This window comes from Corvus kubaryi, unplaced genomic scaffold (genome assembly GCF_017639235.1).
Source record: "Corvus kubaryi isolate FWS band 111438036 unplaced genomic scaffold, C.kubaryi_AGA036_p1.0 134, whole genome shotgun sequence".
Classification (NCBI taxonomy): domain Eukaryota; kingdom Metazoa; phylum Chordata; class Aves; order Passeriformes; family Corvidae; genus Corvus; species Corvus kubaryi.
In genome coordinates this window covers 12,764,150-12,835,090 of record NW_024580668.1, presented here as the reverse complement: position 1 = coordinate 12,835,090, position 70,941 = coordinate 12,764,150, and the positions used below count along the sequence as shown (strand labels likewise).

Genomic DNA, 70,941 nt, shown 5'->3' with positions numbered 1-70,941 from the left:
TAAGAAAGTGATGAGGAGCATGTGCTGGCATTGTCAGTGTTTTAAAACATTCAACCTGCACCAATAAGCCTACTGGTTTTTAATAAATCTTAGGATTTTGGGGAAATTCCAGAGGTTTGGGAGTCTCAAGAGAAAAGGAGCTTAATTCAGTACTTTAAAGGGTGGCTGTTCTGAACTGGCAATTATAAGCAAATTCTGGGGCTGTTGATACTGCATCTAATAACGTGTTTGAAGGATGGCAATTTAATTCACAGGTGATAAGGGCAAGAAGAACAATGAGGATCATTTGGCCCAATGAGCTCTGCTTACCCCAGGTAAAAAATTTTCCTTCTGAGTCCCTGAAGTGTCAGCTCCGTTTTCACAAAAATCAGAGAAGCAAATACAACTTTAGGAATGACTGAGAGGGAAATAGAGAATAAATGAGAAAACGATATGCAGCCACTGGACACAACTCTGAAACACTTCGGGATACAAAAGAGCTGGAGAAGGGCAGTAAGAAGGACGGGATGTTTGGAACAGCTTCTGTGAGAGGAGTAATTAGACTGGAGCCCTTCAGTGAAAGGTGACTGGGGCAAAAAGGAAAAGCAGTGAGGACTAAGAATGTGAACTGGGAGCAAGTTTTCTCTCAAATGAGAACCACAGCGCACCAAATGAATAGTGGCTCAGGACAGGCTTGAAGCAAACAGAAAGACACTGATTCCCCCAGGGTAGCCCAGCTGCAGAACTCCTGAGCACACCCTGGATGGGATGCTAGAATTTATGTATGTTTAAAAAAAAAAAAGGAAGAAAAATCCATTAAAAGCTGCTGACCATGAATGAGTCCATGGGACTTTCTAAGCCCCTGGTAGCTGGAAGTTCAAAAGCTCTGCCAAGAAAACCTTGCTGCACATTTGTCCTGTCTTTATTTTCTTTGCAGTGATCTGCTGTTCCCTATAGGAGATGAGCTCCATGGGATCCATGGTCTAACTTGGCAAAACCATTCTTCCATATGAAGCCCAAAACTCAGAGTAAACTGCTACAATGGGACATCATGGCTCAAACCAGTAGGACTTACCAGGGGTTGGCCAGTGTCCTGTTAGAGGAGCATGGCAGTCTGATGTGGTGCCTCTTTTCCCGTCTATTTTTTTTTTAAAAGCCTATTTTTAAAGTTCTGTGGAATTAAATGACGCTACGTAATAGCTGGGTATTACATATTTGGAAAGAGAGATTCAGGATTGATTTAAAGACCGAAAGTTTTAAAAAGCTCACCACATTCAGCTCTAAGCTAATTCTGGGAATATTAGCACTCAATTTTTTAATAAGCAGCTATTTCTACTTACTGTCCAGTTTCCACTTTGAATTACTGAATTGGCTTCTTTGTCTGCTGCATGAAAAAACTTACTCCCATGGGCATTGTTCTACCTGTGCAGACTGTGATGAATGTTTTACTCTTATTTTTTGTGGAAGGGGTTGATCGACTTTGTTCTGCTTTTACTGTGTACCTTAGTTACCAGATTTTTTTTTCTTGGGGTTTTCCTTTAGGCTCTCACTTCTCCAAATACTTTTAGTATGTAAACACCAGAACTCATTTAATGTTGCAGTAACAGTCTCATCAACACCACAGAGGCACTACTAACTTTCTACTTTTACTGGATTTTGACCTTTACAGTCTGGGGATCAGCTTTCCCTCTCAGCTCCAGCATCACGTTAGGAGTTCAGAATCAGCTTTCTATTATAACCAACCCTGCTTTTCCATAATCGCTGCTTTCTAATGAAAAGCTTTCCATTTTATAAGTTCTTGCCTCAGAGTTGAAAATCCTTGTTTACAGCTGAGTTAAAAACCAGTTCGGTGCCACTAAAAAGTCTCTGATTGACATGATTTATGTAATTCCTGTTACTCATTATGAAGTAAAAGTTACTTTGCTTTTTAGGGTGAGGTGTTGGGACAAGTGAAGGTGGAACCTCATGAGCCCTGTCAGTGCCAGGCTTCAGAGCAGAGCCCAGGGTCCCAGGCTGGAGGGGTCACCACCATCCCACCTCCATCCTAGGAGGAGCAAGCTCCTCAAGATGTCGTAGAAGAAGGATGCTGGCAGCATTCTGTACGTCTGGAATGGTGAGGTGCTGGGCTTCAAGAGCTGGGCAGGGGACTGACAAACCCTCTGCTGCTCACACATATTTGCTAAAACCCTTTGTCCCAGGACATTCTCCAGACATCCCAAGGATGTGAAGATCAAGATGTGCTCTCTTTGGCATGGACTTAAAGTTTGCTTGACAGCTGCTCTGGACCAGATGCCTGATTCCTACAGATTTAGTTCTGCTGTCAGCCCTGGGAAGCACACGCTCTCAGATCGCTGGAGGAGGTTTGCACCTCCTGCTGTGAGTCCATACGGCGCCTCTGTAACCTGCTTGCAACCTGCTTGTAACATGCTTGTAGCCACTTATTCCTGGCAGAGGGCACATGCCATGCCAGCGTTCTCACCAATGCCATGCTTTCCCAACACAGTGCCAGCTGTCTTGAGGTTTACATTTTGGACACTGGGTGGTTGGTTTTTTTCTCCAGTGGTGCCCAGTGCAGCCAGTACAGACACCCCAGAGCAACATTGGCTCCCCTGGGCCAGGAGGAGTTGTTCAGGCACCCCAAGGGTTCCTGGGCTGCTGTGACTCACCAGCCTCCGAGAAGCTGTAGGAGTGCACTGCTGGACACAGCCCTTCTAATGAGGCTGGGCCTTATCCTTGTTCTTCTGGGATACAGGCAGTACACTGGCACTGCATGAGCCATCCTGTAGCTCAGTCCCTCAAGATTCTTCAGAGCAGCAAAAGCTTCTCCCTGCCACTGCATGCCCTATTCACAGCGTGGGGCTCTTGTTGGGAACCATGTGAAGGGAGGGAAGAAGGAATGACTGCTGGAAGGTGGTGGGGTGAGGGATGGTGGGGCCATTTCTCGGTTAGAATTGCTCAGTCTTTGCTAGGAAGGACTGACAGCGTGTCTCTGGTAGATTATCCCGGATAGCCAGACCTTGCCCCATATTATATGGTTTTCATCACAAACATAAAAGTACTTGGTATAAAACAGAAGGTCAGGAAGGTTTAAGACATGGTATATGAGAAAACATTTTCCAGATTTCAGCTTCCTCCAAGGTAATATGCAAGTGTAATTAAAACAGAACCTGGAAATATAGAGTACAGTACCCTATTGAAAGTGTGTTGTATGAGCTGAACTCCCTTCATTGATAGTTTTCCAAAACACACAGCTGCAATAATCTTTATCCAGGAGAAGGGAATAAATTAAGTCTGAACACCTCTGCATATAGTACAGTACAGTGTATAGCCCTGCACCCCATATAACCTCGGAGAGGTAATGGAAAGCTGAAGGAGGCGCAAGTGGAAAACCTCTCTGACCAGCAAACACTTTCTTCTTCTGAAAGCAGACAGATGGGAAGAAAAGCTCATGAAACAGAGGCAGCTTAAGTACTGGGATGTCTCGTTTCTGCTCAAGTCGTTGAGACTGTGCAGTGGCAGGGTGCCAAAGCACACTCCAGGTTTGACAGGTGGGGAGGGGAACGTCCTGGGCTTGCCCAGCAAACAGGGAGTATTGATGGCCAGCTAACGTGAACAAAAAGGAGTTTATCATATTTAACAGTAGCAGCAGCCACTAGTATATAAAAGCCTGGAAAAAGTAACCAGGTCCTATTTCTACTCCCCCTGAACAGTTTAGCCATGGAGTTCAGGTTGTGCTTGCCAGGCTTCACCAAACTCAGCGAGGTGCAGCACTGAGCCGCCTGTTCTGCTTCACGTCTGCTTTTCCTCCTGCAGCACTGGTGCAAGAAGAGGGGTAACTCCCTTCTGGAGACCAGAGCAAGGACTGCTTTGCACCTCTAGTACCTCCAGATCATGGAATTGATCTCCATACTTGCCAAACCTTTCAAGGTACATAGTGAATTGTAAGGATTGTACTTTTAATGAAAAATACATCTTAATTTCATATTTTTAAATAGCATTTTTCCTTGGAAATGGCAACAGAAAAACATATGCACACTGACACCCCAAACTGAGTCTTATGGGGAGGACTAAGCACCTTTATATTGCTAAAATATAATTTACTTCCATTAGAAGTCCTTTTTCAGTTTGTAATGTATTCCTAAGGGTAGACTTGGCCTCAAAGTGTTCAGATTTACTCCATATGAAAAGGAGAAAAATTTTGCAAGAGTGAAGTATGACAAATTTGTTTATGAACTACCAGTTCAAGCTTAGAAATGCCCTTTTCCTTCAGAGACAGCCAGAGGCAGGAATCCAGTGAACCCAGGTTTCCCCGTGTGGTCAGATGGCCCCTCACCACACTGCTGGAACTCGGAGTTCTGCTAAGAGCAGTGCAGACACATCCAGGAAAGCTCTGGAAGAAGTCAATCCACATATACCAGTGCTCCAAGGTATATGTTATCACTGATCTGCACTTCCAGTCCTAAAGGAGTGCGTGAGACAGGATACAGTGCCAGATCCACACTGGCTCCAGTGGTACATACAAAGCCCTTTCAGAACCTGGAGCACTGGGAAAGACACTCACGTAGTTGTGGGGGCCAGCTGGCACTTCTGCACCATTGGCACAGAACCAGAATTAATAAGACCTGTTGGACTTGAACTGAGTTTTTTCTATTGGGTTTCTCTTTATCATGATCTCCACAGCATCCTGGAATACCCATAAGGACTATTTTCCCTCTTGTTAGCTAGAATGTCCCAGCCCTGCTTGTCCCAGGTAACATGGACAGATCCTCTTTCCTCACATGGCCATGAGATTCCTTTGACTTTCCTTCTGCAGAAGCCGGAACAGGTGTTCAAGAAGGAAAATTATTACAATTTAAAATCTTTACTTAGACAGGAATTCGAGAATGAGCAGAGGAAAGATCGAATTTGAAAGATTTGTACTTTTGCCCTGGTCTAAAGCTCTATTTGTTTTTCAGAAGGAGTGAGCTCCCCCCAGCAAATGTTGGGCTAACAACTGCCTTATCAAGATGATTTTGATTCTTATATGTCCAAGAAAAGAAAAATACAAGAGGCTGTTATGGGACTTTACTGCAAGATGGTCAGTTAACCTGCATAGTTAACATTTTAGAATATAAAAGCACAGGCCTGCATAAAAATGATCAGTCTGCTTTTCCATGTGAAAACAGGAAAAGCATGTGCTATGATAACATTCAAAATAAAATTATACGCTGATGGGGAATGAAGAGGACAGGAAGATCAAATATTTAAATGTCTTCATTTGAAAGTTATTTATCATTCCTTGTTAATTAGGACAAAAAGGAAAGAGAGTTGTAGTAATGACCAGTGAACCAGCCTGGGAGAGGTTAAATGCATAATTTCAGGACCACAGTAGTCCAAGGATCTCTGTGTAGTGTATGGAAAGTCTTTTGATAGTGGACAGAAATACCTAAATTACGAAAACACACAAAAAATTGGTTTCCTGGTGAGTTAGACACAGTCTGATTGCAGAGTGGTCTGCATGGAACATCATCCCTGCAGGAGAGGAGAAATTGGGGCAAGTAAAAATTACCAGGAGAGGTCATAAAGGTGCCTGTGTCTGAAGCCTGAAAAGTGGAAAATCCACGAAGGATTTAACCTGGAGATTCCAGCTTAGATGTGTGTGTTAGCAATAGGATCCTGCAATTCCTCACTCCCTCCCTTCAGTGCCTCTGCCCCCCGCCAAACTCGAAGTCTGTGCTCATTGCTGTCTCCATGTGCTGGTGCCCGATGAGTCTCCTCTCACTCTCTGCATGCACATACATCCAGCCTTACCACTGCATGCGTCAGCACTTTCAAGGAAGGGTGTTCTTCTGTCCGTCTTTGTTTTCCATTTCTCCTTCACTTAAACTCTTCTGGACTGCTTTCTCCCAGTCCTTGATTTGTGGCCCCTTATCTCCTCCCTGTAAGAGTTGCTCCCTCCAGCCTCTTGGAATGGTAAACTCAGAGGCACGTTTGCAAGTAAGAGAGAAGACAGGATTGAGGCCAAATCAGGAGGCCCATTAAATATAATGTATTAATCAATGAGTTATTATTATAAATAATAAGAAATTTATTTTAGAATTTATTATATACATTAAACATCATCATATCCTTTTTGATCCTTCTTTTCTGTTCAGCCACATGAACATCTGAGGCCATTGCTGATGTTCCCCAACATGTTTCAGCAGATGACAGCAAGTTTCTCAGCCTCTTTAGTGGCCTCAGGTGACAATCTCCCAGGAAGAGGAGAATCTTCCACATGAAAGATTCATTATCTCAGATATAAGATCCATGTAGCTGTGGAGCTGCCCACTGAGCAGAGCTGAGTGGAGGAGCTTAAGGACAGCAAAAGGGTATGTAATGGGGAATAAATTGCCAGTGCTCTGACTGAGGGAATCCCATCAGAACTGAAACTGAAATTGAAATTCAGGTCCACATGTCCCATCAGAGGCTTTGCTGTTCTGCTCCCTCAGGGAGCTGTGTTCAGACAGACTGACAAGGAAAGGACTTGGTGCTACATGGAGCAGTGACAGGCAGAGGAATCTTAGGTGGGACAGTAACTTTCTCCAACTGAAGTGTGTCAGAATCCTTCTGTGCATCATTAGGTAGGACTAACACAAACCCAGGTGAGTGTCAGTATTTATCAGACACAGCTCTGAGTCAGGAAGTGTCCACTATGGTGGACAGACCATGTCACACCACTGAGAGACTGCTGGTGGCAAGAGCCTTTTCTCTGCATGACTACACACTGTAGGGCCTCTTGAGCATTGTCATTTTTAATGGCTGTAACTTATTAATGGCAAAGAGGGTTCACAAAAGTGTTATCATTCCCCTCCATCACCTTCCCATAAAAAATTTGCTGTCAACAATGGTATTTAATATTGCTTTGAGTGTAGTGCACAAAGGGCAGCTTAGCCAATAGAAAGCAACAAAACCAGCTTTAACCTTCCTGCCTGGAATTTGCCACAGGCACAAGAACAAAATGAAATGTAGCATTTCCCCAACAGAGATCCCACAGTTCCCTGCATTGTTCAACATCCTGCCTCGTGTCAGAACAACTTGTTCACTAAACACCTTGTCAGACACAGTTAAACCCCCTTCAGCAGATAGCTGTGGGGAGTCAGAACATCTCGGGAAAGACCTGCTGCAAGCACAGGGATCTGGGATGCCTGTGGATAGGAAGTCCAGACAGGTGATTCCATTGGTCCCCCGAGGCCTGATATTTAAGAACATATGAAAGATTTCTAAGGACTACTGTGAAGTTTCAGGGCCATTAAAGCAGCTGCTACTGCCCTCTTGAGATGCTGACATCCCAGTTAATGTGCTGGGAAAGAGAGGAGGACAATATTATAGTTCCCCAAGCCCTCTAAGCCAGCGCTCCTGACGACAGCACAGCCTTGCTCCCTGCCCCAGCTGCTGCTGCTCACATCTGCACCAGCACTGAGTTTGTGAGGTGATGTGGATGTGATCCAGATTCAGTCTAACCTGGCAAAACAAGCCAGCTCGGTTCACCCCGTCGAGTCACTGCTCAGGCTCACTCTGAGGCCTCATGAAAGCTGGTGCCAGCAGCAGCCAGGAGCAGGGAACACGCAACAGGGACAGGTGGGATGTCTCTTGGCAGGGAATATGTGGCAGGGACAGGCAGGGTGGCTCCTGGCAGGAGCAGGGACAGCGGGATGGCTCCTGGCAGCAAGGTGCTGGCTCTGGGGGACTCTGGGTGAGGGACTCTGCCATGTTCTCCTGGTACTATCCCAGTGCTAATACCTGTACAGGCTCACATTGATGCTTGGGGCAGCCAGGATGGCCTTACCAACCTCAGCCACGGGATCTATGGCTGCTTCCATGCCAATCTCCCTGCTGCCCCGGGGCAGAGCCACCATCCCCCAGGACATGGCCGACAGCAGCAGGCAGGCACAGCTCTGCCACCTCTGCCCCTCCCAAACCAAACCCCAGCACAGACCTGGAGCCTCCCATACTGTTGCAAAATGTGGTATATGTTAAGATTATCTTAAGTTAGGATGTTCTTTGGTGTAAGGTCTTTGTATACTTTCAAGCCTAATGGTCAAGAAAGGAGACCCCGTCAGTGGAACATCCTCTACCCATGGACATCCTGTAACTAACAAGCTTTAAGGATGTCGTAAATCAAGATGCTGGTATATGTCTATGTCTACACTGCTGACCTGGCAAAGTACTCAAGGTGCATGTATCCTATAGGTGAACTATGTTCATTGTAACACTAAAAAATCATGCCTACATGTCAAAAAGACTCCTGGGTTATGTAACTTATATGGAAACTACTAACCAATCCTAACAGAGGGGCTGTACTTGGGAAGTTACTAACTCTGAATTTCTGTGTCTAAAAAATGCTGCTCAAAGTCTGCTGAAGCATGCTGGACTTCTGGAAAATCACCAAGCACCCAGGCTTGCACAACCCTGAAATAAATAATCTTGCTGACCTTTACTTCCATTGGGCAGACGATCATACACAGCACCAAGAGTAGAACTAGATGCTTCCTTTCTCAAGGAAAGGTGGTGACATTCACATGCAGATCCCAGTTTGGCATCAGGAGCTCAGCTCCAAGGTTGAACATGTCCAGGGATTGCTACAACGCAACAGGTTCCAAGAAAGAAAGGTCTTGCTGGCCTTTGCCTCCTGTTGGGCAGCCCATCATCTGCACCTGGAACACAGGGGCTACTTGCTTTCCTTTCCATGGAAAAGCACTGTCATTCCCATTCAGGACCAAAATTTATGATACCATCTCCAATACTGAAGACATCTGAGGATTGCTCACACACAAAAGGTGCCAGGACAGAAAAGTCTTGATGGCCTTTACCACCACTAGGCAGGTGATCACCTGCAGCACCAACACAAGGAATAGGTGTTTCCTTTCCCAAGGAAAGGTGCTTTCTGGACCCCACCTCTTCAATTTAGTGGCAAAATTTGTTCCAAAACTGAATAAATCTGGGGATTGCTCCTACATGAGATGTGAGAGGTCAGAAAGCTGTTGCTGGCTTTTACTGTTGAGGAATAAATCTGCTCCAGATAACTCGGCCTGCAAACTGAAGACTTCGATGAAGACTGAAATGCAGATTGAGCTCAGGGTGGGAGCCAGGAGCTGCCAACCTTTGGTTAACAAAAGGCACAAAGACAGGTCCAGGTGACTGAACAGTGAGAAACATAGCAGGAGCCAGGGAAGTGGATGGACACAGAGAGGCCGACGGGAGCCAAAGACTCAGGAGGAAGAGCTGAGTACACTTTGGTGTGATTGGACTGTGAAGGGATAAAAGCCCAGTGGTTCAAGGTCCCTTCCCAGAGGCACTGGCTCGAGCTGTGTTCCTGCGCCATGAATAAATTGTTTTGTGGAATGAGACGTGTGAGACTCTGCTATGGGAAGCCTGGTCTGACTGTGTGAGAGCGGGGAGAGTGCAGGGAGTCAATGGGGGCACCCTTCGGGTCACTTGAGCCGCCCACTGTGAAGCGGCTTCGGTTTGAAAAAAATGGATTCAGGAGCTAAATTTTTAGCAATATAATATTGAACATTTATTAGTATAACAAAGGCAAATCACAGCCTGGGGCGCTTGGCAATATTGCCAGAGGCGCCCTCCATTCATTTTACTGTGGGCTTAAGGACTCTCTTAAACTGTTGCATATTCATTAAGCCCAGAAAGGAGTTTACACTTCACTCACCTTTCCCCCCTCTCCGGTCTCTGCCCCCTCCGCCAGCATGCCGCCGCCTCGGTGCTCGGGATCGCTTCAGAACTGAAGGCAGGCACCCCCCTCCGGTGCCTCCGCAGTCTCCAGCCTCCTTTGCAGCTGACAGTTCCCTTGGGAGGTGTGAGTTCTGATGGGAGAACAGTCTTCCTGGGATGCACGCGGTTTTCTTCTTTGTTTCTCTAAGATGTCTTGGTTCCTGGCTCTGTGGTTTCTCAACTCAAAAGACATTTATTACCATGTGTTTATTAATATATTTCTTAAAATATTACAACTATTTCGAAGTTACAATTTACCCTAATGGTAAAATTATGGTTTCTACTTAACTACATTTTACCTTAACACTGTTTCTACATAGTACAACATCACTTATAAATGTTAAAATCCTGTATGCGAAAGACAACATTTATCATTCACTCATTTATCACAGGTTCCAGCAGTGAAAGTCTCTGACCTTTGGCAGTGTGACTACCAGGGAGTCACAGAATGGTCAGAATGGGAAGCTTCCTTAACACTGACACCCATGGGCAGCCTATAACCTGCGCTTTAAACACTGGGGAAAGGTGCTCTCCTTCCCGTGGACACACAATTACATAATTACTCTCTCGGGCGGGTCGTTCTCGGCTCGTCGCACGCCGGGGAAGGATCCCGATGCTGTGGGCCAGCGCCGCGCCGCACGCCCGCCTCACGCCGCCTCACGCCGCCATGCCGCCCGGCGCTTCCCGCGGAAGGGGCAGGGCCGCGCCGGCGGAAGCGGCGCCGGGGACTGATGGCGGCGCTGGTGCGGGCCCTGGTGAGTAGAGGGAGGAGGGACGGAGCGAAGGAAGGAGGGGAGAGAGCGCTGGTGGTGAGGGGGCGAGCGGCGTGTGGAGTCGGGGCTGTGCCCGCGCCGCCCCTGTGGCGGCCTCCCCCTGCAGCCCGAGGGGTGTCAGCAGGGGCTACTCCCGCTTCCCGCCCTGTGGCCTCGCACCCCATGTCTGGCGGAGCAGCGGGTCGAGCGTTTCCCGCGGAGTTTGTGTTTGCAGAAGGGTTAGTGGGGGGTTGGAGCGTGTTCAGGGATGGGAACGGAGCTGGGGAAAGGGCTGGAGCACCAGGAGCGGCTGAGGGAGCTGGGAGGGGCTCAGCTTGGAGAAAAGGAGGCTCAGAGGGAATCTTCTGGTTCTCCACAACTCCCCGACAGGAGGGTGCAACCAGGTGGGGTTCGGACTCTGTTCCCAGGGAACAGCGGACAGGATGAGAGGAAGCAGCTTCAAACTGTGCCAGAGGAGGTTCAGCTTGGACATCAGGAGGAATTTCTACACTGAAAGGGTGGTCAGGCATTGGAAGGGGCTGGCTAGGCAGGTGGTGGCGTCACCATCCCTGGGGGTGTTTAAGGGACTCAGTGCCATGGTCTAGTTGACGTGGTGGTATTGGGGTTACAGGTTGAACTCGATTATCTCAGAGGTCTTTTCCAGCCTAATTGATCCTTTGATTCTGTTGTGTAAGGATTTGGGCTCCTGGTGGGGGCTGGAGACACGTGTCTGCCAGTGGGACTCCTCTGGGCTCAGTGTGTGTCCCGTGGGGTGGGCACTGCCCTTATGGGAGCATCCCCTCTCACTCCGGAGCTGTTTGATAGCAAGGATAGTGTAAAGATTCCAGTTCTGGTACCACCACAGGGCAGTGGTGGAGTCACCATCCCTGGAAGAGTTCGAACACCATGTGGATGTAGCACTTGGTGACATGGTTTAGTAATGGACCCAGCAGTGCTGGGTTAGTAGTTGGACTTGATCATCTTAGAGGGCTTTTCCAGTCCTAGTGGTTCTGTGATTCAGATTGGAAGTGTTTGGGTTCCTGTGAAAGTGTGGAATTCTGATCACTCCACTCCTTTCTTCTTTCCCATGCATTTGTATGCGTTTTTTCTTTCTATTAGCCTTTGAAGCATCTGCAGCAGAGCTCCTCTTTTTAGCCTGTTTTCTAGAAAAGGGAATTTTGTACCTGGATGTGATCTTACATCACCACACAAATACAGGGGTGGCCAGTGCTGCTAAGTAGGGACAGAGTTCCCAGTAACGGGAAAGGCCTTTGGTAAGGGGGCAATATCCACTTATGAAATCAGTCCCCCAGGTGCTCGGAGCCGATGGCTCAGGGCGTGGTTTCCCCAAGCACGGTGAGCCCTGCCCTTTCCACCCTCAAGGTGAAAGCAGCCAAGCACAAACCTGCCCGAGAACAGCTGAAATGCAGCGATCTTGAGTTCCTGCTTACTTCTCCCACCCCTGCCCTTTCTCTGTGCTTTGTCCTTGCTTTGTTGCCTGCCTTTTTCTTAGCCCCCGTAATCCAAGTGCTGGAGCAGCAGAACAGTGGCAACAGGTTCTGCAGTTTGAAAGCATTTAAGAGGCAATGGTCAGCAGACAGGCAGGAAGGGAGCAGGGAGAGCAGTAGGGAAGCAGTGAGGCACCCGAAGGGCTCAGCTGTCTGTGGAGCTGCACCCTCAGGGCAGGGTTTGCAATGAAAACCTGCTTCCGAAGGGGAAGGATTTGCCTCCTGGGTTTACCTATCCCCGGGTAGCTTCCTCACCCAGCTGCTGCTGGCGTTCATGTGGCAAAGTAAGCTGATTCGATTTTTCAGCCTGACTAGAAAAGTTTCTCTTTAGAGAGGAGATGAGGTAGTTATCTGCCATTTTTGTAATCTGAAGTATGCTCGGCTTCAGCTCAAGAACTGCTCATCCCTGGCATTTCTCAGCACCTGTTTCTGCATTAGAATTTAGTGGTTGCCTAGTTGTATGAAAACGAGTCTTCAAACCTACTGTATTTCTTCCTTCTACTGGAAATAAGGAAAGTGGTTTTTTGTCTGACTTCGAGCTCCTGGTGTATGATACAGCCCTGACATTTCAGCTCTACTCCTTAATACTGACATTATGATAAATCTGGCTTTTGCCCAAGACACCTTGATAAATAGCTTGTCTGCTACCTAAGACTTTCCTAAAGGCTGCCAAGAGGATTTAGAAGACCAGTGATATTCTTTCATCTCTGCCTTGACAAGGCAGCTGACTGCAGACTATTCCTGAGCAATCCTGTTCAGTTTAGGCTTGGTACATTTTCTTTCAGCCAAGGGGAGAAGCAAAAGTAGCACTTGTAATTTGAAAGGAAGGCTGTGTTCTGCAAACAGTGATGCTGGCTTAGAGAAAATTCCTTAGCCCCTCGTGTTCCCTGCTGTCTCCTGGTGTCTGTTTTCTTTATTACGGAATTGTTTATCACATCTCAGCTTTTAAGTGTGTGTATGCTTATTTTTTGTTTTGATATGTGTCTGTCCAGTTTTGTTGCAGTTGTGCTTTTCAACAGCTCTAAACCTCAGTATATTCAAGCTCTAAGCCATATCCCAACGTGTGCATGTTACAGAGAAAAAGCCTCAAAAAAGTTCTGTCAGATCCTTGGAATCTTGTAGTAATTGCTCACAAAAAAAGGTTACTTCTTTCTTACTGAAGTGTTTGTTAAACTGTTTATGTCAGAACACTGGATTATCTCAAAAAGTACTTTGTGGGACTCAGCTGAAATAGTTTTTTGGATAGAAATGTCTCATTTTCATAATTTCACTTGCTGACAGTGGTGTTACATCCAAAGATCAGAAGCCTGAGTAGTCTTGCTACAGTAGAAGTGGGAAGGTGTAGTAGCAGTGAACACTAATCACATTTGTCATGGTAGAGCATCTCTCCCTTTGCAGTTTTTAAAACCCCAAATCAGTTCCCTTAACGAATTCAAAGTGCAGCTCTGGGGGGAGTTGAGGGACAGCCTGCGAGGCCAATGGCCACACCTGAGGGACAGCAGTGACTGTGTAGGTCACAGGAGGAGGACAGGAACTCAGGTTGGTTTGTGTCTGTTCCTCTTACCTCTGGGCAGATCTGCTGCTCTTGTGGCTGTTCTTCCACTGGGCACCACCAAGGACAGACTGACTGCTCTCCCCACCAGGTATTAATACAAATTGATAAAATTTCCCTGAAGTCTTCTTTTCAGAAAACTAATCCTCTCCTCATATGTTGGATGCTTCAGTCTCTTAATCATCTTTGTGGCCAACCAAAAATGAAGCTATTTTTATTAGAAAAAGGCATCTCCATTCTAATAAGATACATACTATTTCCAGTGTTAATGTAATGCATGTATGAAGGAGGCAAATATTGTACTAACTTGAATATTGCAGAAAGTGAAAGGTGCAAAGAAAGTGCAGGCAAAGAGAGCCCCACCTCTTCTTTGTATTGCTGACATTTTCATGACAGAAAATAATTATCTTCACTGAATTTTATCAGGACAATATGTGCTTTTAGAATACTAAAATTCTTAACTGTGCCTGAGTAATGTAAGACAAAGATGCATAAAAGCTAAGTTGGATGAGGGCTTTTTAGAGCTCACTCAGTCAACTGAAGAATGCTTCTTAAGCATTTGAATTTATTGTGTAGACAGAGAAGTTGTGGTGTGGTTTTGTGACGTAGACAGCCCACCATTTCCTTTCCTTCTGTTTCTGCCATCAGACTTGGGTTGGATACTTGTACTGGAAGGCAAAATATTTTTATAATCAAAATTTATACTCCTGTCAAGCACAAGTTGGGAGTTGAATCTGAGGATTGTTAGAATCATGGAATATCCTGAGTTGGAAGGGACCCGCAAGGATCGTTGAGTCCAATGCCCAGCCCTGCACAGACACCCCAACACCCTGTGCCTGAGAGCATTGTCCAAACGCTCCTGGAGCCTCGGGGCCGTGCCCATTCCCTGGGGAGCCTGAGCAGTGCCCAGCAGCCTTTGGGGGAAGAACCTTTCCTGATATCCAACCTAACCCCTCCCCCCATCCCGACACCGCTCCATGTTGTTCTTGTCATATGAATGTGGAAGCAGAAGGACAGTTGAAGTATTTCTGCATATTTGGGTCCTTTTCTTCATTGCTCATCTCCTCGTTGCAGAGCTGCCAGACTGGAGTAACCCAGTGGATAGCTGGATGCAGTGGATTGCTACAGACCGCCGCAGTCCCGGGCCGGTGTAGGCGGATGCTCTGCAGTATTTTCCAGGTAGGATATCAGAGCATGTTAAAGTGTGTAAAAAATTGAGTGATCTTAAATTATCAAGAAAAAGTCATGGTTTTTCAATAAAGAGGCTTCCAAAAGTGATGTCTTCACTGTGTATTGTGGAAATATCAAGGCAAGTCTAGAGCTCTCTGCTGCTGCAAGAGTGAGCTTCTACTCTTGTTACAGGTGTCTCTTTTAATAGATCCAAATGATCTGTCATGAGAAGATTAAATACAGAAGTCCAAATGGAGGTGTTACTTTTCCAAATGAGCTATTACAAGCTAGTCACGACTGCATGTAGTTTCCAGCATTTTATTTTAGAGAGCACTTTATTTTATAGAGCGTCTCCACTGTATAGTGGCCTTGGACTTCCTAGTACTGATGGTGTTTACCTTGCACAGCACATTTAGTGTTGTACCAGTGGAAGCTTTGCAGTTTGGCTCCCAGTTGTGGGACAGCCAGCGTAGTGCCAGACAGTGTGTCTGTCCAGAGTAAATCAACTAAAGCATTGTGTAATAGCAGTTAATGATAAAGGGGTGAAAAATGTGTAGAAAATGGGAATAGATGCCAGCTCTTGGAATAGAATGAGAGTGAATTTCTTGAGTTTCTTTCCTGCATTTAATGAAGCAAAATGGGGTTAAGCCTCTTCTTTGTCCTCCTGTATATCACAACTTGTGTCATAGAGCCACGATGTACAGACTTCAATTCCCCTGTAAGCTCTTTGGCTTGAGTATTTTTTTTCAGAGGAGATCTTCCAGTCCTGGGAAAATTGCCAGTGATTTTGTGACACAGCTCTGCTATGAAAGCACCAGTCCACACCAGTAGCACGTGCCATTGGGACTAGAGGTGGAAATGAGCAGTTGTGAAGTTATTAATGAGGTTGGGCTTACTCTGAGCCACCAGTACATTCAGTACATGTCTGGGGATGACTGCTCTGAACAGCATATTTACTTTGTTTGAATTAATTGATAACAAGGTACTGCTATGTTGCGTGTGTTGGGAGGCTGTGAGAGTGTTCTGTTGAGGTGGAGCTTCTTTCCTGGGGAGCCCACTTGGTCCTGTTTGAGTTTTCTTTGTTGCGCAGAAGCTCTGATTGAACTCATGTGCCTGAAGTTATAGGGGCTGTAGTGGTAGCTTTTACACTGCAATTTGTGTTTTCTCAAGTCCTGGCCACAAAGACAATTGAATAGGCTATAAAGTTGTAGATAGAAATAGCTGTTTGTCTGCTAAATCAGAGGAAACAGTTATTCTTTATTAAGAGACCAACCCCATAATTAGAAGTAGTGTGAGAGTCAGAGAGCCTGTGGCTTTTGAGTGCAGTGTTCTGCCAGTCCATTCCATCAGTACATTCATGGAACATTGGAAAATGAGGTGTGGAGCATTAAGCATGGACAGCCATTTTGTTTGTAACAGTTCTAATAAGTTTGTGCTTTTTGTGATACAGAATTTTTCAGGATTAGCCAGGTTTAATTGACTTGGAAGCAAACTACGGGTGGTTGGTGTAAAGTTAAATCAGTGGTCTCTTAATTTTTTTTCTTTTCTTTTATCATTTATGCTAGAGACACAAGGCTGGCCCCTTCCAACTTTCTAAATTCTATGGTGGATTGATTCAAGCCAATGGAGCCATCACACAGCAAAACAGATCCTTTTACAATACAAATAAGGTGAGAAGAATTGGGTATTTTTATTGTTGGAAGGCACATGTGCTAGGGATTCTACAGAGACAGGAGGCAAAACACTTCTCAGAACACGTAGGAGAGGATTCAACTTTTCTCTAAGATGTTCTAGTAATATGTGAACAATGGGTCTGGTAATTTGAGAAGGAATTCTGTTCCTTTCCAGCAGATGAAGGGCTGGCATAGGAAGGTGCAGTTACAGTTGGGTTATCAGGGTGAAGGTTCCATTGACAAGGCTGAGGGCTTCTGTCCAATGAGGAAAGAAATTAAGGCAAGGTGTTGGGGCAGATGTTCCTTCCACACATATTAGAAGTGATAAGATGTTTCCTGATTCTTTAGTGTGGGAACAACGTGTGGTGACAGTTTTGCTATCTGCTAAACACTGCAAATTGTCATGCAGTCTACTAACAGCAGCTAATTATTGTGTAATAATTTACTGTTCATCTGTGCTATTTTGTTAATATGTCATCTATGTGTCTTGTACACATATTATCTTTTGTCTTGGAATAGAAGTTTTCTGAGGCATGAATCAACTCCATAAGATCAGTTTACCACTTAAACTAAGGGTGTTAGCATCTCTCAACGAATAAATATCCTGATCCTGCTCTTGTAAACCCAGTGTGAGGAAAATGGCAAAATGGAATGCATGCATGAGAAATGAGAGGACAGAAGGAAAAAGAGTTAGGGACTGATGGGTAAAACTTCCATTAAAACAATAATCCCGGTTTGCTGTCTAGCTAATAGTACATTTTGCTGATGTGGAGTTAGAGGTACATACTAAGAAGGATTTTAAATTGGTTATTTTGACATGGATAGAAAAAATGAAGTAAAAACAGAAGTGTGCAAGGGAAGAACCCATGCCTGCTCTTTGCATTTACTTCTTAACTAGAGGGTTTCTTTCTTATAGTCAATTTTTCAGTGTTTTTCAGCTGTTGAGAGAAACCAAACATTTTGCAGATGGAGATTGAAGCATATACAAAGGGGTTGCACAATTTATCACAGCCAGAGCTAAAGATGTAATCCAGGCTCCCAAACATGGTACATGCCCCTAATCCCCATTCCTGCCTGCAATGCTCTCTGAGACCTGCACAGGCAGCACTTGCAGAGCAGATCTGGGAGAGCAGTGGGTGACAAGACAGTAGATCAAACAAACCAGGAGTGCCATGAAGATCTTCAAGGCAGGACTCAAGATTTGCTTTTGGTATATTGGAAAAGGCAAGGGGAGGGGTACAGGGGTTGAAAGATGGATGGGGAAACTTCCCAGTTAAAATAGCCGTGGTGTAAGAAGCCAGGCAGGATTTATGACCAGAGAGGAAGCAGTTTACAACAGTGTAGGTTTGAGGTGGGTTTTTGGACTGCAACTTCATTATTTTGAATAGAGAAGTACTTACTCATCTTTAAAATGTGAACTTGACTATGCACTCCTGGTGGGAAAGTGGTTTGGAATTAATGGTGAGCTCCAGATGTTTCAATTTATGTTTGGTGTCAAAATTAAAATGATTGTTTGCTTTAAGCACTGCATTTCAGGTATTGAGCAGGAAAGGCAGCCTGAGGTGGGCTTATGTCCCTTGCAGTGTCTTGATGAGCTTGTTTTGAGTGAGCTGTAAAATACATTTTTGAAGTTTTCTCTCTCTGTGTCGTGGTTTTAGCCCAACTGGCAATTAAGCACCACACAGCTTTCCCCCTCCTCACCCCAGTGTTTCCTAGATCTGATTTTACAGACGCACAGAGGATTGTTTAATTGCCTTTGGCTGCAGCCCTGGCGTTGGCAGGATGAGCTGCAGGCCTCTATGCATAGGTTGAACCAAGCACTCTCTGCTTAAATCCCTTCTCCATCTCCTGAGCTAGTTCAGGCTGAGTTGCAGAAGAGTGAAGCAAGAAACATGGCATTTCCTAGAAAAACCTGCTTGTTGGTTAGCCATTGTTTTAGTGACGAGCTAACAACAGATTGTGATAATTTTTGTTTTTAACTTAATGCATAATGAAAAACCTGTACTGAGGGAGACTTCATAATGCATTTGTAGATAAGAGGCATGTAATGAAGTTCTGCCTGGGTTCACTAGAGATTCCGTGTGATTTGAATTTCTGTGGAGGAGATGAATGTTGATTTAGTGAGTGTGGCAGTGGTTATTGGACACAAGTTCTGCCTTGAGCAGTTCTTATCATTACCTAGCTGAAGGGGATTATGGAGTTATAATGGAGGGTTAGGAGTCATTTGTAGTATAGCTGAGAGTATTGCATTGCATAATCCTGAGGAGAAGGTACTAAAATTGGTTTAATACCCATGTACGTGTCGGTGGAATCAGTGGGTCCGTGACACGTGGCAGATGGTGCAATGTGCCTCTGCAGACATTGGTAAGAGGGGACGTTGTGAATGGGTTTAATGACCAGCATTCAGTGGAGGAACTGGGTATCACAGGAGGTCCTGGGCAGTGTTTACACTGTCTGGGTGGTTGACAGACATTAAAATAGTGCTGGGTGTGTTTCTCCCCGTTTACCTGAGTGCTGGGTGTGGCAGGATTCGAGCCACTGGCAGCCATCCATGGACAGTGCACAAGTGCAGAGTGTTTTATCTCAAATGCTCAGGCTTGTGTGTGGATATGCACAGGGATGGGTTATGTCTCAGAGCTCCAATTCCTGTCACCTTTACAGTTAGTTTTTAATTAAGTATAGCAACTTGTGCAGAGTACGGATCTGTACTTTAATCTGTATCTGAATATGTATTTACTTATCATTCATGCCATTTCATTACTATATTAATGCTAGGAAGGCTGTAGAGAATGATCAGAAATGGGAAAAGCTTTCAATATGAGAATAGCCTATTTTAGGACCCTTCTATACTAAGGAGCATATGTATTATACTGGCCTATAAAAGTAATAAAAGATACTGAAAAGTGGGATAGGAAATGGTTGTTCGCAGGTTCTTATGGGAAAATTGGGAGCATCCAAGGATCATAGAATAGTTTGGGTTGGAAGGGACCTTTAAAGATCATCTAGTCCAAATTACAAGGTTGGATTTTAAAAAGGCACAAGGGATTTTTTTTTTTTCCTTTACACTATGAAACTCTGAAACCCAACTTACCACAGCTTTGTGTTACGAACGCTGGGATACTGAAGGTGTATCCAGTTGCAGCTGATAAAAAAGTGAATAGATACATTTTCTTGCGCAGCAATGTCTGTCAAAAGCTGGACAGGTACATCCCAGAAGGCTGGGGGTTGAGAGCTGTATTTCACTGCTTTTGTGTCATCCCCAAGGATCTGCTCCTGGTCCTTGCTGGAGTTAGCATCCTGGTCTCATTGCTTTTGCAGATTTTAATGGCTCTCAGCTGTATTTCCTCAAGTATGTGTAGGAGATTCATGCGCAATAGATGGGTTCAAAGTAATTTTTTGATAGCAAAAAGTCTGTACTGCATACTTAATTAATGGAAATTATTTGCTTGAGTACCAGTGGTGATTACAGCTGGCTGATGGCTGCTGCCAGGGTGCTTAGAGGCAGAATGCCATGAAGTTTTCTTACCAGTTGTGCTGCTTTGGACTGGGGCAGAGTAAATTTTCTTCCCAATAGCTGGTATGGGCTGTGGTTTGGATTTGTGCTGGACACAGTTCTGATAACCCAGGAATGTTTTAGTTACTGAGCAGGGCTGACAGAAGGTCAAGGCCTCTCCTGCTCCTCACTCCACCAGTGGAGTAGCTGGGGGTGCACAAGGAGTTGCAGGGACATAGTGGGGACAGCTGATCCCAACTGACCCTGGGGACATTCCAGACCATCCAGCATCATTCTCACATAAAAAGCTTGGAAGAAGGAGGAGGGGGGTGACATTGGTGTGATGTTACTCTGATGGAGCTTGGCCCTCCTGGGGATGGCTGAGCACCCGCCTGCCTTGGGGAAGTGGGAAATGAATTCCTTCTTTTGCTTTGCTTGTGTCTGTGGCTTTTGTTTTACTGATTAAACTGCTCTTATCTCAACCCGTGAATTTTCTCACTTTTACCCTCCCAGTTCTCTCCCCTATCCCCAGCTGCCCACTGGGCTTAAGCCACAGCATCAGCCCGGGGGTGTTTAAGGTGTGTAGTGAGTCTGGAAGAGAACATTTATCTTCATGTTTGCAGACACTGCAAATCATTGCTGAATAAGTACTTTGCTGATCTGGATTTTCTACAAGTACTCTGTACATTAACTGCAAGGGGAATGACAGTCGGGGGGAGCTCTGGTAAGAATGGTGGGTTCACATATCTTCATTGGTTTTAAAACAGAGCTGATTGGTTTATATAGTGTATAATTACTGTAGAATGCCTGTGAGAGGAAGAGAAAGAAAATGTGAAAGGTTAGCTTTATTTGCTCATTTTATCTGCAAAAGACTTAAGCCCAAGTAAAGACACCTAGAAAGAGTATGGGAGTCTTAAGATAGCAGCCATATTTTGGAAAGCAGGTTTCTGTTCAGACTATTTGAATGTGAGCTTTCAGTGGGATATTTTAATCACAATGGTTATGCAATGTTTGTATTCATAAACAGAGGAATGTCATATATGAAGACCAGTGGAATATTTTCAGAGGAGACCTAAACAGTGTTTTGTTTTGTTGAACAAAGAAAGCAAACAAAAAAGCCCTAAATTTCTCTGTTAAATTTGTAGCTTTGCTAACTGAAATATGTCAGATTTAATTGCTGAGACTGAAATATATGCTATTTCAATTTTACAGCATCTTTCTGCAAAAGATTCCTTGCAGCCATCTGAAGAAAAAGTGGGTGCTTTTACAAGGATAATAGAAGCAATGGGGTTCACAGGACCACTCAAGTACAGCAGATGGGTAAAGCAGTAATTTAATAATTCTTTTGGTTGTTTGATAGTTCTAAAAAGCAGACAAAAAACACCCCACTTTTTTTTCTTACGATAGGAGCAGTACTTAATGGAAAAGTTTTAATGTAAATTCCTGTTTTCTGAAGTAAGGAATTAATAATCCATATCTTGAACCTCCATTATCTATGTATTGCCATCACTGACAATGCAGCAATACTGTATTTGGTTTGTAGGGTCTAAATCCTTCTTGAATTTCTTCAGATATCTGATTTTTCACTTCATTTGTCCACCAAAGAACAGAGTAAGAGCCTTAACAAGGGTGTCTTCTGAGCAGTCAGTGGTGAGATTTGGTGTGGTTGCTGTTCAGGTCACTGCTCAGTGGTAGCTGACTAGGGCAGAGTCACAAATAGGTCCTTCTCTTTCTTCTTTTCTTTTTAAATAGCCCTTTCATAAAATTGTTGTTAACACTGACCAAGTGAGAGCAGCTCTGTAAGAGATGCTTTTGGTTCCTTATGCAGAAGAAAAAAGATGAAATTCATAATTCCTTTTCTCTGAACTAAGGAAGAGTACAAAAGAATGAGAGGAAAAGGCAGCTTGAAAGAAGGACTGAGCCCAATTGTGTTGGAATTAAAACCAGTTATTTGAATAAAAAGATTAAAAATAATAGAAATTTTAAGGTGCTTTGAATAGCTGCAAGGCAGAGGGCACCTCCTCAGGGACTGATCTGAAACTGTTGCTGATTGCATGCTGCTCCTCAGAAAGTGTAAAGCAAAGATAAATGACCTGTAACAGGCTTAGGTATTTTGGTTAAAATCAGTTGCTTTAATCAGGTGATACTAAACCTCTTGAGAGTGTAGTTTCTCTCCCATGTGCTTGTGTACATATTGTTGTAATAAAGATTCTTGTTAGCTCTAAGTGTTGATTTCAGAGTTCTCCTTAATTGCTGCTCTTTACTGCCTGCTTTTGGCTGGGGAACCTGGGTTGGGAGAGAGTTATTTTGTGGTTAGGGCCCAAGAGACCTGAGTTCATTTTTGGCCTTGCCAGTGCTCTCTAGGAGATCTTTGGGAAGTTTCTTAATATTTCTCTTGCTTTTTTCTGTTTTATTCTCCCTTCCCCCACACCTTTTCTACCCCCTAAAACTTCCATGATTAAATTTCATCAGTTTCTCCTTTGTTACCTGCATTATTTAAGGGCTGGATTGTGGGGACTGTTCTTTACAATATGTTTTTAATGTCTAGTAATGCCTGCTCTGGGGCAGTGACTCTCACCAGGGAGATCTCTGTTCACAGGCCAGGCAGTGTTTCGCTTAAAAGGGAAACCTTCAGAATTCCTGTAAGCAATGTAAATCATTTTACTTCAAGAAGTTTAGATATATGTTCGATTTTTGACAGAAGCCTGAGATTACTGATGAAGAAAAATAATGGGGTCCTGTGTTTCCTCAGCAATCAGTTGCAACTTCTTTATTTTCCTTTTGGTTGGAGGAGACACAAATAATTACTTTGGTGATTTGAACTGCCATTTAGCAGGCAGGGTGCTCATCACTGCGATGTGGTGAGCACTGAGATGATCACTGGTATATATCACTAGAAAAAACAAAAAACTAAACCAAAGCAATCCAAACCCAATGCTGCTTCTCTTTAAGATCTTTGCTATTAGTTGTTGTGCTCTTTGAAGCTTCAGCACATGTCTGTGTTCTAGATGATGCACTGGAGGTGTTTTGGGTGCAGTGGCAGGCCAGGAACAAAACGAGACGTGCTAAAGCACCTGGGAATACCTCATGTTGTTCATCATTCGGGATTCCTTTCTCACTTATGTAGTCAGTCAGGTTTCATTTTTCTAGGAAAAAGAAAAGCTATTTTTAGGACACGTCTGGTATGTGACTTCTTTAATATTTAAAACTTAAATTACACAAAACACTCTTAGTGGTATACATCACTTAAAGTTATTGGAGGAAACCAGGAGTTGTGAATTGGGATCTTTGGAGACTCTGTAAGTAAGGCCATATAATTTATATATTCTGAAATTATATCAAGTAGTATAGCACACTAGATTTGGAAGGATATTCAGGAAGACATTTAATAATTTCTTTTCCTTCAAGGCAAGATTAATTATACTCATGCCATTACTGGCAGATACAATAGTATAATGTGCTCCTGAAAATCTCAAGTGATAGTGATTCTCAAAAGAAGTGTTTTCAGAAAATGGCAGTGTATTTAACAAAACCAGTAGTGTTCACCAGCTCTGGTGATGAATGCTTCAAGTGTTGTCTCTTCTTTTTGTTTAGAAGATCAAGGTGGCAGCGCTGCGCATGTACACGTGCTGTGTGGAGAAAACTGACTTTGAGGAGTTCTTTAACAGTAAGTGGGGGACTGATGGTATTTGAACTGCTGTCCTGGTAAGAGAACTTACGATGGAATTACGTCACTGGATATATTTATGCCGATAAAGGCAACAACAAAAAGACTTGTCAGATCCTACCAGGGCGTAGTCAGCTGGAAGGTGACTGTACTGCAGCATTCCCTTAAGTTCTGCAGTGACAGAGGTACAAGGGCAGACTCTGGAGTCTGGCATTGTTACATTTTCCCTCCTGCAGTGGGGAACAGGAACTGGGGTGGGATGGGTAAAACTCAGAATATCCTGGACTTTGAAGGGTCTTGCCATTTTTTATTACCAGGGATGGGATAAACTAAGAATCCAACTATCTCTTCCCTTTTTATGGTGGTCAGATGGTGGCTGTGTCCTGCCCTGTGCCATCCCCAGTATAACTGGGATGCAGATAAGGGAATCACACCCATCCACTAACACACAACTTTTTTATGATACAAGGTCAATTAGATCACAGGGATCTCCTGTCTCTCCCTGTCATGGATGGGGCAGGTTTGGGTACAACTTAAGAGACTTTCTACATTTTTTACTGACCCTGACAGCATTAAATCAGGACACATTTCTTGACTGGATTGAAAGTATGACTAGAACAGAGATACAAGTCCCTCCTATAAGTATATAGGTATATTAGTGACTTGGATTGGGATGGTTTTTTTGACATTGTACACAGTGTTTTAACTATTAACTAAAAAATCTGTTGCAGCTTTGAATAGTTTCAAATCTGGTTGATTAAGGGGGAAGATGTACTTTTGAGACTTATGTAAGCTACAATAATATTTTTTTCTTATGTGAATCATTTCCCATGTCACTGTGATTTAGCTGATAGTAAGCCCATTACTGGATCTGGCCTGTCACCTGGATTCCTGAGCTACCAGATGCTTTCTTACAGCACAGGTTGGGGCTGCTGCCTCCTGAGAGATCAGCTGAAGGGACACCTTCATCCAGTGCAGAGCTTATTGAGGGTGGTTTGTTACATGGTGTTGCTACTGCAAGATTTCCAAGTGGTTTTCAGAAGGTTTTCCGAACCTGTGATATGGTTTTGGCAGTTGCAGGAGTGAGAATTCTGTGAGCAGTAGGATTCATCACTAGTGATCAAAACTTGAGAACCTCGTTTTCCCTGTGCACACCCTCTCCCAGCTGTGTGCCCTCCCAGGCTTGCTCATATAGAGTCTCCTCTGTTTGTGGTATTTATCTCTTAGACAGGGGCTTTGCTGTCTTTAACTGGTGTTTCACTATCCCTGTTTAATTGTACCAAGATCTATAAATGTTGCCCTAGCTTAAAATTTAAAGGAAGTTCAAAACATATCTGTGGAAAAAATACTGGCACAGATTTTCAGGCTCAGTACTGAGTAAAGTAGCTTCAGTTGTGTTTTTGATGTTGTCTTACTGTCTTAAAAAGAAAATGTGTATTTTAAAGAGTAGGATGTGTTTGCATGGACTGAGACAGTTGTTGCCTAAGGGACAAGGCAGTTTTCTGGGATTGATGGAGTGCATGATGCACCTGTGGTGCTGGGATCAGTGCTTGTGCTTCCAATGAAATCATTATTTTTATATCAAAACAGGTAAAAGAAGTTTCTTTTGCTTCTGTCTACACAGAAATGCAGCTGTTTAGGGGATTCGCTCAAAAATTTAACAGGCTTGTGATCCATGTTAAAAAGTAGTTCCCCTAAAACAAAGGCAGTGTGGAATGGACAGGAAGCTTTTAACATGGTTTTGCTGTGTTTAGGCTGTGGTTCCATGGGCAACTGAGTTGAAGTAGCAGCCAAAGGGAAAAGTCTCACTTCTTCCTGTGCCCCTGTTCTGGACTGGGCAGTTGGGTCCTTGGGGAATGTTCAGGTCACTGAAAGAGAGCAGCCCAGTTTACTGGCATCCTAGTTTGCTGTATTGGTGAGCTAAAGTGGCACATGGAAGGGTCTGGTGGAGAGCAGCTGTGGCATAAAGCAGGTGCTAAGGAGTGCATACTTGAGAGGGGAACATGGCATGGAGCAAGATACCCAACTTCCACTTGAGTTCACAATGTCTTCATCAAACTGTGTCAGGAGCTGGTTTTTTCCTTTTTTCAACTAAAGATGGACATTGCTTAAGCCCATTGCTCCCTCCTGAAGGAGCAGCCTGTGGGACTGGTAGGAAAAGGAGCAAGTACCTGTGAACTCTGCTGTGGTGCTGCAACAGCAGGGCAGTGCCTGAGCCTGTGCTCCGTGGGTGCTGCACCCCTCCCAATGCCGACGCCGTGCTGGCCGGGGAGCCCCAGGGTGGGACGGTGCTGCCCGAGCCACAGCCGTGTGCTGAGCTGTGCTATGTTTGTGCTCTGCTGCCCCCAGCACTTCTGGCTCTAGCTGGAGGGTGTTGATATCCATGTAAGTGAACTGCTCAGAGTCAGCTTTGCTCTCTGGAGAGCTTATTAGCTCCTTCCCGGCCACGTGTGAGCCCTGTTTACCTGCTGAGCTGACCTGGGAAACCTGCAGCCATTCATGTGTGAAACCACTCGTGGGCTCGTTAAGCTGCATGAGCAGAACCAGTTCTTCACAGAACCCTCTTCAGTATTTCTGGATGTGCTTTTGTGGTGTGGTTGTGTTGTGGCATAAGGAACAACTGCACTGTGACCTTACGGAGCTTGGATTGGTGTGTGGAGTTTGTAGGGTAGCTCTCTTACAGAGGTGACAGTGTAAAGAGTGGATAGTGTGGTGGTGAGGACTAGGACAGTGATAGCATTTCATGTCTTGTGGGCCCTCTTCCTATCTCACTGCATTCCTGCTGATGCCCAGTGGAATTTCCATGGCACAGTATTAGGGCCCTGTGAACTGCCTGTCTGTATATGCCTTAGAACAGCAGCTCCCAAAATACAGACTGTGGATATGCAAGTCATGAGGTCACTGTAGGATATAAAGAAGGTGTTTTAATTGAAACTCTTGAGTATGAAACTGCAGTTAATTTTGTTATGCTTGCCATCCCTTTGTCTCTTGATATTGGATCACTCATGGACAAAAGTTTGGGAGCTCTCCTTTAGAGCCCATATCCCAAATGTCTGTACTGTGCTGCTTATGTGGAAAGTGGAGCTATTTTAGGACTTCAGCTGTTTCTTGTTTAAAGGAGAAGAGAGAAGCAGCAGAGGGAATAGCAAAGTTGCTGGTGCCGGGTTTAGCACAGAGCTTGGGTAGTTCCGATGCAGCAGAGGAGGCAGCCTGTGAGGAGAGAGCTTCATGCCTCACCTCAGACTTGAAAGGTCAAAAGAATTTTTAGGATCAGGCAGGTGATTCTCAGAGCTGAACTGGAGTTTGGCTGATGAATGTGGACTGTGGGGTAACCTTGGCTTCAGCTCAAACTATTAATGCTGTTAATTCTCTCAAGTCAGGCAGCGGCAGCAGTAGAGAGCTCGTCCTACCAAATCAGCCTTTTGGATGGCACCTTGTGGGGCTCAACGCAGCTCAAAAAGGCTGGAAGTTACAGGACTCTGATTCTTGTGTTTCCCATACCCCACCAGCTGCATTCCAGGCTCCTGCTGCTGCCTGCCACACTCGGGGAACACTGCCACAGCACACCTGGTTTTTTGCAGTATGTGGGGATATTATCCCATTGTGTCCTTCCTAAAGTTGTGGTAGTGGCAAAGATGACCCATCTTGAAAAAGTCCACAGTCAAGTTTTGCATCCCTTACTTGATGAATTTTAAGTGCAGAATATGGCTGCAGGAAAACACGTGTCCTCATAATTCTGAACCTTCCTGTCCCTTATAGTACTAGACACGTGACCTGGATGTGTTTGTGCACAGAACAGGTTTATTCCCCAGCTGATATCACAGTAATTTCATAGGTAGCTTTATCATCAGACATTTTTGTCTTTATCTAGTTTTATTCTGAGGAGAATGGTCCATCCTGTAATGAAACAGAGAATTATTCTCCCCAGATAGTTTACTAGAATAAAGTGTTCCAACTCCCCAAATTTTAGAATTCCATTCTTTTTACAAAGCTGATAGCTGAGGGTGAGCTTCTTGCCTTAAAGGAGCCACCCTTCCTTTAAATTTACCACGCAGACAGTCCAAATATAGAAGTTAAAAATGATTTATAAAAATAGAATTGCAACTCTTGGAAAGTTAGGGAAAAAATTCTTGCCTCCTGGGTACTGAATAGGTCTTTAAAAACTTTCCATATTTCCAGGAGCAGAGGTGTGAGCTTTGCTTTCCACTGCAGAGTGATTTCTGTGGTGGGGGACTGATCCATGGGAACTCCTACTGGAGAAACCTCTGTCTGAACTGAGTGTTTGACTCTTGACTTCATTTACTGAGATGGTTTGGTTAATGCAGGCATTGTGTGCTCCTGCCCTAGTTAGAGATGCCTTGGCGTGGCTTTAGCTCAAAGTAGTTATTTCTAGGCACAGGAACTATTTCTAATAGGAATGAGAGAGCCAAGAGGGTAGAAGGGTGAGGGAGATTTTTGTTTAATCTCCAAACATGGACTGTTAGTGCCTTTGTACTGTCTTAGAGGTGATGTATGAGCACTGGTGCTGAAGCTTGGCACCTCCTAGACTGATGGAGTCATCTCTCTGGGGAGGCAGGAATAGTGGTGATCTGTCTGGCTCTTCTGACCAGAGCTGGCATATAAAAAGAAAGAGGCTGTGAAAGTATTGCTTCATGATCTAGGTGGATCTCCTTGGTAATACTTGACAGCCAAGAAGTAAAGGAGCCAGGAAGGAATCTATTCAACACAGAAGAGATGAGGTTGACTTACCTAGGGCACACTGGACTGTAGAGTCACTTTCTGAAGGCTCTCTGGCCTTCTTCCAGGTAGGTTTGAACAGCTCAGAAGATGACACCAAGTGCTGGGTAGGGCAAGGTGACTGTCTCAGATCCTTCTCATTAGGGACTTCCCTTAAAAACTTCTCCAGGAAACAGATGCAGAAGTGTGCCCGGGAGGAAGGTTTAAGATTGACAGGAACTGAAGGATTTGGCATGCACAGAACCCACAGGTTCATTTTTTTCAAGCATGAGGAAGAGGAATATGGTTTTTGTGCCATGTGACCTAAATCTGCAGCCTCACATCCTAACAGCAAATGGAAATCCATCATGTGAACACACATATGGACAAGCCATCTCTGGGAAAACCAGTGGCTGTGGGAGTAGAGCTGAATCAGGAAACAGATTGTTTCTGTGGTTGGTTGATGGGTTTAATCCTAATGTAGCCTGGATGGAACACTTGGAGTGCTGTGGGCTGTGCAGCCATGGAGGAAATCCAAACAGTGGAGTGGGAGCAGAGACCCAGGTAACAGAATTCTGTCCCTGGCAGGAGACAGCAGCACATGGGAAGGAAGAGTGTAAGAACTGAGCAAAGCATCCATTGATTCCTCTGTATTATTCGCTGCTGCTTTGGGGCTCTCCAAGCTAGAAGCCACATGTTTGTCTCATTCTCCATTTTCCTGGAATTTTTTCCCCCTGTAAATGTTATCCAAGTGAGCTCTAAACACCTGAAATCTTTCAGAATCCACAGCATCCTGTGGCTGCGTGTTCTAGAGTTTAAGCACAAACGTGACAGTAAATGATGTTTGATTCCAGTATGTATATACTGTTATTACTGAAAATAAATTACTTAAAATGCTTTTAGATTTTGGTGAAGTGAATTTCTGTTAAGCACAAAATGTGATTATATTCATTTTAATGTTTGGTTTTGGTTTTGTGTGGTTTTTTTTTTTTCCCTTCCATCAAGGATGCCAAATGCCTGATACCTTGAATTCATGGTTTCTAGTAGCCCAGCTTCATGTCTGGTAAGTGAAAAACAAAATAGTAATATAAGTATTTTCAGGAAATGGAGTTATATGCACTTTAATGTGAGAAAAAGTAGAGCCTTCTATCCATGGTTGATAATAGAGGTTATAGTCATGATGATTGTATTTCAGCAGTTTTCTGCTGAAGAACAAAAAGTCCCATAGAGAAGCTGACATCTCTTACATCTGCAAATTCCTCACTAGTGGAGTGATCTTTGCTGTGAGTTTTGTAAAAGCCTTGCTCAGGCTATGTGGAAAAATCTTACTTGGATGTTTTAGGAAAGGTTTAAATTTATGTAAAAGTCATTTAAATTGGGAGAATTTGTGGTGATGAGAAGCATTTAACAAATTATAGCACTGGCATTTATTCTTTCACCTCTGAAAGGTACATGCAGGGTTGTGAATGCCAGCTTGGCTGCATGTAAAAATATTTAACACCTTAAACATGAAGTTTTTTCCCTTTCTCGTTTGTGAAAATAGTAGCCAAAAAAATCAGGTTTTCATCTAGCATTACATACTTATAAAGGTCAGAGGATGCACAAGGGAGTACAGTAATTTTCTGAGTGCCAGATCTTTCAGGGAACTGAAGTCCATAGACTTGAGTTCAGCTGTACAAAGGCTGAAAGGAGGATTGTACTGAAATAGCTGCACTTAAGGCCCCTTATTTCCTTGCCTCCTCCTTTTTCCCTTCCTCCCTTTTAATTTCCTGACTCCTCAATATAGTGAAAGATGGGGCAGCTCATTACACTGAAGAGTGAATAAATTAGCAGAATCATTGCAATTATAATCAGTTAATGAAATCAGCGGAGTCAAGTAAGGAAGACCCTTGAAATTTGCAGTTAATTTATTTCCTACTGTTCCCTTTGGGAAAAAGGCTTTAAAAATGAATTGATAAGCTAATAATTCATATAGGTATTTTGCAAATTGGTACAATATATGTTAAAAACCAGACTGTTTGTAAGTATCTGGGAAAACCTAAGAGAGCGAAGGTGAATCTGCAGAGAACAGTTTTTTCACGTCATCTTGATTTCTCATTGACAGGACAGTGTATCCTGTGATTAATACACAGCATCAAATTCAAGATTAATTATAAAAATAAACAAGGGAACTATGACAGAGATGAAACTGGTACAGGATAGGCAGAAGTTTCTAAGATCAAAAGAACATTGGCTTCTTTTGAAGGTGGCCGAAAGTTGCTGCACTTTGAGCTGGTGATGTTATGGAGAGATTTGCTGAGGAGAACTGAAATACCTTTTATGTGTAGGATATGGTGGACAGGTGCAATATCCTGCACAAGCAGGAAAGAACCAAATCCCTCTGCCTTGTTGTGACAGCAGTGAAAATTCAGGTGTGGAGGTTAGCACTAGAGGTTAATTTTTCTAGGGTTTATGAGTCTGGCTCCTCTGTGTTCCTGGCAGGTTCACCTAAGGAGCACTGTCATTCTGGACCACAAATGAGAGATCCAGTTTGATATTCCAGGATACAGAGAAGCCTGTGACAGGCCTGCTCACTACCTGGGTCATTGGGAAATGCTGTAGGCATTGCTTATGATGAGATGGGTGACCAGCATCCTGCCATGACATACTTTGCTTTCCCAGGCAGGTTTATTGCTATGTTCTCTAGGATTGTCTTCCTTTAGGGAGTTTGACCTCTATAAAGTGGGAACAGAAGTGCTTCTGCTAGCTTTGGCAAGGTCAAGGACATCCTACTCCTGTCTGAAAACTCCAGTTCTCTCTTTCCTGCTGGACCATTTGCCTCAGGGGCTAGAAATCTTCCTGATCTGGTGGCGAACAACCTGCCAGGAGATTCTGATCACCATCTGTTCCTGTTCCCCCTAGCAGAGCAGTCTGCATCACTTTCTTATGTACTTACTTACTCCCTCTTATTCAGCAGTTTAGTTTCAACTGATTTAGAGTGTCTTTTGGAGCCAGAGATTATGGGAATTTTTCCTACTTTGGTAAACTTTGTCTCCGTTTCTTACTGTTGTCATTGTCAGCATATTCTTTGCATCCCAGCTTTTACAGACTTGCAGGGTTTGTCAGGGCATGTTGTTGTGTTACACATTCTGGTGGGTTCTCTTTGAATCTCTGGCTCTTACTTCTTCCTGTCTGTGAACAGAGTATTCCTACTGACCCCAGTCAGAAAGAGAGGAATTCAGGCCCTCATGTTTAGCCTCTGCTTTTGCAAACTTCTTTCAAGATAATGTTCCTTTAGAAACAATCCAGTGCCTTTCAATGCAGTGCTGAAATCATGCTTTAAAAAGTCAACCCATCAATATTATTTAGGAAACCAAACCATCATTTTTCTTTCCTGAATGCCATGTTTTTATAGGCTGTTTCTGTTACTTCACATCTTTGATGTCAGGAGGACTCTTGGTTTATATTTTGAAGTCCAGACCTTTAGAAAAGCTCTTTATTTCCTCTGCTGGATTTGCATTTTCCCATGCAGCTGAATCCAGAGCTGTTACCAAACTGCCAAAGAAATTACTTGGGTGACTGCTAAGGAATGTCTTGGTGCAGTATTTATCATGTAGATACCTAGTGCTCCCTTCATATTTTCACCAGACCAAACATGGTGACACCTCTGAAGTATTTAGGATCAAATAGAGTGGTGTTACAATTCCTGTTCTGAAAGACTTAGAGACCTGTTGCAAAAGTTCATCAAAGCATTGTTTTTCTTAAGGAAATCTGTGCTTAGGAAGGTTTTGATCAGCCTGAGGAAGTCCAGAGGAGAATGAGAACCACCGAGTATGTAGAAAACAGTTCCTGCAGGAAAAGATTTCTCAGATTTCTCTGATTTGCATAGAGAAGCCTGAGGACAGAATACCATTTTGAAATGCAGCACTTCAGAAGAAAGAGAATAAACTCTCTGTTTTGTGTCTTAATTGCATCAGAATAGTCTTGCTTGAGAGGGATTTTAAGAATTAGCTTATTTGGAATGTCTTGAGCATTTAGTTGATCCTGTCTTAACATGAGGGAATGGGCTACAACAGCCTTAACAAAGGCCTGAGGGGAGAGGAGACTGCACAGCCAGGCTGGGTTCTGTCACCTGGATAGAGCAGTGGTGGGGAGCTGGCCGGGCTGGAGCACAGGAGAACATGCAAACCTAATTAGGACCTGTTCAGAATTCTGCTGGTAATCATCATTCACTGAAGTGTAATGTCACAACAGAGCTGATGGAAAAATCGGTTCAGGAGCTTCCTGCTGTCCCCCAAGCTGGTAGCTGTTCATGAGTGGGTTAAACAGAATAAAGCCTTCCAAAAATGCTGTTGATATTTGTGTTGGTTATCCAAAGTAATTTCTTTGAGCAACGATAGCATAGCTGCAGAAATAGTTGCTCTGGAGCAACTGAGGAAGCAGGAATGAGTGGCCAGGAACGGGACAGCAGGAAAGTCCGAGTAAGCTTTACTCTGAATGGCTCATCACACCTTGATGCATGGTACAGGGCACCTCACAGCAGTGATCAGGGGTTGTTAGCCACCACTTCTGGTGTTTAGGCCAGTCTGGCACTCTGGCAACACTGACAGAAGCAGTTGTAGCTGAGGCTGTTGTGAGAAACTGCAACATCTCAGCTGAGATGAGTTACAGATGCTCCTGATCCTTTTCAGCCATCCTTCCATATCATTTTCTTCTAAGATAATCTCTCTGCATAACTTAAATACAGCAAAAATTATCCAACCCAACCAGGGTGAGGTAGACAGCTTTCTAAAGATAGTTTGGAGTAATTTTCCTTTCAGGGTTTGATGAAGATGAGTCAGTATTTGTCTAAACTACAGAACAGATTGTGCAGTGAAATGATGAAATGTTTCACACCATGGTGATCTAGTTAGGAGGTCTATAGGCTTTAAAGAGTCTGCACCTCAGACAGCAGGTGCAGTAACAAACTACCAAACTTTCAAATAAGCTGCAAAATTCCATGATCTCACTCGTGGTGCTGCAGAAGAGCTGTGTGACAGCACTGTGCATCCAAATGCAGAGCTGCCTCCTAGGCTCCATTGAGTAGCAGGTTTTCTTCTGAACACCACTCCAGTCCTGCTCGTCATTGACCAGTTGTTGCCTGTCGGTCTCTGCACTGCTCTCCTGCTTCACCACCACTGAAGGCACACAGGATAGGAAACACTGTTTATGCTCAGGGGGAACTTTTCTTGCCCCTGAACTTTTCACCCCTGAGTTCACCTATTCAGCAAGAGAAGTACAAAAATGCTTTATTTAGCCCAAAATTAGTCTTTTAGGCTGAGTCTTTTCTCTTTGACTTGTTAAGAGTGAGTAAAAATTTTGAATTCAGTAATTCACTTCTTTGTACAGTTCAGTTATGAAAATGCACAAGAGAAACAAAGGTTTTGAAACTGGTAGCAGTAAACCGAAAGTTTTAAGCCCTTTGTGCATTTGTTTTGTGGAAGGTCTGGTACCTGGACAGCTGTTCTCTGACAGCTGTTCTCTGATCACTGTTTGAACAGAAAGCTTTGTCATCCTTCCGTGAGAAAGTGAGGATTTGGTTTTGGTACCATCTTAATTGCATTTGTTTGCTGGGACAGTGGTTCTAACTAGCAATAAGAATATAGGACTGCTGCAGGGTTTTCTCCCTTCAGTTTTTGTCTCTGTGACTGTCCCTGGCAGTAAGTTTTACTTCTTCTGCATATTAAAAAATATGTTTCCTCTACTAATCCATACACAAGACAGAACCCATCATAAAGATGGACCTCTGTCCTTTTACAAGTCATCTTAGCACACTTCAGCTGTTTGTGATTTTCCCTGTTTGAGCTGGCACTCATGGGTCACCAAATACTTGTAATGCTTATAGATCTTAAATTCACTAAAGAAATGAACCTATTAAAAAATAAATAATCATGTTTTCCTTTTAGCTCTTGTGGCACATTCACCATTGTTAGGGTGTACCAGCTCCACAGTGGCCTCCAGCAGCTCTGCTGTCTTGGTTTTACAGGAACTGGGAGCATTTTCCTACCTGTAGCGTGTCTATGAAAAGCAGTGACTTCTCTCAGCTCCAGTGTTTGAGCATCACCTCGTCTATAGTGACTCAGTCAGTCCTGGATAGGCACTTCTGTCTTTCAGCACAGGAGCAGAGTTGCTGAATGAGGTAGAGAAGATGGGGCAGGTAATGGGACCGGTCCCAGCCCAGTGAGGAATCAGCCTGGGCTTCGGTTCATGCTCTTTACAGATGTTTTATAATAGGCAAAATAAAATTATTATTTTATTTTGTAGGCAGAACAGCAGCAATGAAGTTCAAGTGGCTTTAATGCTTTAAAAAAAAAAAAGTAAAACAACTCAGCCTGATATTCTCATTAAGATCTCACAATGTGCTTACAAACCTCTGAGTTGGTCTTTCATGTGGGGGTTTTGCCCGGTGCCCGGACATGTATCCAAAGACCCCTGCAGTTGAAATTCAGGACATTGCTGATGTGGATTGGTTGAAGACTGTAACTTGCTTAAGCTTTCCCAGCTTGGCTAGTTGGGCTCTTACAGCACTTGAGTGTACCAAGCTGAGCTACAGCTGGCTCAGAGCCTGGGATTAGACAAGCCATATGTTCCTGCTCCAGAGGGTGAGGTGTTCTTAAGGCTGAGGAATTTAGGTTGCAGTAGTGTTTAACTAGATTACAGTACTGTCAACAAGAATAGAGTCCACTGTCACTCTTCCATGGCTGGATTGGCCAAAATCCAGCAGATACAGCTCCTGAGTACAGAATGGAAAAGCTTGTCATAGATTATTAAAAAAAAAAAAAATCTGTGTGTGTTTTTCTCCTGATCACAAACACATAGCATAAGGAAAATCTTAAATAACCTGGAATGTATTTAATGTACTCTTTCCTTTTTAAAAAAAGCTCAGGAGCTCTGACTGTGGTGTGTGCTCTTGCAGGATGTGCCTGGTGCGGCTGAAGCAGGAGGGCCGCACGGGGAAGTACATGTGTCGCTACATCGTTCACTGCATGTGGGAGGATGTCGAGCAGCGTGGGAAGGTGATGGGGGTAAGTCCTCTCTGGTGGTGTTAATCCCATTGGAATTGAAAGATTCCCATCTTTTAGTGCTTTTGTGGATTTGGGTATCTTAGAAAAATGCCTGAGAATCAACCTGTTTGATGTCTTTACCAGCTTCAGCTGGTACCTGCTGTATTGAGCCACCGGCCTTGTTCCTGAAAGCGTATCATGGCCTGGATAAAGGTTTTGATTTGTCTGAAATTAATTTCCTACATGATTTGCCATGTGATTGCAGAAACGGATGCTGCTATAACAGAATGGGGATAGGAGTAAGCAGCTGGGGTAGGGGGGAATGTGACTAGTGCCAAATCTACAGCCACAACTTCAGTAATTCCAGCAGAGCTCTTGAGTTTCCTCTGTATCTAAAATGGTTAAAGGAAAGTTAATCAAAAAGGGGTTTTTGTCAAGTTCCTGCACATGACTGTAATTAGTCCTTAGTGTATTTTTCATTTTGGATTCTCTCTGTGCCTGACCTTTATCACAAAAAAGGTGTTCTAAGGAGAGAGTAGTTCTAAGGAGAGTTCATTTGCAAGTTTCAAGGAAGAGGAGGGTTGGATCATTCTGGCTTATTCTGAGGAAAGTTATGGTAGTTGGTTGTAATGGTAATTTCTGTCCTTAAAGTCTGAAAACGTGTTTCTCCAGTTGGGTGTTGGTAATTGCCTGAAGAGAAGGCATTGCAGAGGCAGTGGAAGTAGGTGACAGTAGACCTGATACTGGTGAGGCTGCCTGTGCTCAGGGCACTTCTGTGGGAGAACAGGGCTGGGAAAGATCTCCCGTGTTGTTGAAAAGGAAGAGAACTGTTCAGTGATTAAATAGAGGTTTGTCTATGAGTAAAATAAATTATGCTGCTAGAGAAGTGACAGTTTTCATATAGCAGTAATTAATGGTGTATTGTCAAGCCTTAGTTGTCAGTTCTGTTGGAGAAGCTGCCAGGATGGGAAGCTGTTGGAGAAGCTGCCAGACAAGGGAATTAACCAGTGAGTTAGGATCTGGGATGCGATCATATTAGTAATGCAAGAAGTTTCTCTCTGATCCTTTGATTTGTATGTGGTTTTAGAAGGTGTTGGTTCTGGTGTAACTTCAGTTATTCCATCAGCAGGGTTTGAACAAACAGAGTTTGTTCCTAGTTGTTTGGAATTCCGTAGCTTTACTTCGTTACACGTTGCTTTTAAAGACAAGATATCCTGTTAATCTTCTTTTGAATTAAATCTAGATTCGTACATCTGAGAGTTTTTTGCTATATTAATGTTATATGTTTAATGCTATATTAATGTGCTTAGATAAATTCCAGTATGGGAATCTCCTCTTTCTGGTAGGGCAGTGTGAGTGAGCCTGACAAATCAGATGTACTGGTGGAAAAGACTGAATGAAAGAGCTTCTTCATTTTTGTCCTTATCCAGTGCCTTCCATATCATACCACTGGTTGATTCTGCTTTCTCTAGGAACTACACACAGCTCAGATCTTTACTCTGGGTGTAAATTTAAGGTGGTTCTTCTTGAAAAGCGAAAAAAATCCCAAACCCAAAACAAACCCCGGCCAAACACATCACCTCCCAAAGCACCTGAAAGTTTCTGTCTGATTCCATGAAGAAAATGAACCTTTGGAGCAGAAAATGATTTGTCTGTTTCTTTTGACCCTCATTTTGTCTTCTATGAACAGAGTGCTGGTTTGTAGTTTTCTGTGCAGGGTTGGAAGCAGCAGACAGCAAAGAGGAGCAAAGCTGGCTGTTTGCTGCCCTTCCAAGCAATGCAGGACTCCAAAGTGAAGAATGCTGAAGGTTAGGCCTGTATTGAAAGCTTTACAGTAAACCTTAGGGGAAAAAAAATAGTGCTTAGTCAGTTCTTTTTAAAGGGATGCACAGGGTTTCCATTTATGCAAACTAAACAATTGCGTTGCTCCACAAAATTCCCCAAAGTATAAAAAACCCACCAGTGTCGTTATGTTTTCATCCAGTCTGTACCCTGAAGTGTTTATACATGCATTTTGCAGCAGCATGGTTGCTGTGTGATGAAACTGCAAGGAGCTCTGAAGTTTCTGGAATGCCATTCATTCCCTGCCTTGTCAGGTTAGGCATCTAGTCAGTTTATCCTTGAATTTAAATTTAAATTGTGCAGTCTTTGTAGGAATGACCCTGCAGTGGAATCTCCAGCGTGCTTAGCTTGCATACTGTGATTCCTGTAATACACCAGGCTGTGGCCTGCTGCTAACACAGCCTTTATGTGGCCACAGCAGATGCTCAGAGGAAGAACCTGCACATTTCAGGGCTTAATCTCCAAAGTAGTTACACCTGTGTGTGTATTTAGTACAGCTGAGCTGCACAGAGGCCCCTTGGTTTAATGAGCCTCCTTGGGTGAGAAGTGAACTCCTGAGCAGGCACTGAGGGGGAGTGAGAAAGCAGAGTGGACTCCCTGGGGGTAAATTTGGAAATCAGGACTGTTCTCTTCACCTGTAGTCTTGCAGTGGTTTGTTTTGTTCTTTTCTTTTCTTTAATCTTTTATTTATTCCTGATCTTTTAGTCATTATTTGTAGTCAGTCCCCTATGGAGACAGGCTGAGAATGTTGGAGCTGTTGAGGCTGGAGAAGAGAAGGTTGTGTGGAGACCTCACAGTCCCTTTCCAGAATCTGAAGGGGCTACAGAGAAGCCAGAGAGGGACCCTTCCTCAGGAACTGCAGTGACAGGACAAGGGGGGATGGCTTCACATTGAAAGGGAGGGAATTTGGGTTAGACATGCAGAAGGAATTCCTCCCTGTGAGGGTGGGCAGGCCCTGGCACAGGGTGCCCAGAGAAGCTGTGGCTGCCCCTGGATCCCTGGAAGTGTCCAAGGCCAGGTTGGATGGGGCTTGGAGCAGCCTGGGACAGTGGAAGGTGTCCCTGCCCATGGCAGGGGTGGGATGGGGTGAGCTTTGAGGTCCCTGCAACCCAAAGCTAATGGGATTTTGTTGAGATAAACTTCTTAGTCTCTTCTGGTAGTATTTGTTGTATGTTAGATAAAAGTTATATATGCACTGATGTTGGAAGATATTACCAATTCCCTTGTTCCTTATCACTGCTTTATTTTCCTTCCTCAGTGCCAGTGATTCTGGCTTCATATCCCACTTCACCCATGCCCCTGCATTTTTTTCCTGTTTTTTCCATGTTTGTTCACTCTTCTCCACTCACTTTCCTTCCTTTCACAGGGCTGTACCCTGACTGAAGTCTTTCTCACCTCTCACCTTTAGCAATTGCAAGGAATTTTGAGTGACCAATAAAGGGCAGTTTCCCTAGTGCTACTTTCTCTTTCTTAATCTTGATCTCTTTATCCCTAATGATTTTTTTTAAACTGAAGCTGAGGTAATAACAGAGGGTTTGTGACCTGATGGAGGGATGTGTGCAATTTATTTTCAAGTAATGTAGTCCTGCAGTCAGTAAATATTCTGGCTCCAAAAGAAGGTGGTCAAATACATCAAGAATAGTAGATAAAAAGAAGATGACATTAATGTTCCTCTGTCAATGCTTTTAAATTTCAGAATCTGAGTCTTTTTCAGAAGTAAGGTAAATGAAATGAAACTTTACTGAATACGTTCAGAGCACTAAATTATCATCTGCATAGATCGTAGGAGGTTAGGAAATCCATTCCTTGCCTTTTCTCTCATGCAGTGTATCAAAGGTCAAGATTTAACTCCAATTCCTGTATTGTGGTACAAGTGACAGAGCACCTGGATGGAATTGCTGTCTGGATGCAATTAGTTTAACTTGTTGACATACAAAGTTGCAGTTCTTTAGCTTGCTTCCAATCTAGCAACAATGCCAACACTTGATGCAGAAAATGGACACTATATTCCTGAAGTGATACTGATGGTTTATTGAAATGTGCCATCTGCTCTTAACTGGTTCATTGAAGCCAAAAGGGGTAGGATGTAAAGCATTTTAACTGCTAATTTACATCAGCTCCAGCTCCAAATGGAGTTTGTATTATTTCAAAACCTGGTTGTTAAAACTGCTGAGATTTAAATCTCTGCTAAAAAGTTTTGGGACCTGTTAGCCTGAGCTCCTTCAGCACTCCTGAATGTCGGCAAGAGTCAGAAACCCAAACTTGACACAGCTGTAAAAACACACGGAGAGCCTGTGGCCTCAGCAAATTCTACTGGTGCAGGCATATTTCAGATATAAATTTTACTCTGCTGTCCCTAGTACTAATGAAGTCAGTCTCTTTTGGTGGGTTTGCAGCCAGGTGTGTCCAGTTCTGTGGCTAACCAGTGCTCTTTACTTAATTTTTCCACTAGTGACATTTCTATCAAACTTTAAAAACAAACAGAAAAATTGGCTTGATGCAATGGCTCCAAGTGTTAATAGTAACATTAGGCTGGGTAAAAGACTTCCTTTGGATCCTGCTTTGCCAGAGATCTCCACCTCGTGGCTTGCAGGGAATAGCTTTATACTGTGCAAACTGGCAGCTGCCTCATCAGTTTGGAAAGGGAATTCTCTCAGGACTAGACATTGCTGCTATTTTATCCCTAAGGGAGTTCTGGAGCCACCTGAGTATTAACCTGGCTGATCTCAGTACTGTGCTTTAGTAACTCTGTGGATTTAAAAGCTGTTACAAGTTTAAGTGTATTTTAATACCCTTAGATGAAGCTGCAGAGTTGATCAGAAGGACATGTAGGTGTCCCCTGGAACGAGATTTCAGCTGATAACAGGACAAGAGGTATGAGGGTTAAATAAATAAAGAAATTATAGACTTTCAACCACTCAAAAAATCCCAAACCAAAAAAACCCAAACACCCCTTCCTCCTCCAAGCATCCCACACTAATACTTGTGGGTGCAAATCCTGTAGTATCTTAGGAAGATCCATCAGGCTTTATTCCAATACTTGTAACTGGTTGTAGGTTCACTTCACCTGCCTTGATCGTGTGTGTTGTGGTGGCATTCTGCTGCTGAAGAATTAAAGTTGTTTTCAGTGCAAAATGACAATTCATTTTATAATGAATAAATGTTCTAAAAGAGATAAGACTAGGAGGGGCTGTCCAGCCCAGTGTGCCAAACCTGTTTTAATTTATCATAATCTCACTTTCCTGTTTTCCCACCAGACCACTTAGACTCCTACCCCCTTTTTTTTCCAGGAACACATCTAGGTGTCTTTTGAATTCATTTATTGGCTCTGCTGTGTGTTGCACAATACAGCCTTTGTTACACTTTTAGCTAGAGCGGTTTGTACCCAGTGACCCATAATTTGCTCTCAATTACACTCATGTACATCTGAAGTAACAGCATCAGAATCGATACATGTAACTGAGAGCTGAAATTGGCTTGGGAACTTGAACACCATTTTCTGTCTTGATACTCTTTCCACAATTAAAATATTTCAGTTTATTAATAATGCCAATTTACTTTACAGTAGCTGCAGATCCTGAACTCAGTTTAATTCTGTATAAGTTATTCTTACTGTGGAGAACAGAAAGTTTGACCCTTGTAACTAAACACTCAGAAGGCATGGTTGGAGTGAGACCAGTAAGTTGTAGAAGGGCTTTAGAGGATGAGAGGACAGGGTGTAAAATTGATACCATTTTAAAATAGAACTTGATCTTTGTATGAATTGAAGTGGGAAGCTGCTGTACTGCGATGTTGAGGGGTCCTTTCCAGGCCTGTCTCTGAAATCTGATGGGAAGTCACGGAGTCTATTTTGGATGCACAGGAGAGAAACTACATTTTTGAGAGAGATTGGGGCAGAAGGGAAGTGGGTGCAGTATTTTGGGGCTGGAATGGGTAGTTGGGATGAAGGGAATATACTGAAGCGAAATATTGCAGTGAAGGTACTGATTTTGTTTGAGGAAATGGACTGGGGAGAGGATAGTGTTCAGTACAGGTAAAAAAGGTTTTTAAAAACCTATAAAACTAAAGAAGAGAAGTTTGAGTTTTAAATTATCTATATATTTTTTGAAATGCTTTACTAGGACTTTTTAAGGAGAAAGATGTTATATTTTTTGGTAACCACTTAGAAGATATAAAATCTCACCAGTTTCTAGTGTTCCCTTTTATAAAAAGCAAAGAAACTAAACCCTTGCCAAAGCAGTGAGATACAAAATTGGTCTGTATGGTTTTTGTGGGGTTTTTTAATAGGATGCCAGACACTGTATGATTAGCTGAAGTTACTGTTTCAAGAACATCATCAAAAAAAGTTCATTGACCCTTGAAATTTTCTCAAAGAGCTTGAGAGTTCACAGTAAGTTTCCAGTGCTTTGTCATTTCATAAATGAATAATAGTAGCAGGTACTTTTCCAGAGTAAATTTGATTCTGGAAATCTTAATAACTTAAATATGTAGGACAGTGCATGAATGTGGAATTTTACCTTGAATTATCTCAACTGTGATGATGTCTGAAACAAACAGTAATGATGCAAATTAGCTTTACCAGCACACGGAGTTTTGAAATAGGGGTCTCTTTCTCAGGTTGCTTTTGATGTGGTTGTTCTAGAGACAGCATCTGTGGAACCAACACACCTGGGTGAAATGTTTGGGCCATGCTGACGATGCCTGGTATTGAAATAAAGATACAATAAATGCTTGGGTTCTTTTCAGCTGGCCTGCCCCAGTTTTCTGGCATAAAAAAATCAATTCTGGCATAAAAAAATCAATTTAAATTTCCCAGATGTGTTGGATCCTGTTACTGTAAGGTGGTGTCCTTGGCCTGTTCTGTGCCTTGCTAGAGTGCCTGCAGGAATTACACTGGAAGCTGCCTTGTGGCACCTTTGCTAGAGGTACCTTTTTTTTCAGTATTACGTATTTTTTCAGTATTATATTACTCTATGTCCATTATATAGGGAAAGGTTCTTCTCCCAGAATGTGCTTTTAAGCTCCTTCATAAAAACAGAAATAATACCAAGACCAGTGTCCTAAATCAAACCAAACAAACCATTGAGAGGTTCTCTGTTGTCCCCATAGATTTTAATCACCTTGTTGCTTGTGGTTTTCACTGCAGAAAGTCACTGACATCTTCTGCTTCCACTTCAGCAGTGAGTCTTGTGTTTTCTTGTTAGAGCTTGGTTTAGCTTTTGCTTCCATTTTCTGAGTTCCCTGGCCCGTTTTATCCATTTGCAGAACTGACAGCTCTTTGAAACCCCTTTTTTTTTTTGACTGCTTTTGCCAACTGCTCCCACAGATAATTATCAGGAAGTGCAAGTGCAATCCCCTCAGTAATCCCAGTGCCTGCTTCCACACTTGCTCACTCCTCTGATTTCTTTTACAACCCTAGTATAAGCAACAGCAGAGGATACTTTTGTACACATCTAGGGAAGCTCAGGTGCTTTTCTGTTTTCCATCCTGGTCTGAGAATCTCAGTGGATTCTATTCCTTTGTGTGTCCTCAGTTGTCTCTTTCTCTTTTCTTTCTGGTCTTACACAGCACTTGCTTTATCTCTATTAACTAGTTAATTACCATTACACTTCTGTAAGAGCTTGAATTTTGTTATTTCATTCAAAGGTCAGGAAATAATGCCAAAACTTAAAAGTTTTGACCTAAATACCAGCATATCTAATCTTAGAGATCTCTCTTTGTCGCTAGCAAAGTGTGCATCATGTTGACTTTCAAGTTAGTCCGGAGGCCTTGGGGCCAGGAGAATAAGTGCACATAAAAAGGGACATTTTTATGGTTGGGATGTCGTGGGTGAGAGATGGGGTCAGTACAATCTTGGTCAATGTGAAATGAGCAACCCTGGTCTAAATGGGTTTTCACAGAGCTTGGGCATCCAGAAGGATCTGGCAGGGAACAGAAGGCAGGCCTGGTGCAGTGGTTTTAGGGGGTGTCCCCATAGCTATGGAGTAATTTCTCACTGATGCTGAGTACCAGCAGTTCTGTTGGAGATGCTGTTTGAAGACTTCATTTTTTAAAAGTGGGGAAGTGGCAGAGCCCCTGTAATTGGTGGAAACACACGATTAAAGCCCCAGAGGACAGAGCCAGGTACCAAGGAGCTTAAAAATAAAGTGTCTTCTTGAAAGCATCCTGAATTTGCCCATTTGTATTTTCTGTTTTATGATGTCCTTGCAGAAAGGAAGATAACCACTATATAGGTTTAATCCACATTATTCAGGAACCTGTGTAAGGAAGATCCTGGCTTCTTAAAATCCTTGCCCATGCTTTTAGGATCTTCTGGAAGTTTACTTATTCACAGCAGCATTGAGTCTGAATGAAATGCAGAAGTAAGATGGAAAACTCACAATATCTTACCATGCAGCATTTTCATAGTTCACTTTCCTCCTCTGCCTTTTACTTGAGGGCAGAAGTAGGGTAGAGAAATAATTTTTGTTCTCTTCTGAAAGGTTACAGTAATAAAGAAACTCTTGTTAACATCAGAGTATATGGCAGGCAGGAGTTTTCACAGTCTGGCATTGTTTATTTTACCAGCAATTTGGAACCTTCTGCACTCTTAAAATATTGGCAAGAAAATATTTAACTGTTAACTGTTCTGTGGCCTGCGTGTGTTTGAAGCCCTGGGGAGGAGGAATGCTTGGGGAAATCGGGTTTTTCTCAGCTTATGATTGAAACCAGAAGGTGCAGAATATTGGTAGAAGGTGAAAGCAATGTGACTTCAAATTAGAATTTTACCCAAATGTGGAACTGATGGGAGAATGTCAAACAGGTCACGTATGAGCAGGGTCCTGCTAGGAGAGAGTGGGAAGGCTGATGGAGCAAACACAAATCAGCCAGTCTGCCAGGCACTACAGAAATGAATTTTAAAAGGTGATACTAATTGTGAGTATTTGCATTTGTCCTGGCTTCAGTCACTGGATAAAGGTTGTAACAGTAAGGATTAGGTTGGTCAATTGCTGACTAATTGTATGGACTCTAGCAATTGTCACTCCATTTGAAATGAAATAAACATTTTTTTGGACAGGTTTTTTAGGAGAGGAGATGGGTGCCTTGCTGTTCCCCTCCAACAGCAGCTTGTTCTGGTCCCAAATTCTTGGAGAAAGAATGTTTTTTTGTGTTCTTACTATTTTTCCCCTAGGGGTGGATGACCTATTTGGTATGAGCAGGATCATTCTTGCTCATATTACTACATAAAATGTAGCCTCTTCCCATGAGGGTATTAAAGGCTATGGTAAAGGCAGCAATTTTTTAATTGCACTAGCACTTTTCAGGTGAAATTCCTGCCAAGTCAGCAAAGTGACCTGATGTCTGGTGTCCAGGATCATCTAATGAGCTGTGCCTGTCTTGATGGAGGTCAGGGCAGGAAAGAATAGAGACCCAGGCAGGAGAGATACCAGCCAGTCTCTGCAAAGGTCAGCAAAAAATGGACAAAACTGAACATGCTCAGAACTCCTGCCGCTGTCAGATGAAGATCCAGTGTGTGCTGTGGCTGCCAATGACCAGAGATATTTGGGATAAAGGATAAGAAACAGAATTGTGGGTCAGTTCCTTCTGGTGTATTCTCCTGGCATTTACTAACAGGTAACCCGAGAGCTGCACAGGGACTGCTGTGTCCGGGATCGCTGACAGAAATCCTCCAGGAATGTGCAGGCCTTTTGTTACCTCTTCCATATTTTTTGCTCTTTAATGCCCTGTGGCAGTAACTTCTGCCTCTTTAAATTCATTGCATGAGAAAGCACCTGAATTTTGGAGCATTATTTGGTCATTTCATCAGATTCCTTTCTACATCTTTTTTAATGAGAAACAGTGGACAATAATTCCTTGTTTATCTGCTTGATACCGCTCATGATTTTACCTCTCCACCATCTTCTTCTTCATTTCACCCTGAATATAACGAGTGTTTCCTCATATGTCTCATTGTGTCATCATGGACTTTTCTATGTGGTTTCCACTACTTTTAGATGTGTTCTGAGATTAAAAGGTAACAATTACGTGCAGCATTTTATATGCAGGTACATTGTGGATTTATGGCAGAATAGGGTTCCTCTTTTGGTTTATATTCCTTTCATTATAATGCCTAAAATTTATTTATCTTTTTCTTCACTACTGAATTGTTGAACTTAGTTCAATGGATTTAGTAAAATGGATTTTAAAGATCCATTTCCAAACTGTAGCTGCCAGATGTGTGCACATTGTTAAATAGGTTTTATGAATTACTTTTTTTAACACCTACTACTCGTACCTTTATCAGCACTGAATATCACTGGTCATAAGTATCTGTGATTTTTATTTTCATTTACTGTATTTTCTACTAATTTGTACTTGCCTGTTTCTGCTGAAGTACTTTTCAGAATGGATGCCACCTTTCCTGTCTCTGCAGCCCTGTTAATGTTAGCTAATGTGTTTTACTTAGTTTAGTACTTAATAATCCCTGGAATTTTGTTGCTCCTGACTTTTTTAAAGTTACCTGAAGCCTTTCACTATGGGCAGATCATATCACCTGGAATATGATGGACTGGGAGTGTCCAAGGCCAGGTTGGACAGGGCTTGGAGCAACCTGGTCTGGTGGAAGGTGTCCCTGCCCATGGCAGGGGGTGGAAATGGATGGGATTGAAGGTCCCTTCCATTCCAAACGAGTGTGGGATCCTTCTCTGACTCTCAGAATCCTGAGTGCTGTGAGAAGGTGATGGAGCAATGAGTATTCACTGCCTGATCCTGTGGAAGGACTGGGCCAGCAGATGAAACCAGCAGGAGCCAGTTTCAGGGGGAACAGACCAGGGTGCTTCTTGCTGAAGCACATGGTGGGTGCAGAAAGTTCGCTGGACATAGAGACCTTTTGGAGGTTACTCTCTAAACAAGCAGCAAAAGTTGGGAGGTATCCTGAGCTGAAATTGGTTGGGAGAATCCTTGGAGGAAGTAGGTACCATCTTTTGTAGGGTTTGACCTTTTCTCAGGGATTCTGGCTGCTGTTGAAGGCAGGATATGCTGGTAGCTGGCCCCTTGGTCTGATCAGTGTTCCTGGTGTGTGACACTTTATGACAGTCCCTGAGGTTTGTCTAAGTGAGGAGCTGGAGCTTTACAGGATCTCTGTGAGTGCTCATGGTGCATGTTTAACTTAATGATTTATCTACCTTTACTACTGTCTTCTTCAAGTGCCTCTTTTAAACTTGGTTGTGAAATTTCCTTTATCAGTTTTTCAGGTTGAATTCCTGATTCTGGTGTGTTCAGAAACACGTTGGTGATTAGCTTTAGGCTTGTAGCAACTAGTTTTTTCAAGAGGCATTACAGGAAAATCCCTTGACAACTGCTTACCTTACAGAGAATCAGCACAACTTGACAGAGCACAGCAATTTGACCTCTTTTCCCTGATCCTTCTCTTGAGAGGTTGTCAGTGAGCTCTGCCAGCCACATTCTGTAGGGAAGCAGGAATTTGGAATAAGCCATTGAATACAGTTCAGATTGTACTGTGATCTCCTCTGCATCTGTAACTGGTACCATGGCAGAGCTTCCAAATTAATAAACTGCAAGATAGGAACAAAGCTCATTTTCTGGGTAGCAGATAGGTAGCTGTGAGCATTTGTTTTTGCTGAAAGATGTAGGTAATATTGTATAACTTGCTTTTCTGTGTCTGCTTGGAATAAACTTCCTCTGAGGAGCCTTATTGATGATTGCACAATTGTTATGAAGGTAGAAGAGCACGAACAACTTTTTCCATTAACATGTTGTTTTTGTGGATTGAAGATTTTGGCAGGAGCTGGTTCTGCTGCGACCTAACATTTAGCTTTTGTCTAAGTTAAAAGAATATTAGAGTAGGTTATCGCTGAATACCGAAGAAGGCTTTAAAGATTGTTCTCTGAAGTTAATGATTATGGAGGTGTATTACAAAATTACTTCAAATTTAAAAAATAGAGAATTTATCAGAAGAGTTATTATTTAAAGCATACAGGACTCAAGCTGTGGCTAATTACAAGCAGTGATATGCTTTGCAGACAAAGTAGCAGAGCATTTAATAAAAAGCTCAAAAATTGAAGATTGGAAAAATAATTTCTTCGATATCTTTGTCATTTCACAAGTATGTGCCTGAAGGAACTGGCCCCTTGCTACAGAAATCTTCCTCATCTGTTTTATTAATTTAATCTTTTTGATCCTAGCTACAGTCTCAATAATTTCAAAATTACTGTCCTGCAAGCAGGAGTGATGTTATAGGATGAAATAAAAGGGCTGCATTTGCCCACTTAATGTCATGTGTGTTTTAACAGTGTTTTGAGCAAGCACTCAAAAAAGCCCATACATAAGTGCTTATGTATTATTTATAAATAACATAAACCATATTACAAGTAATTCTGTCCAATTGCAACTTGAGAGAAGGGGCATAAAAAAGCCTAAATATTTGTGGAATAACATTTTTTATCATGAAAGATCAGTCCTGTATCTCCTTCAGGATTGCTGATATTCCTGCTCCAGCAGTCAGAAGTGTCAGTGAGAGTGGTTGATGTTTATGGCAGCGGAGCTGCAGAAGTCCCCAGAGTGGACTCAGCCATGACAGCATGAGTGTACTCAGACCTGTGGAACTTGTTTTGCACAAGGGATGGATTAATTTTTACTGTATCAGCATAAACCACTACTTTGCTGTTGCAACTTTGACCCCTCCAGGAGTGTGCTGCTGACGTGGTGTGACAGTGCACCTGGAAGAGCCTAGTCTTAGTTTGAAAAGATGACTGTGCCAACACATCCGTTGTGTACAGGTACAGGAGCAAACACATTGTACAGAAGAGGCTATTTATTCTAGCAGGAATGGTATAATGAGAATGAGGGGGTGGAAACCCAAGCCAGAAAATTCAAATATTAAATGAGATACACATGTTCAACTGTGAGGGTGATATGCTTTAGCCAAACACAACTTAGTGAGCTTAGTACAGGGGGAACTCGGTGAAGTGTAATGGTCTGTGATATGCAGAGGGTCAGGTTCTATGATCTAATCATTTCTTCTGGCTGAAATCTCTTCATAAAAAAGTCTAGTTCAAGCATAACGTACAGCCTAAAGAGAGGAATTGCTGCCTGGAATTCAATGACTAGTGCTTGTACGAGGCAGTTAGAAGTGCCCCTTCTGGCTTTATAGTCTATGGAAGGATTAATGTGTTAAAGTAGCTTAAGGGTGCAACACATGCTGGCAAAAGCTGAAGCAGAAAGAAACTCCTGTTGCAGTGCTCTCAGTGCAGCCTGTTGGCCATCCCAGCTTGGGCAGCGCTGGCAGGACACAGGTGTGCAGTGACACTGCCAGGGATCCCGTGTGCTGCACCTTGGCGGCCCTGGGCTCATCCTTGGGCTGATGGCTCTGAGCAGGCAGAGCACATCAGAGCTCATGGAGTCATAGAATTGTTAAGATGGGGAAACACATTTCAGATCATCTGGTCACCATCAGTCAATCCAACACCACCACCCCCATGTTCACCATTAAACCACGTCCTCAACTGCCACACCCACACGTTTTTGAACCAGGGATGGTGACCCCACCACTGCCCTGGGAAACCTGTGCCAATGTTTTAAAACTCTTTCTGTTGTTTCTTTTCCCTCATATCCATTCTAAACCTCTCCTCACACAATTTGAAGCCGTTCCTCTTGTCCTGCCATTTGTTACCTTCCAGTCTGTGCACACTGATCCTACTCTGCACCATGAGCCAAAGCAAGTGGGGAGAAGGAGGAGATTCATTACCAAAGGACGCTCTTGATCCATCACAGGACACTGATATGGACTTATTCTAGAGCAGCATTCACTTTAAATACCATGTCCACGTGTTAGGTCTTTTGCTACGTGTCCAGCAGTACAGGAGAGCAGTATGCTCTTACCTCCCTAGAAATCCTCTTAGAATACAAAACCTTCTGTGAGAGTTGGTGCTGTCACTTGTCTGCTGCAGTCACCCTCAGCATGTGGCTGTTGGATGATGCACATGAACTCGCTGAGGCTGAAGACGGTTTCTTCACTGTGACATGGAAAATCCAGCAGCTGCTTGCTGCAGTTGTCCCCCAGGCAGAACGTGGGCTCATGGAGCCTTTCAGAGAACAGTTGTGACATGCAGCAGGAAGATAATGTTAGCTGTACATTTCCTTGTTTCAGAGGTCTTGTAAAGGTGAGATGTGTACCAAAAATGGGTTCCTTGTTTTGAACTAACATAGTCCTGTGTCCTGCAGGCCATAGCACATAAATCTGTCCAGTGACAGCTCTGCACTGGGCTGTTCCAAGGAAGGCAAAGGGGCAAAGTCCCAAGAAGAGCTCCAGATGTTACTGATTTTTTCCTTGTTATTAGCAATTACTCACTTGAAATTCTCTAGCAGTTTTTCTTCTTAATAACAAACTGTGGAAGAGTCAGCAGAATCATGACCAGTCAGATCCTGAAACTGCCCAGTGGTAAGAACTTGTACGAGCTTCAAAAGAGGAAGCGCTTCCAGCAAACACTGATTTGGATTTGCTCATTTTTCTTGATTTATAAAGAAGGGATTTTTCCTTCAATGTTTATACTTGACCAATGCCAGTTGTATTCTTCAGAAACTGCAATATACCTTCATTTCATTGCCTAAGATACAGCTCCATCCCCAAACTCAGATTTTATATCTGAAACTGTCTTTTAAGATGTATTTATTGCCATGTTTGTTTAACTTGGTTATCTCCTTCATCGATCTGTTTCTTGCTAACTTAAAGCTGCTGCTCTTTGTTTTTAGTAGGGAAAGCTGCTTCCCCAGGGATGTATGGTCCAGGACTTGTCTCTGTAATGGGACTATTTGTTTTCTTTGCCCCTTGCAGTTGCCTGCTGTAACATTTGTAGTATGTGTTAAGTAATCCTTGAGGTAACATTTTTATTATGTCATAAAAAGTGCGTGGCAAATATATAATAACTCATGGAATTTGTTTGTTTAAAATGGAAGGATAATTTATTGAGTGTGTTACATGAGACCTGCTCCCCCTTATTAGAGCTGTAGAAGTGCAGCTTATTTAGAAGTATGTTCTATTGAGAAAAACCACGATCTCTGACATGCATAGAAGGTTTGAGCATGGTTGGGTAGAAATGACATCATAGTTTATGTACTCAATAAAAATTTAATTAAGTCATTACAGAAGTTGCAGTCATCATTTAACCCTCTAATTTCTTATGTTTAGTTCTTTTTTTAAACATTTAGTAATAACCAGTCTCCAAATCTTGATAGCCTATAAAGTATCTGCATGAATTTTAATAGTTTATATTAATGGAAAAATATGAGTAACTGACATAAAAGGAATTTTCCTTGTGTTTGCACTATGTGCATTTCTATAAAAATCAGATAAAAAAAGACAGTGGTTTAAGGGAAGAGTATATGAACTGGAAATTTGTTCACTTGGCAGAAACTAACTCATATTTCGATAGAAAAGCTGCTGTGTAATTGCCAAGGTGAATACTTGTAAGGATACTGAGAGAGTATTCAGGACAAGGGGTTCCCAGTGTGGTGGGTGTGATGGGCTGGTGTCTTGTGTGTAAATCCTGTCTCTGCAAAGTGCAGTGTCACACCTGAGTGTCCTGCTGGCGTGCAGGGCTGATGCACCTTGTCATTTGTACTTCTGGAGCGTGTGAGAGCTGTGGAAAAGAAATGCTTTGTGTCTCTTGGATCCCTCCTGGCAGTCACTACAGAGAAGAAGCTTTACCAAAGTGTAGCTGGGCCCTTGGGAGAGGAACTGCATCACTTTGTTGGTAGAAGTAACGAGTCCAGGCAAGAGGGACAGACAGTGTGGATGAGGGAGATGTACAGGAGGCATTTCAGCCATCCCTCTGCACCCAGCGGTTGGTCAGTCCCATTTTAGGCTCACATGGGGTCAGTTCTCATGCCAATGGGTGGCTTAGGCCAACCCAGCAAATACTTAAGCAGTTATTAAATTTAGTTAAAGGTCAGTGTGGAACTTTGACTGAGTCACACTTAGAGCATGGGGAAGGTTGCTGGGTCATCACAGACTGAAAGAAATTTAGTCATAGTCAAAAACTTGTAAGTCTGAGCTGCTAGAGATGCCGGAGAGGCAGAATTCGTGTTCTTGCTGGCTGAGAGTTTGTCTGGACAGTACAGGAGGAGCAGTGGCAGGATGGTGTCTCTGTCTTTAGCATTCCAGTACTTCTTCTGTAGAAGAACATCCAGCCCCGCAGTCTGCGCTTTGGGGAAAAAAAGCTGAAAAACCTTTGAGTTTCTATGGATGAATGAAGGTCTGGAATAACTGCTCAATAGTTAAACTACAGAGGAGTCTCCATGCTCTTGGGCTGTGCTGCCACTGCAAGGGCAGCCTTGGTTCATGCTCCCCCAGCAGCATTTTCTCTGCACTCCTGCAGCTGTTGGCAGAGCTGTTGGCTGGGGATGTTCCTGCCAGTTGTGTACTGAGTAACACCGACCTCAGGTGTGTCAGAATTAACAGAGCTGTATCACAGGGGCTTCCAAAGTGACTGACACTTGCTCGCAGCCAAATCTCAGTGAGGTGGGCTGGGGCACTGGTGGTTCTTTATCCACTCACAGTGAAACTGGGAATATTTTCTCCTCACATCTTCCTTAGAGCCTGTACTGATGGTTTTCTGGTTTGTTTTTCAGATTAATTCTGCTGTTCTAAAAGAAGACTTGAAAAGGATGGTAGAAAATTTCTATGCAGCTCTGTTTGGATACGATGAGGTAAGGTGGCTGTTTTCAGGGAATGTACAACAAATAGACCATCTAATTCCTGAACACAGAATAGTCCAGATGGGTAAAACATTCACTGTCCATTTCTTTGGAGAAATATTATGTTGGGGAAGCAGCCTCGAATGAAAGTTCTTGGAGGAAACCAGAAAGCACAGAGCATATGGATTTAAACCATGGGGTGTGGAAGGTGGGCTGTTCTTTGTGCTGCTTCACCATCCCTGCTTGGCCATCACTAAATCATTTCCTCCCTCTGAATCCTGGTGTACTCAGCTGTACTTTGAAAGCAAAGAGAGGATTTATAGAGTATTTATAGGGAGTTTATGCAAGAATATTAATAGGCAGTACCTAATAATACAGGGAGGCAAAAGCACCACTCTGCACAAAAGTCTGCAGGACTTTCAAGAGGAAAAGACATCATTTTTTTGCTCTAGTGAGTGTTGCTCTTCAGATGCTCTTATTCACATTGTGGTATTATTTTTTTGCGCAGTGATTTGCATTATTAATATACTGTACATGTAACCTCATAGAGTTGTGGACAGTGCTACACATGCAAGGCTTAATCTAGTTTTAAGTATAGCCAGGATGTGTCTGCCTGTGTTTTGTTGACAATCTTTTTGGAAACAAAATGTTTGATTCGATTAAAGATGTGTGGACCTTTTTTTATTTCTAACTGGATATTTTAAAGTCTTTTGCCTTTGGCAAATGTGTCAACAGAAGATGAGAATTATGAGCCTGTGGTGACAACACCACATAATCTAAAAAGACAATAAAAGTTCAAGAGAGTTTGGACAAATAACATTAATGGATGTGGTTCTTGTATAAACCAAAGCTAATATTAGATTTAACTGGAAAAATCTAGATAGTTCTTGATGAGCAAGATTTTTCTCTCATTTAGAATGAAAAGTAAAAAAGCAGAGAAAAATAGCAAACTCCAGACTACTGTTCTGCAATATTGGATTAAATATCCTTTAATTTTTCTTTTTAAAGTATCACAGGCTTCACACATTCCCATGAGGTGCTGCTGCCTTCTCTGTAAGATCACCATTTTTATGGTAAAGATTTCATAACATAGAAATGCAGTTATCAGCTCCGACGTTAGGAATACCCTGACCCAGATTTTTTCCAAATTAACTTGCCAGAAAATTGGTTACAGGCTGCTCTGTAAATTAATTTAAGGCCAGGGTTGTTTTTCCATTCTGGGAAAGAGTGATGTTGCTGCCTTTCCATGTGCAGAGCCCATGGCAGCTGTGGGCTCTGGGACAGGTGCTGTGGCCGGGGGCCAAATACACAAATGGGGGTGTCTTGTGTTCAAACCTTCTTCATGTGCAGTTTTTAATCCCCCTCTGTACTTCCCTTTAGGGAATCTTGTCTGATGATCATGTTCTGGCAGCAGCTCTTTGGAGAAACCTTTTTAACAGGAACTGTGATGACCCTCGGCACCTGGAGTTGCTTGTTGAGTATGTGCGCAAACAGGTACAGCCCCACTCTGCTCAGCCTCTGCTTCAGGACGTGCAGTGCTTTCTTTTATTGCTTGCATATGCAGCTCAGTTCTCATAAATAAATCTGATTTTAATATTCAGTGATCATTTTTAAGGAGAAGAAGGTAAAAATCTGAAAACTGGATGACATTTATTATAGAGTCGTGGAATGTCCTGAGCTGGAAGGGACCCTCAAGGATCATCCAGCCCAGCTCCAGGCCCTGCACAGACACCCCAACAACCCCACCCTGTGCCTGAGAGCGTTGTCCAAACGCTCCTGGAGCTCTGGCAGCCTCGGGGCCATGCCCATTCCCTGGGGAGCCTGGGCAGTGCCCAGCACCCTCTGGGGGAAGAGCAACCTAACCCTTATATCCAGCCTAACCCTCCCTGACACAGCTCCAGCCCTTCCCTCAGGTCCTGTCCCTGGTCACCAGAGAGAACAGATCATTACTGCAGTTTGATGACAAATGGCTGCAGAGAAATTAAATGGAATATTGAAAGCAATCCTGCTCATCTATTTCTGGAGCCATGCTATGGAGGGGCTTGACAAAATGTTTCAGAAATAGGCTGCAACTTGTAGAATTATTATCAATGTTAGAGAGTTGGGATTCTCTTCACAGTGAAATAGCACATAATTGAGCTTGAAAATTTCTTGGTGACTTTGAGGAAAAGAAGCAAAAGGGTTTGTTTTCCAGAATTCTTTCTGTTTCTTTCAGTTGTTACCTGGAGGAGACAATACTGAGTAGTGTTTGTCCTCTCAGCCCTGAGGGGGTTTGTGAACCAGATCTGTGGGAAATGTTGGTGGGATAGAGTCCATGTGGGCACCAAAGAAAAGGGGTGAGAGGTTATGGAGGAAAAGTGGAGGGTGTTGGACAGGAAGTTGAAGACCAGAACTTTCACAACATCATTCTCTGTAATGTTTCCAATACTATATTCAGCATCAGATAGAGGTATGGAGAGACAGTATTTCAGTGTGTGTCTGAGAAAATGGGAAATAAAGGGCTGAGCTTCCTAAGGGACTGAAGACACTTTGGGAATGCCAGAGAGTTCTTGGGAGGGACTGGCTTAATTTAATGCTGAAGGTTGCTGATGCTCAGTGGTGAGGCTGTAGGAAAGTTTGCTGGGGGCAAACACATATAAAAAACATGTAATTTGGAATAATTTCTTGCCAGATGGGGAATTTGTTGCACTTCTGGATATTCAAGCAAAGGATAGGTCTGAAGCCAATCAGCAGTTGAATAGGAAAGAGTGATCAGGCAGGAAAATGTGGCACATTGGGGAGGAATCAGCACAGGTTCTATGCAGACAGGTCATTCCTGCAGATAAGTTGTGCACTTGGGGAAAACATAGCCAGCTTTACATATGTACCAATGAGCTGTGAACTGTTACCACGCAGGAATGAGGCCTTGAGATTACAATTTTATTATCAAAATGTCAGCTCAGCACTCCATAGAGTTTAAAAAAATGTAAAACAAATACTCAGAACTACTAGGGAAAGAATAAAGGATAAAATAGTGCTGTGGTACCAGCTTTACATCCCCGGTACCCTCATGAGCTGGAATAATGTGTCTGGTTCAGGTGCTGACCATCAGGACAGATAAAATGTTAACTGAAGAAGGCTCAGAGAGGAGCACTAAGGGTGACAGTGAAACAGCTCCTTTATTAGCAGGGAGAAGAATCCCCTGCCTGAGAAAGAAAGGGAGAAAGAATGGGAGACAGCTCTGGGAAATCCCAAAGGCATGTGAAAGGTGAGCAAGGAAGGGTGTTCAGTGACACAGGAATGTGGGGACAGAACGTTGCCACTGTTGGTTGGGGTGCTGCAATTGCGCGTGGGTTCCAAAGCCACTGGCAAAGTTTATGGAAGGAAAGTTTGGCCAGGGCTATTAAATCCACAACCACTTCAGACTCAAAATCTGTGAATTAACAGATTTTGCAAGGGAGGAAAAATGAACAAGGAAAAGAGCATTGTGTGCTGTGTTTAACTCCTCCTGGGGAAGCTGCTGGTGGTGACTGTCAGGAACAGGACATTGTGCTTAGGTGGCTTCCCAGTGTGACCCTCTGTGGCCGTGGGTGCATTCATTCCCCTGTTGAGAAACTCCTTGTTGAATTATCCTTTGTTTCCAATAACACTGTGTACCAGGTTGTCCCCACAGTTTCTTGTGGTTCCTGTCTTTAACAATGGCTATTAGTGGATGCCAGAGGAGAACCTACTGACAGGACAACATGTACTGTGGCCCTGGTCAGCTCTCCCAGCCTTCCTGAGCTAATGGTGGTGGGTTTGCCTTTGACTGATCCTTGAGAGACTTCTCTTTTTTCTTTTCCCCCCATTTCCCATATTTAGGGTGACCAGTGGCAGCAAGTTGACCCTCTGCTGTATGATGAGGGTTTTTTTTTTAAATTTTGCTTACATCACACCTTAAAATTACATTAGATCCCACCTATCTTGCCCAGAGAGGTTGTGGCTGCCCCTGGATCCCTGGAAGTGTTCAAGGCCAGGCTGGACAGGGCTTGGAACAGCCTGGTCTAGTGGAAGGTGTCCCTGCCCATGGCAGGGGGTGGGACTGTGTGGGCTTTAAGGTCCCTTCCAGCCCAAATCATTCTGGGAGTTCTTCTCTTGTGAGGATGAGCATTCATTGCATGTTCGCTTCTTCCAGCTCGTGTGCTTTTATGTGATAAATCCCAGGTGTTCCCTGCTGATCAGGCCATTTTTCTGTAGCTAAAGCCTCATTTGTGTGAAGGATGGGAGCTCTCCGTGGGGTGCTGGTCCAGGCAGTGTCCCCTGCAGTAACCACCAGGAGGATGAAATGACTCAGGGCAGCTTTGCGTGGCTCCTCTTTGCTCTGTTGCCAAACCTTCAGAGGAGGCATTAGCTAAGGCATCAGTGACGCAGGTAACTCCAGAGGATCTGCAGATCCTTATCCTGGCCTTTCCATGACGCTTCGCAGTCGGAAGTGATCTTTTTAGGTCTACCTCACACAACTGGCAGAGTAGGCTGAAATCTCCCTGTTGTGCTTGCATTTTGGAAAGAAAGGTGTTTGTGTAGCTGCTGAAGGAGCTGCCTGGGTGATGGGACACGTGGCAGTGACTTGCTGTGCTTGCAGGTGCAGCACCTGGACGCGCTGAGCGGGGAGGACCTGCTGCTCACGGGCGAGGTGAGCTGGCGGCCGCTGGTGGAGAGCAACGCCCGCAGCATCCTCAAGCCCCTGTCCCCTGTTTACAACGACGAAGGACTCTGAGATCTGCGTGTCAGAACAGCTTGGGAAGCATGCCTGCAAGGGGACTGGGCTGAGGCTGTGTGGTCAGGAAGAAAAGTCTGCTGTTGGAAGGAAAATGTTTCATTAGCTATCCCATCCGTGGTGCCTCAGTAGCCTCCTGGACAGCCGTACTCCTGAATCTTCACCCACAAATAAATGCTCGTTGTTTTAAGAACCTCTGTCCTTTTTATGGCCCTGAGTGGCCCTTGCTGACAAATGGACAGAGCTGCCTTCTGCCTTTAGGAAACCAGGTATTCACCATGATGTAGAGTTCTCTCAAGAAGACATTTCTGTCCCTTGCCTCGTTTAAAGAGCTGCTACTCAGAGACACAGTGGTGTCCTCTGCTCCCTGAATGGTTGTGAAAGCAAATCTGAGCTTTGCATATTTAGATATTAAGTATATATTTTAAATGCCTGATATCAAGATGGAATGGTCCATCTTTGCTTTAGTGGAGTTAAGAATTGCTTTAACAGATTCTGAAGGGTTTTCTGTGAAAATCCCTTTTAGGAACTCTGCTTTGTTGCACAAGGATAAGAGAATGCAAAGAATAATGCACAGTCCCCAGCAATCCTCTGTGACTTTGGCTGTCTTAGGGAGATTAAAGCCCCAGTTGTGGCTGGGCTGTCACTAAATGCTGCCTCAGTACTTGATGTTTCAGTTTGCCTTGCTGATACTTCCACATTCTTTGTAGAATTGTGCTCTAGGAACTCCTTTATGAAAAGAACATCCCTGTTTGTGTCCCTGGGACAGGACTCTGCCATCCTCCATCCCCCAGAGTAGTGGTCCAGGGCTTTTTAGCAAGATCCTTCAACACCAGTGACAACGTTCTATGGCTGTGCAGGCAAATGATGCCAACACAGTAATTAGGGGAGCAGGAGCTGCACTGATGAGACCAGCAGAGGCCAAGGTGCTCTGTGTGGGTGGAAGGTTCACCAGGCTGTTTCCAGGTCAGTGACAAAAACAGTTTTTATTTCTCTCCTGTCCAAAATCCGAGTCAATAATAAATGTCAGTCTGGGTAAAATTGCAGTGTGTTTGTTTTCTGTGCCATGTGTGCTTTTGATAAGAATAAGCCCTATAAAATCAGGATTTATTCCTAATAAAAGTATTAAGCAAAAGTAGAAGATGATAATCCTTAATTTGTGAATTTAATCCTTTATTTTGACTCCTTAGTCTGGTAAAAGTGTAACTGTGCCTGGCTGTGACTGTACTTCCTTCTCAAGTTGCTTTCTTCATAGTGTGTGTGTTGGGGAATATTTGCCATCCCTTCCCCATGTAAAAAGCACTGGGATGCAGCATAGAGGCTCCCAAACACTGCCTTGTGGGTTTGGTTTTTTTAAATCTTCTTTTAGGGAGCCTTCTGTGTATAAAAAAGGCATTTTGGTTTCTTTTTTCCAGGGTGAGCTTCCTCAGTTTAACTTGTTATAAAATGAGTCATGTAAAGAGCCCCTCTCTCTGTGTGAGGTGTATCCCTTCTCTGTGAAAACATTACAGCCCAAACAACTTGCTTGCAGTTTATTTAAGATGCTTTTGTTGAAAGCTGAGCTAAGCAGAGAAACCTCTTATGTGTGAAGTATTATACAGTGTGTGTGAGATAATAACACCTTGTAATTCATTACAGCTGGCTTGTATTTACATAAAAGAAGGCTGAGCTGTGTAGGAATTTGCTGATTAATTTATTTTTAATGAGAGTGAAGTATACCAAGTACCAAAATAAACTTTACTTTGTGTATCTTACTGCTCCTGAAATAGGTGGAAAAATTAATGGTAGATATTTTGGCTCAAAGCTACATACATTAATTCATATACAAAACAGTTATTTAAACTTTAACCCCTTTCCTGCTGTGTAATTTAAACCTGGGCTCATGTTATCCATGCCATGGGAACACGGGGCTGGGAGCACACCACCATCCAGCCCGGGGACTGTGCATGGCTGCAGGGAAGCCGGAGAGCTGCTGGAATTCTTGGAACGGCCAGCCTGGAGGTGAGAACGCCTTTGTGCTCTGAATGTGGGACAGCATGCGGTCAAAACTGAACCCTCCCCTGTGTTTATGGGCAGGAGGCTCCACAAGTGATGGTGCCAGATTGGAGTCATTGGCATCTGCCCTTGGACCTTTTATTAGGGTGAGAATAAAGACCTATAATCACGGGCCATGAAATGCCTTCACCCACCCGCTCTAAGGGCTGAGCCAGCAGTGGTGCTTGGGTGTGTGGGGCCTGGTGAAAAAACAAGGCAGATACTGTCTCTGAATTAAAAGGGTAATTTGTTAGAGAGGGAAAATCCACTGGAGGCTACGCGGGACCAGGAAGACTTTGCTTCCCAGTCATTAGTTACCCAGAGACAGGATCATACAATATTAGATTGGGTATCAGGAAGAAATTCTTCCCTGTGAGGGTGGGGAGGCCCTGGCACAGGGTGCCCAGAGAAGCTTTGGCTGCCCCTGGATCCCTGGAAGTGTCCAAGGCCAGGTTGGATGTGGCTTGGAGCAGCCTGGGACAGTGGAAGGTGTCGCTGCCCATGGCAGGGGGTGGAACGAGATGAACTTTAAAGTTCCTTCCAATCCAAACCATTCTGGGACTCTAAACGTGACCCCTATTGCTCTCAAGAGGTGAAGAAAGGTGAGCTGGAAAGCTGCCATTGCCAGTATCTTATATAAGACATCTCTCCAGCCAGAAGGAAAGAAAATACATTTCCAGTAGCAAAATCTGCCCTCTGCAGCAGTGTTCCAGCAGCAGTGATTGGCAGGTGAGTGATTCCTGCACACATCTCTGCTTGAGGGCAGCAGAACAGAGGGGGTTTAACCAAATATTGTAAAGCCCATCTTCTCCTATTTTCAAAGTTTTCCAGAGGGAATCATTGAAGGTATTTCACTTATGGACAGTTCTTTGTTTTTGCTGTTGGGTTTTTGGAAAGTGGTCTCAGACCATCAGTTTGGAGGCATGTACTGTATTTAAATGAACATATCCATGTGAATTTCTTTTGGAAGGATCCACTTTATCATCCAGCCTGATCTCCTGTCTCATATACAGCATTTGGACATGGCTTAGGATTCCAAAGGATTTACTCTTCCAACTCTTCCAACACTTAAAACGAAGAGACAAAGCCCCTAGGAAGCACTCATGATTTCAGCTGGATCCTGCGTTGCTCTCTGTGGGTAGAAGGGTCAGTGCTCAGTGTCTTCCTTTCTTCTGTTTTGCACCATGGGAGAATAGGAGCATGTTTTTCCTCACAGGGTCAAACTTGGGCAGTCTCTTGCTTTAGGCTGATATTTTTGAGATGTTTTGGAGTACAGGGGACTCATCTGGTACTCTTCAATGCCCACTCCATTGTAGGTGGTTAAATGTTTTCCTGTGTCACCTTGGCTTCTGTGCTCACACCACTTTTGGGTGTTGAACTGTTTTCCCCTTCAAAGTGCTGAAGTGCTGAGAGCACAGGCATCCTGGATGATCTTCACATTTCCTGTGCTATCCAGTGCTTAAGCCCTGTTGAAGTGCAGTTACCATTTCCCAGATTTGTGACTCCTGTCCTCAGCTTCCACAAAGTGATGTTTTCAGTCATGTCTCTGCCCCACCAAGCCCTCAGGTCAGAACTGCTGCTCCTGAGTCGGAGCTTACACTGTCCTGTCTCCCTTACCCTGCCCTTGGCTCGGTAAATGTGGGAAGCAGAAACTGGACTCTAAAGAGCAAATTTTTCCACCAGAGTTTTCAATTAGATGGATGTAGCGTAGATGAAGAGTAGCAAAGCTGTGGTGGGGGGTGAGCATCAGCTGGGAGGGGACTGGTTCTGCAAGCATGGTCCCTGTGAGATGTGCCACTGCCACTGCATGGCACCGCTCTGAGGAGCTGTGGCAGCCATGCCCTACCCTGTGACCCACTCGTATTTTCCACATTCTCCCACTTGTTGGAGAATGGTTTAATCCTGAGCACGTACCAAAAGTCATCTGCATCCCAGGGATGTGCTGCAGTACTGCTTGAGCACTTGGAGAGGTTTGCTGATCCCCTCTACAGGTGTGCTGAATGAGGCATTGAGCTCCAAAGCTGAACTGGTTGCTTCCTTCCAGGAAGAGGAAAGTCCCAGTGTAGGGAATTATAAGTATTTAAGTTAATACCTAGAAACTGCTGTGTCTTTCTAATTCTTCTACTTAAGAGAGTTGTACCACAAATGCAGTGGTTATTTCAGGCCCCAGTGCAGGGGTTTGGTCATGGCCACAGCCTTGTACACAAGGTTTTTTTCTTGGGTGATGCTGGTGGCAGCTAATTTAGAATCATAGAATATCCTGACCTGGAGGGACCCATCAGGATCACTGAGTCCAACTCCTGACTCTGTACAGGACCCCAAGAATCCCACCCTGTGCCTGACAGCATTTTCCAGGTTTCCTAGTGGAGACCTCCCTGTACGGTCCCCATCTGCCTCTTCACATCTGCCCTTCTTTGATCTCTGTTGTCCCCTTGATTAATGAACTCTAATCAAGGTTTCTCTGCTTTTTTCTCTTCGAGAGGCTGTGATGAACCCGTGTCCTGTCCTTCCCACTGACCTGCATTGTGTCCAGCTCTCCTGGGCCTTTGGTGACCCCAGGCTGAATGGACACCTCTCCCAGCTCTCTGGGTGATGGTGTTCCTGTGCCACAGGGAACAGGATTTCCATCTTTTGGGCACATTGTGTCTGCACAGCCAGGCCCTCAGCATGCTCCATATTCTGAAGGTCTGAGAAGGCAAGGAGGGGACAGCAGTTTATGTGAGAGCCTGGGAAATTTGGCAAGGATGTAGGAAAGACCCTGAGGCTCAGCACCAGTGAACAGTGGGCTCTGCTGCTTATGCAGTGCCTGCCCCTCCTATGCCTGCAGAGGGACTATCACCTGTGGGCTGCCCAGCCTCCTGCACCCTGATGGGGCAGGTGCATATTAACAATCTTGTGATCCTTCTCAGATTCCTCTGGTGAGGTTTATTTTTGACCACTGCCCCTTCTTCAGGTGTTCAGGGCTGCCCTGTGCATCCTACATGTGTTCTTCCTGAAGTTGCTGAACATGTTGAGGGAGTACTTGTTTTGCTTACAGTCATTCAACCTGCTGAGCAGCTTTCTCTCCTCACTTGTGGGACAGGAGAGATGGCTGGGCCTCATCCTTCCACTGGGAATGCAGAGCTCACATGAGAGTGGTTCCACCTCCTGCTGTTACACTTCAGTGGCTGTTCCAGATGTGATATGCTGGGAGCAGCCAGGGAGTTTAGGTCAAGTGGCAGTAGATCTGATGGAGGGACCTGGGGCAGGTTAGTGGAAACACTTCCAAACACTGCTTTGAATTTTTTTAATCTTCTTTTAGGGAGCCTTCTGTGTATAAAAAAGGCATTTTGTTATTTTTTTTTCCAAGGCAAATTTCCTCAGTTTAACTTGTCATGTAAAGAGCTAGATCTGTAACCAGCAACATCTGCTGTCCTGTTGTTGCTGTCTCATGCAGATGTGTTTATGTAGGAGGGCCCTGCGCAAGCTGCTGAGCCTGGATCCTGTTGGGAAGCTGCTGCATCTCTCCCAGAGAGCTCCCTCATGCTCATTTTAGAAGTGAGGAGTCCTGCACATGCAAAGCCTTCTTTAATGACTACATCACAATGAGCTGGGCTCCTCATCCCACCTGCCAGCTCCTGGGCTGCTCCACATCCTGTCAAAACCAGGCATCTTAGGCAGATTTACTCAATGTCCCACATCCTTCCCTGTGCACCCTCTTCCTGCTGGTAGCCAGACCCAGTGATGTTACAACACCCAGTTCTGCCTCTGTGGATTCCCTTTGGAGGGAGACACAGAACGGGTGTCTGGAAGTGCTTCTTCCCATGTTCCATACAGGGCAGCAGCTGAGGGAAGCAGCATGCTGTGGTTCCTCTCCTGACAGCTGGGCATCAGCTCCCTGAGCAGCTCGAGGCTGGACCTCAGAGGGCCACCACAGCAGCTCCATGGACACACATTGGCTTCCCTCACATGGCACAGGGGTGGTGGAGACCTCGGAGCTGCAACGGGAGAGAACCTCTGTGCTGGGCACACCACTGGGCAGGGGCAGCAGGGGGTGGGGGGGCCCTGCCTCCCCTGACATCATTCGTGGTTGGATCATTTGGCCTGTGGCTGGCAACTGGTGTCCAGTGCCCTCCTTCAGCTGTGCAGGTGTGAGGCTGCCTCTCCCCTGATTTGAGAGAGTCTTAACAAATGAATGGAAAAGAAGAAACACGGAATTTGTGTGCTGCCACTGTGCTTAGATTCTGTAACACCATGGCTGGGAATCTTGGACAAAACATGGGGAGATTTGACTTTGCACTGCTCTGTGGGCTCAGTGCTGACAGAGCTCGGTGCAGGAACTAAAACTGGGACTTTTTTCGTCCTGCTGTGCTGGCTGCGTGCATCTGGCCAGTGAACTCTGCACAGTGGAGCACTGCTATGCAGTGCCTTCCACAAATGCTGGTACAGCACTGAGGAGCACCCTGATGTTTTGAGGTGGAAGATTGGGTTTCAGTCTGAAATAGAGGGGGGGGGAAGCAAATTGGCTTCTCGTGTTCCCAGGTGAGTGCTCTCCAAGATCTATCAGGAAACAGCTTGGCAGGCTGCCTCCCATGTGTGTGTGAAGAGGAAGCAGCAGGTACATTCTGTGGAAAGGCCAGGCAAGGTGTTGGTGTTTGCTAAGCTCCAAGAACACCTGTGGAATGGAAGAATGAAGTATTGCCTAACGCTTGGATCCTGGCTGAGCTCCGGTATCAGGTATCAGCCAGAGCAGAGCTGCTCAGGGACACTGACTTGGAAGTGGCACTTGGGGCATGTGTTCAGCCAGAGGGAATTTTCCCCTTGTCTTTCTCTGTTGATTGCAGAAGGTGTGTAGACAACAATTCCAGATAAGATCCCTGCTTTTAGCTGGCAAAACCGAGCTGATGCGATTCCCACATCCTGTGTTGGCCAATCAGCCTCTGGAGTGCCAATTATAGCCATTTTGCCAGACAGCAGGGACAGGACACCTCTCATCTAATTTTAGATGTCTGCATGGTAAACCTCTGTCACTGACTTAGGCAGCCCAAGCTCCTGCTGCTCAGGTGGGGAGAGATAAGCGCTTCCAAGGCGCATTTCATCCGACCTGTTCCAGGTGTCTGCAGGGTGAGGTAACTGACTCCTAGAAGTCTCTGCCTCTCCCCACCAACCCTGAAGGAGCCCAGCCTGACAAGCTGGGCTGGAGGTGTTTACATCGTGTGTGCTTTCATGTGCTGAGGACCATGAGAAATTACTGGAGGGAGAGTAGATCATTACCAAACACCAGCTGGAGACAGTGCAAATCCCTTTACAGAATCAGCAGCAGCAAATATGCATTTGATGACTTTTTAAAAAATTCACACTCTTTTCAGCTCTTTAGGAAGGCAAACAGTAAGGTGGTGGTACACTTATTTTATGTTACCACCCTGGCAAAGCAGCTCCAGAAAAACACCCACCATGTTACAGCTCCTTCCCTTTGTTATTTTCCCCAAAACTCCTTACACTGGTTTGGCTGTTCACTTCACATTTTAAGTTATTCTTTAAGATGTTCTAGCATTTATTTTCACCTGTAATGCTTCTGTGCCAGCAGCTTTGTTACAGTTTTGTCCCATCCCTGCTTTGCCCTTGCTTGCTGCATCACAGCCAACTGGCAGCCGACTTCTGTTTTCTGATTCAATCAATGCAGCTTTGCTTCTGTTCTTGCCATTTGCAGTCCTGCTGAGGCTTCATCCTGACTTCAGGCATCTAAAGACTAGACAACTAATCTGAACTAATCATCCCACTCAGCTGTAGTGCTTGGAGAGTGATAGTGCCTTGGGTACATGATTCATCCCAGCTGACTTAGAGCCTGGTGTCTGGATGTGCTGGTTCACACTCAGGCATGGCCATCCCATTGACTATTGCCCCGTGGTTATTCCAGAGCACACATTTAGTTTTTAGATTACTTAATTTAATTTAATCTCAGGGGATTTTGTAGCTAAAAGGCCAATTGATTACATCAACTCTTCATCCAGTTCTTCATTCCTTGGTTGCCTGTGTGGAGCTCCAGGGTGAGCTGATCTCTGCTCCTCTGCAGTTCTTCACACATTGTGTTCTCGTGTGTGTTCCTACACAGTGCCTTAACTCACATAGCAATGTCTGCCTGTACTGTTCCTCCAAAACTTTTGGGAAGCTGGAGTTAACTAGTCCCCAATAAGCAGCATGTGGGCAGTATCATCATCCACACAGCACCAGACTCCTAAGGTTGAATGTCCTTTCCTTGAAGGATTTCCAGGGAGATGCTAAAAGAGCATGTGAGGTGTTGCTCTTCCCACCTGCAATAGCTAATGACCAAGATTCCTGCTGTGATTCCTACAAACACTGTGACTCTGTGTGTCAAAAAATAGAGAGTTCTGGCTTCCCTTCCAGGTGCTGGTGTAGCAGAGCCAGGCTCCCAAGAAATGCTAAGGAGGAGCATTATCTGTGGCTCAGAGATGAGTAAGTCTCTTTGCCGAGTCTGATTACCCACTTGGGATATTTGTGTTTCGTTATAACTGACACTAAGCAGCATGTTTGATTTGGAACAAATTTCAAGCAGGAACAAGTTCCAGCATCTGCATTTCCACTGCAAGCACAGTGAGGGACAAAACAGGTTAGAGCCTGCTAGGCCAAGGGTGGGAACCTCTAGGGAAGGGAAGGGGAGGGGAGCACAGTACATTAATCAGTTACAAGGAAAAGGAAGGAACAGCTTGAAGAGCTGATACTCCTCCCTTGCAAAAGGGACACTCTAGGCACTGAGTATCGGGTGTGTGTCGGGGGAAGCCCGGTGAGGGAGCTGGGGAAAGCCGGCTCCTCCCCCCCGAGTTCGAGGCTGTACCTGGTGATTAAGGAGTTGAGCTTATGCTGAATCCTGAAGGAACCTGTTGGGAGGAGCTCAGGAGTGCAGGAGGGGCAGAAAAGACCTGAATACGGACACAGGACTAATCCAGCGGGAGAGACACCTCTCAGCATCAGCAGCTCCAGTCATGTTCAACTACCTGGCAGTCGAGGTGAGGCCCCAGCTCCACCGCAGCTATGGGAGCCAGCAAGGGGTGTCTGGGCCACTGAAGAGCCGCCTGGAGCAGCTGAAGAAGCCGTGGTGGAGGGAGCCCACCCCGCTGGTGCTCCAGCACAGCGAGACAGCCAGGCTGGCCATCGACGCCTTTCTTGAGCAGGGGGAGCGTGGCTACCTGAGCGCCATCGCCGAGGAGAGGGAGCTGCCGTTTCTTTCCACCTTGGACATGGAATATATCAGCCGTCAGAGGAACCAAAGCTTTCCAGACTCCAGTGCAATGAAAGACAAAGAAGCCGACCCTGGTGATGGGGACACTGGAGACAGGTTCTCCCTCAACTCTGAACTAACGTCGGGCACCTACTTCCCCCTCATGTCTGATGTGCACCCTCCGGAGCTGGAGCTGGGGTGGCCAGGGACGCCACTCCTCACAGTGTCTGGCCAGACTCAAGCTACTGTCATTTTCCAGAGAAACAAAACGAACAGCATTAAGGATTCGGTCCGGTCTCTGATCAGCCGGGCACGGACGGTACGTATAGAGCTGTGTCCCTTGAGGGGAGCCTTGTGCCGCAGCGCCCGGGGCCGGTGGCTGGTCCCACACCTGTAACCACACGCTCCACGCTGTCGCTGCTCTCTACATGTCTGGCATGATGTGATTGCTTCTTCTGCAGCAGCCTTGTAGCTGTTCCTGCTCCTTTCCTTTCTTGTAATTTCTTTTTGCCTGGGATTTCATGTCATCCAAGCAGTGCCCTTGCAGGCTCTCTGTGTCTGTGGCTGCAGGGATGCAGAGCAGTCCCAGAGCCTGGAGTGGGTGCGTGGCAGGGCCTGCAGTGTCCTTGGCTCTGTGTGTCCCTGTCAGCCCTTCTCCCTTGGCCAGAGAGTCTGCACAGCTGGGGCTCTTCTCCAACCCTGGACATCATTAAGCTGGACAAGAGAATACCACTGGTGAGTTGCTGTCACAGAGAGAATCTCAGAATGGTTTGCATTGGAAGGAACCTTAAAGACCATCTCGTTCCATGCCCTGCCATGGGCAGGGACATCTTCCACTGTCCCAGGTTGCTCCAAGCCCCGTCCAGCCTGGCCTTGGACACTTCCAGGGATCCAGGGGCAGCCATAGCTTCTCTGGGCAGCCTAGGCCAGGACCTCACCACATATGACCTAAGTAAATTTGTGGGACTGAAAATCACTGCCTGTGGTTTGAAGTAAGTTAGAATCCTGTCTCCTAGGTTTGATGTCTGTGCCTCTCTGGGGATGAGTAAGATCAGCCCATTTTGCCCCATTGCACAGTTTCTGGTGTGTTATTACAACCCTCAGATGTAATAAAAACCGGAAGACTACAGTGCCTGCCTACCAAGCACAATGCTGGCATGAATTTATTCACTCAATTATGCTGCTTGTTGTTTCTTTTGCTTTGCCAGTGTACTCTGTGTGGAAGAAGCAGCTCAGACAACTATCTCAGACACATTTTCAGCTTTTGTCTTTGTCCTCTTTATGGTTCTTTTCAGCTATTTCACATTAAACTTCTTTTGTAGTATTTGTGTTGAGATATTGAGGAAACATTTAGAGCAAAGTTCACTTTAACCAGTCAGCTTCTGGCAATTTCTCTTATCACACCAGTAATTTCCTATTTAACTTTACAGTCACTCCTTACATTCATTGTTGCCCGTGCAAAAGCGGGAGATAAGGAATCACCTGGACCTCTGTTTGCAACTCACATGTGATCTTCTATTACTGTCAGCAGAGCGGAGCAAATGAATTTATGTATTCCCAGCAGCTCACATTGCTGCACAGCATCAAAACATCCTCAAAGAGCCACATATCAGTGAAGTTTGGGCATGATATAAGGTGAATGGGGATCTTTTTTCTTTCGCCCAAAAGAGCATTTTGCCACACGAGCTGCTGCTCAGTCATAAGCAGCCCTTGCTTAATGCCTGAACTTCTATTGCATCTTATAGGCAATTACAGGAAGTTTTCGTCCAGGAAGTAAGTGACAAAAAACTTTGTTTGTCTTTGCAGGCAGCTGATTTATGGTATCTTAAATGATCTGAAAAGTTCTGCGATATTGACTCCATCCTTGTCAGCAGTGGGGATTAAGGCACAGTCATGGCAGAATGCACAGAGTAAATGATTACCAAAAAATGTCCTCCCATCACCCAGCACGTGTCCCAGATTTTCAGTGATACTATGATCCTTTAAGCCACAGGAAAAACATCTTGCTGCTTCCTCAGTTCACAGGAACTTCTCAGTTGCTGCGGGCAAGTTGCCCGGGCAGTGGATGCTTTATTGTACTTTCAGTACATTCTGAGCTTTTTGCTTTCTTTGCTTGGGTTGACAAAGCCCTGACAATCTTCAGCCCTTCATGTTCAAGCTGGAGGTTTCACACTGTGTGTTTTACTGTTGTGTGAAATGTGAGAATGAGTTTTTAAGTATCTTACTGATTTATTACTGGTGTTCTACTGGCTTCTGGGTTAGCAGCTCTGGCCAGTGCTTCCCATGATTAACTCTATGATTGATGGTAATTCCAGCTTATTCACAACCCCAGTTACACATATTTAAGTACTTACTGAGTCATTTTGCTCAACAAACCATCCAAAAGGATGTTTCTTATGTGTCTTAAAACAGCAACCAGAGGTAAAAAACTTCCTTTGCTTGAAGTGCCAGTATGAACCATTTGGAGAACCACCTGGTTTTTTGCTCTGCAGCTGCTGTTTCTGTATTTCCAATATTTTTGCCACTAGACTTTTAGCTTTTGTCATAGATCCCTCTTTTAGAGTGTTTCTCCTCCTGTGGGGGATACAGTGCTGGTGTTGAGATGTTGAGATCCCCAACTGCTTTTCCCAGATCCTGTAGACAGGTGTGTCTTGAAATGCTGTTTGCTTCTTCCCTGGTAAAGTCACACAGAACAATGCCAGCTGACATCTCTTGCAACAGCATATTTGTACAGACAAATTAGCATAAGCAGCATTTGTTTCATTAGCACCTTTTGCTGGTGCAGTTGGTCTTTCGCCTTCACTGTATTTAACCAGCTCTCTTTGAAGACGGATGTTCAGATTTGAGCTTTTCTCTTTGCAGACATAAGAACATGCAGTGCAGCCACACCTTTGTCTTCATTTGATAATACTATTACAATTTTGCTCTTGCTGGATGAGCTCCAACCTGGTTTGAACTGCCCATGCTGCTTCTCTCACCCCTCTTGTACACCTTAGACTCTGGCTATGTGCTCGTGTCTGTACCTGGTGGCAGAAGGGTCCCTGATGGTCCCCAGGGAAGCAAGAGATCAAATGGCACCACTGTAGTAATGACCCAAACCACACTGCTATTGGCAAATACCAGTAAAACCAGCTGTGCTGGTTAGAAACCAGACAGATGGCAAACCCCAGTGGGGTTCTGGTAAGCGCTGTAATTCCTAAAGTGATGACTCCAGTAATTGCTGAATTGTGAGTTTCCAGAAGTGGGTTTGGAAATGTCATGGTTTAACCCTACAATGGCAAGGTGTGATTTTTTTTTAAAGCCTGTGGGGCAGCTGTGTCTCTGTAACATCCTGACCTGCCAAGGCCAAGCCATGGGCTCAGGGGCCGTGACCAGCATGGTGAGGAGCAGGGATGCTCCGAGCCAGCCCCAATCTTGCAGCCCCCACCACTGAAACAGAGGGGCTGGAGGCACTGACACAGGTTTAGGTTTGTGAGGTCCAATTGACTTGAATGCCCAAAGCTTTAAATGTGAGACATGAGTTGTCAGGAGCCTGAACTGCAGGTGGTACTTGGATACCCAACTCCCACTGCTATAAAGAGCTGTTTGGAATGACCTTCAAAGCGGGTTGGTTTTGTTTTTTAATGACCATATGTTCTTAGGAGGTTTGAGGGGAAAAACCTTCCAGGGTCTTCTTCCCCCAAAATTTCTTGGGGTTGATCTTATGTTATTGTAAGAGCTGCCTGCTTTGATTTTCAAAAAGGTTGTGCTGATCTGAGGGCCCTTATGGATACCCTCAGTTAGAATGAGCAGCCCCGCACGGGCACGGGCATCTCCCTGTACAGGGAGGGCACAGCAGCACACACAGGGCTGCCGTCCTTCCTGCCCAGCATCGGCCGTGCTGCACACCAGGAGCGCTGGGAAGGAAGGTGTGAGCAGAGCTGCAGCCTGCTCCACCTCCGACCAAGTAAAGACCCGCTCTGGAAAGCCTGGGTGTGACTACCAGGGCTCCACCCAGCTTGCACAAGCTGGCCCCGCTGCCTGGGGCTCTCGCTGACGCCGCAGCCCGGCCACCAGGCTGCCAGGAGCCACCTGCATCCAGCCTGGGCATCGGCTGCCACGGGGGACTGTGCCTTGTGCTGCTGCCTGCTCAGCCCCATCCCTCTCACAGTGAGCACTGAGGCCCTGGCAGTGCCAGTTTTGGGCAAGGGTCAGCCCTGAATTGTGGCAACCAGCCCTGCCAAAGCCTGCACACACTGGAAGAGGAAAGCAAGATGGTGTGAACCTCCTGTGCACCCTGGGTGCAGGCAGGGCCCCATAACATGTGGGATCAGGGGACAAAGGAGCATCGGTCTTCCTTGACTCCGTCACACTGACTTCCCAAGCAGAGTTTAGATTGTCCCCAGGACAAAGCCTGCCTCAAATTTAAGCTTGAGATGAGCTCGAATATCGCGAGGCGAAGTCTGGCTGAGAGGAACTTGCCTGAGGCTTTACACAAGGTCGGGGTATAGTTTTTTCACAGTGCTTCATCATCAGAGGATGTGTGACCCATCAAAGAAATTTGGCGAAATTGCAGTTGGCCTTTGGCTGGGGGACAGTGTGGAGAGATGTGGCAAAGTCCTTTTACACTGTGGGTCTCAGTGGTACCTTGTGTTGATGGACCAGCAGCAACGTTAATTTGGGAAGTTGAAGATGATTCTCAGTGCTTGCAGAGCTCCTCCAGGGCGTACTCTGCTCTCCATGAGATATGGGCACGTTTCAAGAGGGGAGAAGTTTGCCAAACCCTTGTAAGGCTTCTGGGAAGACAACACTGACAAGGGCTACAAAAAGAGGTGCCCTTGGGAGTCAGGTTCTGCAGCCTGTATCTCCCAGGGCCAGGGTGAGAGGGTGGAGATGTGGTTTTGGCCTGGACAGCAGGAATGATTTTTAGCTCTTGACAGCTGCCTTGTGTCCCATGTGGATGTCTGGGATCATACAATCCCCTGGGAAGGTTCTTCCCCAAACCCTGCTGTGGTGAGCTGGGCCTCGGGCCTCTTGCAAGATGTTGAGGACCAATGACAGTGTGTTGGGGACAAAACAGAGCCACGAAATCTTGTCCCTCTGCAAAAGGGCTCAATCGCCAAGGGAGCAGGAATCAGCCTTGTGCCATTGCTGTCCTCTCT

At 44.5% G+C, this 70,941-nt stretch overlaps 2 protein-coding genes across 3 annotated transcripts in view; both read left to right on the top strand.

Annotated features, from left to right (window-relative positions):
• The first annotated feature begins 10,391 nt into the window (after positions 1–10,391).
• Positions 10,392–57,591, top strand: LOC121675469 (ubiquinol-cytochrome-c reductase complex assembly factor 1). 2 transcript variants are annotated; one of them, XM_042050985.1, is made up of 10 exons: positions 10,393–10,481; positions 14,613–14,717; positions 16,274–16,378; positions 21,087–21,194; positions 23,469–23,541; positions 29,263–29,320; positions 35,192–35,300; positions 51,750–51,827; positions 53,196–53,309; positions 56,416–57,591. In XM_042050985.1, the coding sequence occupies exons 1-10, from the start codon at positions 10,458–10,460 to the stop codon at positions 56,548–56,550; spliced, it is 909 nt and encodes a 302-aa protein (XP_041906919.1). In that variant the 5' UTR covers positions 10,393–10,457; the 3' UTR covers positions 56,551–57,591. The 2 variants fall into 2 exon arrangements, with proteins under 2 accessions (XP_041906928.1, XP_041906919.1); XM_042050994.1 differs by lacking the exon at positions 16,274–16,378 and having other exon boundaries at positions 10,392–10,481.
• Positions 57,592–65,285: 7,694 nt separating this feature from the next.
• The window catches only part of FAM83C (family with sequence similarity 83 member C), a 23,423-nt gene continuing 17,767 nt past the window's right edge, over positions 65,286–70,941 (top strand). The window contains exon 1 of the mRNA XM_042050971.1: positions 65,286–66,119. Coding sequence (XP_041906905.1) covers positions 65,565–66,119 — 555 coding nt within the window. The 5' untranslated portion in view covers positions 65,286–65,564. The remainder of the gene's footprint in view (positions 66,120–70,941) is intronic.

Coding starts and splice junctions, on each gene's coding strand:
- LOC121675469 (XM_042050985.1), top strand. CDS start 10,458: ATGGCGGCGCTGGTGCGGGCCCTG. Junction 10,482..14,612: donor CGGCGCTGGTGCGGGCCCTG/GTGAGTAGAGGG, acceptor TCCTCGTTGCAG/AGCTGCCAGACTGGAGTAAC. Junction 23,542..29,262: donor CTTTGAGGAGTTCTTTAACA/GTAAGTGGGGGA, acceptor CCTTCCATCAAG/GATGCCAAATGCCTGATACC.